At 39.8% G+C, this 72089-nt stretch overlaps 1 pseudogene; it reads left to right on the forward strand.

Annotated features, from left to right (window-relative positions):
* The first annotated feature begins 10804 nt into the window (after positions 1–10804).
* LOC125095607 (tigger transposable element-derived protein 1-like) lies at positions 10805–56603 on the forward strand (annotated as a pseudogene).
* Positions 56604–72089: the final 15486 nt, after the last annotated feature.

Consider the following 72089-nt stretch of genomic DNA (forward strand, 5'->3'; position numbering starts at 1 on the left):
CTCTACTGTATACAGAATGAGGAGAGACTAGGATACTCAGGCTCAGTCCCTCTTGGCTGATGCTCATAGTTTATTGGTAGTTACAGACACTATCCCAGGACTTTCGTCCCAAATACCTCCCTTTGTGGACTGGGAGATGGTATCCTGCTAGTCCCCGGAGGGCATCTTACGATCCTTCTCCTTCCATGCCTCTGTGCGCTATTCCTCTCAGGAGCTACTGTATAATGAGTGCTTACCACGTGCCAGGGGCTTGATAACATCTCATTTTATTCCTGCTACAGTCTTAAGAGATAGAATTAGGGCCGACATGGAGTGAATACCAGGCACGATGAACAACTTTGGATTATTCGCCCTGTGCTCTAAATAACCATAAGAAGCAAGTGTGATACCGATATTATACCATCTTACAGTTCAAAAGAACAGAGCCTCAGTGAGGTTAAGCAACTTGACCAAAGTCGCATAGCTAGTAAATTAGAAATCTGGGATTTGAACCTAAGCTTGAGGGTCCCCAAGTCCCAGGCTCCTCCCACCTCTCCCCATGGTGCAGTGAAAACAGGAAGGGTTCTCTCCTTGAGTGCGGGGGTTGCCACTGAAAGTGTTCTAGAAAAGAGTCACAGTTTGGTGATAGATGCAAGTTTTCGGGATTTTCTACACCTTCACTTATTTTGCTTAGTATACTTTATGCCAGTTGAGCACTTTCTCCTCGTCCTTCACAACAGAACTATTTATTTTCAATGTATAGGGTAATTTATTCAAAACATAATTAGCCCAATTAAACCAAGAAATGCATATGCTTCAAAGATATGGCATATTATCAAATGTTTTATAATTCTTATCCAAAATGTTTATAATTTTGATGATAGGAATTTCTTATCTTTTTTACTGATAAAAATATTCAGGCAAAGATTGTATTTACTTACACGTAAAATATTAAAAGCACCTGGAAACTTGAACATATGTAGTGAACATATGGATCATTTCCTTTTTTTTCTCTTAATCACAATAGGTTTTATCATTGCTCAAACTAATTTGGTAGCTATCTACCTGTCTTGAACGCTCCAGATCCCTTGTTTCATGGCCTTATCCCACAGCTATTGGTCCTGGGTAGTAGAAGTGAGGTGGGAAAGCTGGGAGATCCTGCCCTGTCTATGGAGTGTCTCTTGCATCCTGAATTGCTCCCTTCCCCAGACAATCTGAAAGGGTTATTACCATCTTCTGAGGCCATGCCCCTGGACCAACATTCTCCTGGCCATTTCACTTTTTGTTTCTCCTTTGTCTCATCCTTTGAAACTTCATTATGCGTAGGTCCAGTGTCGGGGTGTGCAAACGTCCAGGCACAGAACCACCGTGTGTGTGTGTGTGTGTGTGTGTGTGTGTGTGTGTGTGTGTGTGTTCAGGATGTGTCCTTATGGAGGAGTCTGGTGAAGGGTCTGGGGGCCAAACCCCTGTGAGAGTGGACACCCATTCGCATTGCCTTAACACACATCTCAGCTTCATCAGGGAGGAGAGCCCAGGAAGAGACTGTTACTAGAAGTAAACTGGTGGTCCAAATCAGCATCTCAGTTTCTGATTGCTGTGGGTGTCCAGGCTTCTTTCAATACCTTGTTTAACATAAAGAATATAGTCAGTGGTACTGTAATAGTGTTGTCTGGGGACAGATGGGAGTTGTAGTTGTAGTGAGCATAGCACAGTGTATGGGGTTGTCGAATCACGATCACCCCTGAAACCAATGTCACATTGTGTGTCAACTACATTGCGGTTAAAAACATAAATTGAAACACATGAATAGATAAAGAAGATGTGGTTCATATATACGATGGAACATTACTCAGCCATCAGAAAGGATGAATACCTACCATTTGCATCGACGTGGATGGAACCTTAAGTGAAATAGGTCAAGCAGAGAAAGACAATTATCATATACTCTCACTCATATGTGGAACATAAGGAATAGTGCAGAGGACCACAGGGAAAGGGAGGGAAAACTGAGTGGGGAGAAATCAGAGGGGGAGCCAAACCACGAGAGACTCTGGACTCTGAGAAAGACACTGAGGGTTACAGAGGGGAGGGAGTGGGGGATGAGGTAGCCGGGTGATGGGTATTAAAGTGGGCTCATGTGTTAAGCACTGGGTGTTGTAAGCTATTAATGAGTCATTGAACACTACATCAAAAACTAATGATGTACTGTATGTTGCCTAAGTGAACATAATAATAAAAACAACAAAAACATAAATCAAAACAAAGCAAAAAGCCTCTAAACCTCTTGACTCCATCACTGGCACATGGTAGGTGTTCAAAAATTTTGAATAGCCATTCAATATTTCAAAGAACAGTCTGTGTACTGAAAGTGAGCACCCTGTGACTTAAATAAATTTCCTAAAGTTTCAGCAAACAAACAAACAAGGAAACCAACAAAAATACCTTGTTTAAAGGCTGCAGTGCCAATCCCTGTGTGCTGGCAGCTGCCAGCCCTGGGGATAAAGCCCATCAGGTGGCCCTGGGCTGGTCAGTATGTGGAATGCAGCTACCCCAACTCTTGGCTTCTCCCTTGCTAGTGACAGAGTGACACCTCTCCTTCCGCCTTTCCCTCCAAGCCCTAGATGTGAAGTCTACCTCTCAGATATGCCACTCCTCTTTCTAAGTATTTTTCTATTTTTCTTTAAAAAAAAAAAACAAAAAACCTTTTATTTTAGTCAGTTTTCCATTTTGTTCTTGCAGTGTGCAGGAATCTGTGGCTGTTCCAGAAATGGAGCTCTATCTTCTAGCCTCCATTTTCCTTCTTCATTCTCACTTGCTTTGCCTCCTTCTGAGCAGGACATCCCACTATCAACTTTATTCCTGCCCTGGATTTTCACGGCAGCCCTTGCAAATATCTGTAAACATTGCTAAAATTAATGGTCTAATGGAAAAGGATCACAGGGACTTGGTCTAAAATAAGAAAAACTAGTACATTCGTTTAGAGACTGGAATATTTTCCAGTCAGTTCCCTGAGAGCCCATCAGGTAACTTCTGACATTAACTAGAAGGTAGAAAATAAAAATCTGTCTGAGGGATCAGATTACGGAATGTCAGGCTGGGAGGATATAGGAGAGATGATCTAGATTGGGATCAGTAAAAGTTTTATGTTAAAGGCCAGACAGCAAATATTTTAGGCTTTGCAACTATGCAGCTCTGTCACTGGAGTATGAAAACAGCCGTGGACAGTATGTAAATGAGTGGGCATGGTTGTTTTCCAATAAAACTTTATTTACAAAAACAGGTAATGGGTGGATTTTGCCCAGGGTGGTAGTCTTCAGACTCCTGATGTAGACTAAAGCCAAGTTCTTACACAGAAAAACCGAAGTCCAGAGACGGGAAATGAAAAGCTTAGAGTCAGATAGCTTATCTTTGGAAGAGATAAAGACAGGCTTCCCTGGGGCAGGTGTGGCTGTCAGTACTTATTCCCCGGGCAAGAGGGAATGGGTGAACACTCTTAAGTCCAAGAGTCCTGCCAAAGGCTGCAATTTTGTTGTATACTGGGGGACGAGTCAAACTTGTGGAGTTTCAGAACACTTATGAAGAGTTAACCACCGGCTCTTTGGAATCACAGAGTCTAGAACCAATTAAAAAGGGAGCAAAGGTGTTTTGAGCATTGAGTTGCTGTTTTCAGTATAAAACAAAGAGTAGGATTATAATTATGGTCTTAGTCTCCTGGCTATCAGTTACTATCATAAAACACACACATTTCCAAAAGGGAAAGAGAAGAGAGATGAACTGCTTTTGTTGAAGGGTTTATGGGTCTGAAATGAATAGTCAACTTAGCACAGAGGCTCACACGTTGCACACAATACATCAATGCCCTTTGAAAGAGAAGACTTCTCCTTTCTCCCATATCCTTAAATTATTCAACAAAATATTTACTGAGACACTACTATGTGCAGGCCCTGTTTGAGGTCCTGGACACACAATAGTGACTAGGACAAAATGATCTCTCTGCCCCTACATTCCAGTGGATACAACCTAGTCCACTGAGAACGTGCCTGGGTGAAGGGCTGTCATTATTAGGTCTTTGGAGTGAGATAGTCTGTGGTTGCATGGATGTGTTCTCCTGCACATTACCCACTCTTCCTATTCTTGGTCAGAACAGGGCCAGGAAACCTGGACTACCTGGTAACAGATTCTGCAGGGATTTCCAGGTGAAGGAATGGAGAGAGCAGAAGTGTGGAGGTGGGCTATTTGTGGGTTAGACCAGACAGTGGGGATGAGGGAGCGGCTTTCCCCATGGAAGACTAGAGGCACAACATCAAGGATTGCAGCTCAGGTTGAGTGAAGACTGGTCAGAAAAGGCAGATGTTTAGAGCTAGAAGGTTGTTTAATCCTTGCAGATAAGATGGTGGAGAACTTGGGGGAGCATGTGGAGGACAACTAGTTGCATTGAGAAACTCTTTTCAATTATTTGTTTAAAAATTTTGCAGGAGGGGGACAATGTGGTGGGAGTGGTTAGGTACAGAGGAAGAAGGGATTTATAGAGGGATTTGAGGACAGCTGGAAAGTAAAGGGAAAGGGATTAATAATAAAGGGTGTGGTCATAGCTGTGATAGGAGCCAGTAGCCATGCATGGCCTGGTCTAGATAGCATGAGTGATTTGAAAAACTGGGATATTTATTAGAGCTTTTTACCTTCAAGTAGATACCATTTTTTTAAAAGATTTTATTTATTTATTTGACAGACAGAGATCACAAGTAGGCAGAGAGGCAGGCAGAGAGAGAGGTGGAAGCAGGCTCCCCGCCAAGCAGAAAGCCCGACAAGGGACTCGATCCCAGGACCCCTAGACCATGACCAGAGCTGAAGGCAGAGGCCTTAACCCACTGAGCCACCCAGGCGCCCCAAGTAGATACCATTTTATTGAGATATAATTCACGTACCATAAATTCACCATTTTAAAGTGCATAATTCAGTGGTTTTTAACATTTTCTCAAGGTTGTGGAACCAGAACCCTTTCACCAGCCCAACTGTCTAGACCAGGCATTGGACCTTCTTTGGTCACAGGCAGGGGGAGGCCTGCAGAGTCACCACAGTTGATTCTAGAGAAAGAGAAAGAGCTAAAAACTTCAATAGGGTATTCTCAGAGGTGTTTTGTTCTGTTCTGTCTTTGGAGGAGAAAAAAGTATTACTTCCTAAAAAGAATTACAGGTAATATTTGGGACCATTAAAAAAGTTGGAATGAGCCTCTAACAAAATAAGGAGCGAAAAGAAGGGAAAACTATTTTATTTATTTATTTAAAAAGATTATTTATTTGAGAGAGAGAGAGAGAACACATGGGTGGTAGGGGAGGGACGGAGGGAAAGGGGGAGAGAAAGTCTAGCAGATTCCACGCTGAATGCAGAGCCTGAGGTGGGGCTCGATCTCAAGATCCCAAGATCAGGACCCTGGGATCATGACCTGAGCTGAAATCAAGAGTCAGACACTTAACTGACTGAGCCACCCAGGTGCTCTCTGAAAGGGAAAACTATTTAAAATGTAGTTTGTGTCTTTTCCTTGGATCTGCCTTTTGACACTGACCCAGAATGAATTATTAGTTTCCATGTTGTCCTCAGTGGCTTTTGAATATGTTCAGAAACTGATTATGCAAAAGGAGAAAGAACAAAGTTTAGGGAAAAAAAAATTATTGTGGTGCTGACATCACCAGACATTAACATCTGTTCTCTTGTTTGTGCCTCTGACCACATTAAAATATTTGATGTCTCCATTTAAAAAAAAAGGACCACTCTATGGGTTTGCTGAGGACTTTAATGACAAATATGTTTCACCTTTGACCTTGAAGTAAATGAATGTCATGCTGTCCCTTACTTGCAGATGGCAAGTGTTTTCCACAGTGGGCTGAAGAAGCCAGAGAGTTGGCAGGCAAGAGACTGAAACGTCTGCTTATTCTTGAAATGGATTTGGAGTATACACGTGCATTTGTGGAGTGGAAAACATTTTCAAAGAGACCGTTTGAAGCTGAAAGGACCATTTGATGCTCTTTTTACCCTCTTGGTTTTATTCAACTGATTTCATTACTTTCTGTCCCTAGCACCTCACCAAAGGAAAAACATGCCTAGAGCTTGGGTGATAAAAGAATATTTTATATTTTTAGCTGCATGTGAATTTTATAAGTGCATTTGAGAGGTAGTTTGTACATTGAATCCTTTTTTTTCTATTCAAATTATTTGAAAATATTATTATGAAAATAAAAAATTACAATTTTTAGCTTTTTAAATAAGTATCAAAATGACCACTAAAAAAGGCTTTTTCTTCTTCTTTTTTTAAATAAGATGTTATTTATTTATTTGAGAGAGAGAGCAGAGTGAGAGACAAAGAGCATGAGTGGGGGTTGGGAGAGAAGGACAGAGGCAGAGGAAGAAACAGACTCCCCTCGACCAGGGAGCCCGATGCAGGACTCGATCCCTGGACCCTGGGATCATGACCTGAGCCGAAGGCAGCTGCTTAGCTGACTGAGCCACACAAGTGCCCCTAAAAAAGGCTTTTTCATTTCCATGTTAGAGTTTAATGTCAATGTGAATCAAGCATAGACGATGTCTATAAATTAGCCTGAGAAAATTCCTCTAATTCCTGGCTAGAAGCTTGTTTCCAGGGGGAGGCTGGTTTCTGCTCTTCCCGTGTTTGTTCCATACCACCCTGCCCCAAGAGTAGAAAGTATCGATTATACCACTGTTCGTGGGCAAAGGTCCCACTGTCCTTTAGAATGATCTTGATTCTGGTGAATATTTGGGTCTATGAAAAGAAAATTACGGGTGTTAAAATTGTGCCTACATCTAGTCTCCCTGACATGGTTTTGGTTTGGTTGCGTTGCTGACATGTTCTCTGAAACATGACTGACTTGTTCTTGCATGAGCAGCTGGACCGCACAACTGAGCACACATCAGCCTGTGTTACAGGCATAGGGTTGGGAGGGGCTAACCCAATTTAAGCTTTCTTGGAGTACTTAGCTTTCCCATCATTCCTGCTGTGAACACAGTTCCTTGTTTTTAGTTTCTAGTTATCTTACTCTTTCTTCCATTCAGCTCCCTGGATCATTCCTGGGGCAGGGGTGAGAAGTCAGAGAGAGACCGAAATGGCACGGGGGACCTCATCTCCAGCTTCTATGTTTTAAAATATATAGTAGGAGCCATTACAGTGTTACTCAGTTTAACTATTTCTTGTGCAGGATGTAATGAGAGACTCTGAAAGGATAAAAAAACGAGCAAGGCAGTCAGTCTTTGATTTCAGGTAGGACAAATATTGCAACGAAGGGAAATTTATGCTTGTTCCCAAAGAAAAGTCTAGAAAAGCATTGTAGAGTTCAGAAGAAGGAAAGAACAGTTAGGAGTAAGGAGAGGACCAGAATAGGCTTCCTGGAGGAGCCATACTTGAGGTGACCTTGATTGGTTATGGAGAAAGGGCACAGGGATGCCAGGGAGGAATTATTTCACCAAAAAAGAAGTAAAAGGAGAAAAGCTTAGGGAGGGGCAAGGATGACTCTTGTTCGGCTGTGAGCAGAAAGAGAATCAGCAAAGGGAGGAGTGTGGGAGAAGTGGCAAGAAAAGTCAGGGCAGAAGGGAGGAAGAACATTCAACAGTCTTGATGCCGTGGAGATGTGGGGGCAGCAGTGAGCTTGGAGGGGGTGAGAAAAAACCCTAAAAGGTGAAGGGGGTGGTGGGTTACAGAAAGTTTCCTTTCCATCAGATCTGGGTTCTTTGAAATTCAAGGCAAGCCAATAGAGAGAAAGAGACGGGAGGTCAGTGTTGTGAGATGCGGGAAAAGACAAGCTCTGAAAATGTTCGAGAGAATTACTTGTCCTCATTTTATAATTTTCTATACTTCGTGCCTCTCCTTTTCCCTGACACAAAAGTCAAGGGTGCACCTGGTATCCCCAGCCTTGATGAAGGCTCTACTAGGACATGCTTTACCAATGTTAGACTGTTCAAGGTTTAAAAGTAACTGAAACGTGCTTCCCCCCAAACAGACAGGAGAGTTCAATGCCGTGCAAGAGAGGGTCCGACACTTGGAACAATTGTCAATGGGAGGGGAAAAAAAGCCCCCAATTCAGCACACCCAAAGGCAAACTTTGACTGCTTGACAACATAACCAAACTACTGATAAAATGTCCCAGAGTGTTTTCTTTCCTTTTCAGGGCTAAGACTCGAGAAACCACAGAAGTAAGTCAAAAGGTGAAGGCGACCAAGCCACCTGGCGCGGGCACCTGAGCAGGCTCAGTGTGGCCCCCGCCACTCGGTGCAATTCAAGAGGCGCGGGTTTTGGTTTCTAAGCCTCTTGGCTCTGCGTCGGGTCTGGTAACTTGAGCAATCCCTCTCCCCGTGCACTGCGGTGCCAGCGCGTGATCAGGCAGGGCTCCTGGGCTAATGGTCCCCAGGTTTGGGTTTCAGCGGGTGGGGACTTTCAGGCGGGGCGGCTTTGGCAGGCAGCCCAGATTTCTGGAATGTGAGTGCTCTGCCTGGTGGGCTAAGCAGTTTGGCATCAGGTTCCTGCCTGTGAACCGAAGGCAAGAGAACAATAGGCATGTGGCTCCAGGGCTAATTAGCTGTGTGAAAGCCTTGCAGGCCGAGCTCTTCTCCAGGCTGTGTGCTTGGCTGGGCCCTCAAGCTTGCCGCCACTGCCTCTGGAGAGCCTGCTTGCACATCCCCCGGCTTTGGGAGACCTGTGGGCAAAATGATGCATCAGGGAATTGGAGTCAGACGGTCGGAATCAGACTTGTGAGTTGTGTCCGTGACATTAGACCAGGAAGTGGTCCTGGGCAAAGCCATTGTGTTCCTTTTGGCACATTCGTATGCTTGCTCATGAGAAAGGGTGGGTGCAAGAGACATATTTCCAGTCCAACACCTGCCATATTTGGATGTGACTATCCCAGAGCACTGAGGTCATTTCATTTTCTCACAGAAGGGGAAATGCTCTTCTTCTATCATTCACCTTCAGTTTTTGTAGTATTTTAGTGGGGCCGAGGCTGGAAGGAAGGCCAGGCTGTGGAAGGCTCCAGAGTTCATGGAACATCAGCCAAATTCTTAGGGGAATGTAATGTCTGGATTAGTAAAATCTTAGGTTTGAGAGAGTCAAAAGGTCTTGAATATTTGAAAGGGAAAATAAGAGTGATTTTTCATTCAAGATTGTCCAACTCCACTCGGGACAATTCAGATTTGTATAAAGTTAAATGAAGAATGTTCGTTATTTAACAAAAATATTTATAACAGGAATCTTCTTGACCGGAAGGCTTTTCCAGAGGCTGTGAAACGGGTAAGTAGAGGTTTAACTTCCAGCTTTAGAAAGGTGTTCATCTAGTTCGGACAGTGAGGGCCATCCTTATTCTCACGGTCAGCACCCCCTGTAGTCTAAATGGAGAACACAGGGAGAAGCCTTACAAGGTGTGGATGGAGGGAACAGTGTTTCTTCATTGGTTTGAGCACAGAACCCAACTTCTTTCCTCAGGCAGCATGCTTGCACCTGTTGCCAAGTCAGTATTTTCCTCTTTCATTAAGTGGCTCCCTTGAGATTTAAGACTTGCACCTTGGTTTAGACAGCTTCAGCAGGGCTGCGGTTGGGGAAAGAGATGTCTAAAATATTTTCCCCAAGGTTCTTCAAGGCCAAAAGATAATTGGTTGAGGATGATTATTATTTTTTGTAAAAGACTGAAAGACTCCGTGCTTATGAATGTGTCTGGAGAGTTCTGCCCGTTGCGGACCCTCGCTGTGCCAAGGGTGGCCATCTGACCGGCAGCATTGGCGTCTTGCGGGAGTGTGTTAGGAAGGCAGGATCTTGGGTCCCACCCAGGCGCTGCCTTTTGCCGAGACCCGAAGGGGGTTTGCAAACAACAGAGCATGAGAATAAATAGGAGCCACTGTATCTTGAATGGGAAATTCTCTCTTTGTTCTCTCATGAACTTTGCTCTCTCTCTTTTCCCTTCTCCCCTCTCTCCCCCTACTTTGACTGTTAATCCATGGAGCTGTACTGGACCACCCTTGGGACACCTAGATTTTTCTCTGTATGAAGCATGTGAGGTGATTTGACAGCTGGAGACCTTCCTGTTAACAGCCATTATAATAAAACATTCCCCCAAACCAAATTCGACAATTATTAACATGTTTAAACAGAAAACGATGTTTACTAAAGCATTCTTCCTGAGGCTTAACATATCCTGTGAAGAGGGTGGGGTGGGGGTGAGGGGAGTAGATGGAAATGTTAGCTCTACCTGTAGTTCAAGGTAATGTCAGAACTAGAGGTTTAACCAAGAAAAAACAAAACAAAACAACAAAAAAAACCCAACCCAACAACAACAAAAGACCAAAAAAACCCCCAAACAAAACAAAACAAAAAACCCCCAAACCCCAAACCCTCTTTCTTGGAAGCTGGAGATGGAGATCCTTTTACATGTACGGTTGGTCAATGGAAACCTTGTTTTTAAAGTGACTCCTTTCAAATGATCGGAGGATGTGCTGGTTTTGGGAAGAGCAGACACACGCACAACACCCTTTAGTCAAGAACGTGAAGGTGCTTGAATGGGACGGGGACCCCAGCCGCACTTCAGCACCACGGCAGGTGTGACCTGGAGGGATTCGTTGCCGCCACATCCCCGATGCCTGACACAAAGCAGGTCCTCACTCAGTATCTCCTCCATGACAGGTGGCCGTCACTTCAGCTTGTGTCAGGGACCGAAAATACCCGAATCTTTTAAAGATACGAAGCCGCCTCTGTAAAGAGCGGGATGGGCTGCGCTGGGGGCAGAGGGAAGCTTAGCCCTCGGAAGTGCTTGCCTACTTTTCTTGTCATGTCCGGATGGGTGAAGGTGGCCTGTGGATGCTGAGTGTGGATGGAGGAAATTGGGGTCTTCCAGCCGTAGGGGGTTATCTACTTCCACCCTGCTCTCCACATGGGAACGCTCTCCACAGGTGGACTCAGCTGTTCACCAAATTTGTGCCGACAGTTTCCAAGGTGTGGGCCTGCCCCAGTCGGCACATGGCCCTTGGGGAGGAGACAAAGTACAGTCCCTCATAGTTCAGTATGAGAGTTGCAAATAGTGACACTACTTATTTCTTTAAAAATTTTTTTTTTTCTACCTGGGAATGCAGAGGAAGGAGCACCCCACTTCCTGAGACGAGGGTGGGGAGACGTGGGTGGCTTCACAGGCTGGATCCTGTCCTAAGCATTGCTTCTCAAGGATCAGAAGACATTCTCAGGGCAGCAAGTGACTATTTATTAAGGGTGCCAGGCACAAGTCGACGTGCTTTACATGTACTAATTCACTTAATCTTTCATAATGACCACTGGTGTATTGTGCCCATTCTGCAGATTAGGAAACTGAGGATTGATAAGGTAACACGTGCAGCTGGTAAGTGGCAGAGCAGAGAGTTCATGTAGGAAGTGCAGTGCCAGAGCCCTTATTCCTCAGCACAAGGCCAGACTCTTGCCCAGAAAGAAAAATATACTCCCAGCAGAAAGAAAAGGTCTGTGTATGGACCTTCTATGGAGGAGTGAGGAAGCATGGCATATTCTGGAAACTGAAAATCATTTAGTGTGACTTCTGAATAGAGCTTGGTATAATAGGTAGGGGCTGGGTCCTGAGTTTAGATTTTAAGGAATTTAGGATTCCTTTCTAGGTGATAGTTCTAGAAGGATTTTTTGGTGTGGTGGTAAAATATACATAATATAGAATTTAACCATTTTTAGCATTTAAAAAATTATTTATTTTAGAAAGTGGGGAGGGGCAGAGGGAGAGGGAGAGGGAGAGGGAGAGAAACTCAAGCAGACTCTGTGCTGACCACAGAGACTGATCTGGGGCTGGATCTCATGGTGCATAAGATCACGAGCCCAAACCAAAAGTCAAACCCTGAACCAACTGAGCCATGGAGGGAGCCCATCATTTTTAGCATTTTTGTGTATAATTCAGTGGCATGAAGTACATTCACATTGTTGTGATACCTTCACCACCGTCCATCTCCAGAACTTTTTCATCTTCCTAAATGGAAACTCTCTTCTCATTAAACAATCATTCCCAGTCTCCCTCCCCCAGCCCCGCCATCTACCATTCCACTTTCTGTCTATGAATGTGATGACTCTAGGAGCCTCGTGTAAGTGGGATTGTACAGCATTTGTCTTTTTGTAACTGCCTTATTTCACATAGCATCGGGTTCTTATGGCTCACCACATTGTAGTATGTGTCAGAGTTTCCTTCCTTTTCAAGGCTGAATAACATTCGGTTGTAGGTATGCCCCACATTTTATTTATCCATTCAACTGGTGGATGGACACTTGGGTTGCTTCTGCCTTTTATGAATTGATGGTTTTTAATCTGGGGAATGATAGAGTCAGGGTCACATTTCAGAGATCCAGAGGGGGAAAGAAATCTCTGGTTGCCAGGGTGAAGTTGACGAAGCTGCAGACCGCATCTCTCTTACATCCCCAGCTCCAAGCATGGTGCCTGGCATGTCATAATTACTCATTGATCATATGATCTCTCTAATTTTTTTAATAGCAGAAATCTCTATAATAGGTGGAAAATCATCTTTACACCTTAAAATTGAGGTAAAGGAGATTAGAAGACATAATACAATGAGGTACCTGAAAATACATTTAAGCCATCAAGGGCTTTATCCATGCAGGCTATTATCCTCATTATTTTCTCTATGTTTCTGATAACCCCGGACAAATTGTTGCTGGATTCAAAGGCCAAACTTTACTGGTATCTATACAGCTTTATTTCAATTTGTTCTTTCTTCACAGCTCTCAAAATACAGAGATCCTTACAGCTATCCTGATTTTCAAGTGAGTTTATGTGAAATATTTGGAAGTTCACTTCGCATTAGAAGATGCCTTCTCCTCGTTTAAAAATCATCTGTGTGTCTCAGGTAGATCTGTGTCCTAGTTTGCTGTGATATTTTACATGAGCATAGGAAGATTAGAAACCCATTAAAATATCACATTGTGAAAATTTTCAAACACACAAACATAGGGGGAATAGAGGGGCACAGTGAACACCTACCTATCCACCCAGATTTGACAGTTTCTGCTTTGCCTATCCATTTACACAATTTTTGTTGCAGACATTTAAAACATCTGTCCCATCATTACATTTTATTCCTAGGTACCTCCGACCGCATCTCTAAAAAATATGGGCAGTTTCCTTCACAATCACAATGCTATTTGCACACCTAAAAATTAGTATTACTTGCATAACCAAATTTTCTTGATTGACTCAAAAATGTTGAGTCAATGGTGTGTTCAGTTGAGGCTGCATGTCTTAGTTAGTTAGGGCTGCTTTGACAAAATACCATAGGCAGGGTGGCTTAAACAATAAACATTTATTTCTCACAGTTCTGGAGACAGGGAGTCCAAGATCAACATGCTGACAAATTTGGTATCTGGTACCAGAGACCTCTGCCTGGCTGGCAGACAGCAGTCTGCCTTCTTGCTGTGTACTTAATGTGGTGGAGAGAGGGCTCTGGTCTCTCTTTTTTTCTTATAAGGGCCCTAATTTCCATTATGGGGGCCCCATCCTTGGGACTTCATCTAAATCTAATTACCTCCTAAACTCCACCTTTAGCTACTTTCACACTGGGGATTAGGGCCTCAACATACAAATTTAGGTAGGGGGGACACAAACAGTCCATAACACTCCATAAATGTATCACAGTTGCAATTATGTATAATGTCTCTTTAGTTCCTCTTAATACAGAGCAGACCACTCCCCTTCATGGCATTTTTGCAAAACCGGGTCATTTTTTCTATAGAATGTCCCATATTCTGGATTCAACCATTGGTTTCCTCGTTTAATCACTGAGCTTGGTCTTCTACCTACCATATTTCCTGTAAATGGAGGTAGCTCTAGATAATGGATTAGGTTTAGCCTCATCACTTTTGGTAAGAATATTTTATAGATGGTTCTGTTTGCTTTTTGTTGCCTACACTGGGAGGTCCACAATATCTGGTCATTCACTTCAGTGCTGCTAAGAATCATTATGGATTCAGAGTGATCTTTAAAAATATACAGTAAAAAATCATTTTTCTTCTTATTCCAAAAATTAATTGCAAGTTAGTTGTAAAAGATTTACAGCATATGGATAAGCAAAAGAAATAAAGCTATCTTAATATCCTAACCCTAGATAACTGCCATCAAAATGGCAGTATTTAGTATTTCTTCGTAATATATATTATATCATAATCATCTCTTTTTACTTACTGTGAATATCATTTAAAGTATTGAAGTATTCTTCTACATGTCATTGGCCTTATATAGTGGAATCAGAATTTATTTAATTAATGTACTACTTTCGTACAAGTTGTGAAAACTGCAAATCCACTTGTCCAAATGCTCATTCAGATTTGGCCCCAAAGTGGTCTGAGAGTAAATGACTACTACATGGCTGTCCGCCTTCTGGGACCTCTGCTCTTCATTTCTGGGGGGTGAGGTGTGGTTAGGGGAATTAAGGGCAGAAGTAGGGATGGGATTGGGAGACTGGGTGCCATTGGAGGGGTCTTCTGAAGTGCTGAGCTGTATCATCTGTGTCCTACCGAGTAGTCTCCCTCGTTCCTGTGTTTAAGATTCCCTTTTAAAGTGTAACGGGCTGATTTCTTGTGCTTGTCTCACCCTTGCTCCTCAAAGCATGGATATGGGCCGGTGGCATCAGCATCTCCTGGAAGCTTCTTGGAAATGCAGTCTCGGGACCCGCCCTAAAGGGGCCAAACCAGAACCTGCATTTGAACCAGAGCCCCAGGAGTGACGTGTGAGACTCACTGTTTGAAAGCGTTTCTACTCAATTAATGGCTGGAAAAGCTGGTCCTTCGTGCGCTTCACGTGCTGAATTCAGCCATGGAAAAAAAATCGTAATGCCGGGCCAACTCGGCTGGCTTTCTTTCTAAGGACGGAAGAAAAATCTGGTGTACATTTTGGAGAGGTGAACCCGGCGGTGACTGGGAGCCTGGGATTTGCTCTTCAGACTCAGTCTTGATAACTGTGGGATGTTAAGAAGTTATAAGCGGTCCAATCTTTGGTTTCCTCCTCAGTATAATAGAGACGGTATTTCTTTTTTCACAGGGATAGCCTGAGGTTTAAGGCTATCATGCGTAGAAGCACTTAGCACAGTGGCACGTCCTAAGTGCTGAGCCAGCTATCGTTATTAATGATCACAAAATGCTGTTTTATGCAGCGGTGTTGGGAGCAAAGGTTAATTGATAAACATTACTTTGGGGAATACCAGGATGTTGAACTTTTTCCTTCTAACTTCAGCTGTAAAAGAAGTCACCAATTAGTTTTAGCTGCTGGCTCCATGTATAGAAAGTGATAAACCGTTTTAGGTTGAACAACCACCCACTACATACCCTATGTTGTCTTATTCTTTTACCCGATGAGAAAAAAAAAAAAAGCCCCACAAAACAAAACCCCAAAACCAAAAAACCCCCAAAACACAACTTCCTCTCCCTCTTTCTGAAAAGATCTTTTGCTTCAATACAGGCTGAGACTTAAATATACTTTGATTCAGAAGAGATTGTATTTACAGAGAAACTTCATCTTTAAAAAGATATGTCTAGTTCAATTCTATAGCGTTCTAAGAGAGCAACTCAACAAAGAAAGTTGCAATGAATCATGCAGTTGACTATGCTTTTTTGAAGTAAGTGAAATAAAACTACTACTAAATGCCGTGTGGACTTTTTCCAACCCCTAAAATAAATATTTGTAAAGCGAGCCTTGGTGGCATGAAGACCATGGTGATAGAGGATTGATACATGATAACATGTTTCTTAAAGATGGATCTCCTGACAATTAGAGGTCGAATTCTTATCCTGGAATTGAGCCAGAATGAGTAAAATCCTTTTAGTAGTAAGTACTCCCCTATGTGAAGGAAACACTCTCTTGGGGGCATTATTTAGTTCCACTGAAAGGAATCAACTCTGTGGCCATCTATAGAAATAAGTTTACCTTGTATGAATAACCCCTAAATTCTTAGGATTCTTTTAAGTACGTGAAGTGTCATCCTAAATAATTTTAACTTCAGCCAGCATGAGCTGCCCTCATTATTCCTGCAACTGTTCTCCTCCTAAGATACTCTCCTGCTTTAAATTGCTCCTGAGAAACTGGTGTTTTCATTGGAATCTGATCCCGGGTTATTACTGAGCAACTTTGCCGAGTCCCTTGTGATGAATACTGTTCAGAGTCCGCTCGACTTGCCTTTCAACAGGACCTGGGCCACGGCTTTCCTGTTGGTCAGCAAGTGGACAAGAACAGACTCTGTCACTGTGGAGATGGGATTCACAGCTTGTACTCCCGGTTAACAAACCTGATCCTGTGATTCACCTGTTTGGAACACGCGGCTGAATCAATAAATTCTAAATTCATTTCTAGAATGCATAGGTATGGCTTATTTGTATGTAATCTGTTGCAGAATTTGTCAGCCAAGAAAACTTAGTAGTAAGCTAATCATAATGATCTAATTAATTACACTTGTGTCCTAATTAATTTATACTTTTGTACTTTCAAATATTACGAAGCCCACACAAATCCACAAAATAGGCATCCCCCCCCATTCTTAATGTATTGTGATCGCTGCTTCTTGGTTATTTTGTATCTTTTTAGAGTTTCTTGTGCCAATAATTCAAACTGGTCTGCTTATAGCAACATTCTATTCTTTCATATTCTGTAAATCTCCTCGCCATCCCCCCAACACAGACTGCCCCCCCGCCAATAAGACAACACATATCCAATTTGCTTTAAACTCGTGGTTTGATTTTCATTAGTAGTATACAAATTTCTCCTAACTCGAATACCCATGAGCCAATGTTTATTTTCTAAGAGAGGCTTCTGTTATTCCTTTATTCCTCTTCTTTGAGTGAGTATATTTTTCCAAAATTAGTTTGTGATCTCCATTGTCAAAAGCTTGGAAATATTTGGAAATAACTCTCTGAAAACATCTGCCTAAGCCTGAGGAAAGCGAGTGGGGAAGTCTACACAGCACGGGTTTTCCTCAGAGCCAAGTCTAATGCAGAACGTTGATGCTTCCCGCCTTTCTCCAGGGACTGACCTACTGAATGATTCTGATTGTTGTTGAATTGGCAACTGTATCTGAGGAACCCGAAGGATGAATGTTTTGTGAACATCACTCAGCTGCAAAAACTTTTGCCTTGGGTATTTGTCGTGAAAGCTGTGAGTGGGGAAAGTCGCTATTTTATTTTTAAGCTACCTAGTTACAGAACAGGACAACTTTAGCTCTGCTGGCTGTTCTGTTGCTGTGTTAGTAATAATGCGCCAACATGCTTCACCCCAAGGTCCTCTGGCACGACAAGCCCTTTGCCTTTTTTTTTTTTTTTTGTGGTAAAATGTACATACATAAAATTTATTATTTTAACCATTTCTAACAGTACAGTTCAGGGGCATGAATCTCATTTATACTGATGAGCAAGCATCACCACTCTCCATTTTCAGAATTCTTTCACCTCCCAAACTGAATCTCTTTCCCCATTGAATAATAATTTCCCATTCACTACTCCATCCAGCCATTAGCAACCACCATTCAACTTTCTGTTTCTGTGAATCTGACTATTCTAGGGAATCTCGTATAAGTGGCATCGTACAGTATGTGTCCTTTTGTGACTGGCTTGTTTCACTCAGCAGAGTGTCCTTAAGGTTCATCTATGTTTAGAATGTGAGAGGATTTCCTTCTCTTTTAAAGCTCGATTCCACTGTATATGAATTCTGTTTTGTGTATATACAATGTATTGTTTACTCATTCCTCGGTAGATAGGCAGTTAAGTTGTTTCCACCACTTGGCTTTTGTGAACGGTGCTGCTTTGAACACAGTTGTACAAATACCTATTCGAATCTCTGCCTTCAATTCTTGTAGGTCTATACGCAGAAGTGAGAATTCTGGGCTGTGGTAATTCCATTATCTCGCATCCATTATTACGCTACACCATTTTACATTCCCGCCAGCAGTGCATGAGGATTCCAGCTTCTCCATATACTCACCACATTTTGTTGCTTTCTGTATTTGCTTTTTCTTTAATAAGCCACCCTAGTGGGTGTGAGGTGGTATCTCATTGTGGTTTTGATTTGCATTTTCCTGATGACTCATGATACGAGTATCTTTTTATGTACTCATTGATCATTTATATATCTTCTTTGGAGAAATGCCCTTTTTCATTTTTGAATTCTTTCTTTTCTCTTCTCTTCTCCTCTCTACCCCTCTCCTCTCCTCTCCTCTCTTCTCTTCCCTTCCCTTCCCTTCCCTACCCCCTCCCTCCCCTCCTTTACTCCCCCTCCCCTCCCCTCCTCTCTCCTTTTCTTTCCTTTCCTTTTCTATAGTTGTTAGGCCCTTTGCTTTTGTAGACCCGAAAGAGCAAAAACAACTCCATCAGTCAGTCAGTTAACGTGTCACCCCTTTATTTATTTATTTTTAAACTTTGGTCTACATTTTCTTTCTTTTTTATTATTGTTATTTTTTATTATGTTATGTTAGTCACCATACAGTATGTCATTAGTTTTTGATGTAGTGTTCCAAGATTCATTGTTTATGTGTAATACCCAGTGCTCCATGCAATACGTGCCCTCCTTGTATGGAACCAGAAAAGACCCCAAATTGCCAAGGAAATTTGAAAAAGGAAAACAAAGCTGGGGGCAGCATGTTGCTTGATTTCAAGCTATATTACAAAGTTGTGATCACCAAGACAGCATGGTACTGGCACAAAAACAGACACATAGACCAGTGGAACAGAATAGAGAGCCCAATATGAACCCTCAACTCTATGGTCCAATAATTTTTGACAAAGCAGAAAAAAATATACAGTGGAAAAAAGACAGTCTCTTCAATAAATGGTGCTGGGAAAATTGGACAGTTATGTACTGAAGAATGAAACTCAACCATTCTCTTACACCATGACCCCCCTTCATGAGGGCAGCATTATACTGAGCTGGTGCTCAATTTCGTTTAGATGGCAGTGCAAATGGCAACCTCCAGGTTACAGGAGTTGACTTTTTCTTATGGACCAGTTACCTAGGATTTACCCAGGGCCTTTACAGGGGCTGCAAACCAGGTTGTGGGAAGCGAGGGGGCAAAAGAGTCCCCACATAAATCAGCCAGGAGAGCTCACTGATCAGAAAATCCCCGCTTCCTCTGGTACAACAGCCCTCTGGGTCCTAACTTCAGTCTTCAGATATGATCTAACCACTAGGAGGAAAGAAGCGTCCCTGGGACAAAACACATTTTGGCACTTAGGGGTCTTCCAGATAAAAGCTTACATTTTTTTTTTTTTTAACATTTCTTTGAAACTGGGGACTTAACATGATTTAGGCTCATGAAAAGCCATCGTTAACGTGCACTCTTCTTCAACTAAGACATGGACCTTTACTCCACACGCTCTCTAAACACAGATAATTACCATGGCAACCACAGTGTTTCCTGATCTCATACGTACACTTGCACCTTTCTTAAAGAAACACAGAACACAACAATGTAGAATTAAAACAGTAAATCATTGGAATGTGTTTTATTTGTTGTTACATAGTTGTCAGAATTTAGGGAAGAGCTGGACATTGTCATCCACTATCAATTGTACTTGGAAAAAGTAGATGTTTGGCCAGGCCTTTTGACATCTTGCCAGAAAATAAGTTCTTGTTTGTAACATCGTGTAAGGAATGACCGATGGGTTTCTAGATTGTTACGGTCAGAAGATTTTCAAAGCAGAAAATGTCATTAAGAACACAAAGTACTGAATAGTATAGATTTTGACATGACACATCTCACAAGCCGACCATCTTTAGTTAAATTACAGTTATGATTACCCTAAAGTCGGTAAACGTTTGCACAAACATGCTTTTTTGGGTAGCATCTAATTTTATCTTTGGTTGTATTTGGAAACAGGCACAACAATTTTGTTGTGCCTTCAAAAGTCTTTCTTTTTTTGGCTATGTAAACAAGTCTTTTATTGCTCTATGAATACTTGATGAGTGGTCAGCAGAATGAAACCCATATGAAGCTTTCGTCAAGAGGCATCTCCCAGCAGCCTCTCACTAACTGCAGGACAGAGCAGAACCAAAGACCCACACGCTGAAGATAAGTAATGACAAAGGCTTTTAGCGAGACACCTGCCCTCAGCTTTGAATGTTTCAAAATGTTTTGTCCACGTATGAAGGGAAATATCTCCCCATAATTCCTCATGTGATGAGGACTAGCTTTCCTTCCAGCTAATGGAATGTGGCTCTGATTTCTCTATCGTTAACCACTCTGTCTCGGGAATACCAATGTTTTGATGAGAGAGAAGAAAGGACCCTCTTCTGTTTGATTGTTTTCTTTTAAATTAAAAGTAGTAATAAATCTTACTCAACCAAAATAACTGCTGAACATTTCATATTAACACAGCAGTGAAGATGAACTTGGGCAGCGCATGATAAATGTTTCTCTGTGCTTAGACTGGAATGCCTCCAAACCCTTCAACTCCCACACCAATTTGGAAAGGCCTACCTGAGGTTTTTATATCCTTAGCCTGAAGATTCATTTTTCATTTACAAGATTGAGCTCCCAAGTTTCAAGGACAACCATGCTATACTTCTGTAGAAAGTACACAGAGATAATGTTGGAATGAGAAACTTTTTTTTTTTTAAACCTGGTAAATATATTATTTGCCTTCCAAATCTAACATGTGTGGGCTTTTCTATGTTGTCTGTAGTTTAATTATAAATTGATAAGCCTCAGTTTTATGAGGCAAGGAATAAAGCAATTGGCAATCTCTTTATTAAGTGGTGTGGTGGCTTAGGAACAGAACTGACAGATCCTGACCCTTCTGTTGCTATCTTGTCAAAGAAGACAGTGTATGAGATGATGATATCAGACAGCCCATATCTGAGCCTGACCAGCCAGTCGAATGCTCTCTGCTTTCTCGTGCACAGGCTAGGCTTCACAGAGGAGGTGACACCCCAACAGGTGCGAGAAGAATGGAGAGAATGTGGAAGAAGTCCAAGTGCTGACAGGAGAGTGCAGTTGGTTGACGCACCTCTGAAGTAGTCATTACTTGGTTCCTGTACTGGTTCCTCGGAGCCCCAGATGCTAGATCGCATGGAAATCTTGATCTCAAGAGTTTTGTTTACTGTAGTTGGAACTGAAGGGAGGGATGGCTGATTCAGACGATTCAGACCTGGGAGATCAGTTCTTCCTCAGCTCTCACATTTGCCGTGAACTTGCTCGTGCTCCACCCTTGTTCAGCAGGCCATACACTAGACAATTGCTTCTCACCTTCGGTCTCACTTCAGCCATTGGCTCTTCGGGGATACATTTCCTGTTGTCTCTGGAAAGGTAAAAATCAACCCCCTTCTTACAAGTGTTCATAATCTCTAGTACTTTCCTTTGTAGCTGTGGTCACAACCTATTCATTAGTTCATTTGTTCACTCATTCGTTCATTCATTCATATGGAGGTATAGTTGACATACAATATTATTTCAGTTTCAGGGGCACAATGTCATGAGTCAGCATTGTATGTATTGTGAAATTATCAGCACAATAATTCTAGTTCACATTGTTCTCACACGGTTACATCTTTTTTTTTTTTTCCCGTATGATAAGCCCTTTTAAGATCTACTTAGCCACTTTCAAATACGCAACACAGTGTTATTAACTATAGTCACCTTGCTGTACATGACATCCTCATGACTTTTTTATTTTATGACTGGAATTTTGTGCATTTTGACCCCCTTCACCCATTTTGCTCACCCCTCTCACAACTTCATTTTTGTTTGTGTAATCATGGAATTATCTATGTAATCCCTATTAGATCTGAACTCCATGAGGGCAGACTGTTGTCTGGTGTTGGGAGCCTTGTATCTTGAGTATTGGCAGCTAGTACCTAGTCCCTGGCATACAGGAGGAGCTCAACAAATATTTCATGAATACATACTGTTGCAGCAATCCGGTGGATTCCTGGTGATGTTATTCATGCATGGGTTTACCTCTTCCTAATTCTCATACCCATTATCTACCCAAACTCCTTGGAGCCCACCTTTATTCAGTCCTCATCATGTTGTTGTGGACACTTCCTATAGGCTCCTGAATGGTTGTGCTCTCTGTGTTTTTGCCCTTTTCCATGTAAACAGTTGCTCTTACCGCTGGAATAAGCCTCAAAAATATGAATCTGGTCATGCTGCTCTCTGCTGAAGGTTAAAGCATCCTCCTCCCATGTGGTGATCTGCTCCCATTCCCCCACCCCCAAGCACCTGACTCTGTCCCATTATGCCCTCTGCAGAGCCTCCTTCAGCCCCCTGAAATCTTCTAGGTCGCTCACACTCCTCTGACTTTGCATATGCGGGTTTTTGAGGCAGGAATACCTTTGCTGCTGATCTTTTATCTGGAAAAATCACACTCAATCTCAAGACCCAACCCAAAGATTTCCCTCTATTAAGACTGCTCTAATCAACTCAATGGTTCCTTCTTTTCTGTGGTTTCTTCAACTGTGCCTGTTAGTTCTGCTTTTTGCACTTACCACATCGGACTGTGATTATTACCCTATATGTCCATCTCACATGATAGGTTGAGTTTCTGGAGGGCACAGAGTACACTAATCATGCAATTGTTTTCATTTTGTCCTCATTACTAATTACAGTGTCTGTCTCTTAATAAATATTTTGAATGAGTGAATGAATAAAAGAAAATCTCTCTTACTGGTGTTATCCACATCTTTGGAATTGGCTCATCTTTCTTTTCAGGAGTGTAAGCTCTTCTCCTAAGTTAGATCTCAAGCTTTTGGAGATAGAAACACTTTCTTACATTCTCCTGAAGTACCAGTTTGTGCTAATTGCATATAATAAGAATGCACTATTTGCTGATCGATTAAACACTAGAAAGCCAGTCCTTTCAACATATATTTTATTGTTGCATACAAAAATAATTCTGGCTTATGATAATATTGTTAGAAAAATATTGAGAAATATCATTTCTCACATAGACTTGTGGAAAATGCCCTTTTAAATGATACATCTCCAATTCTTCTTTTGAGAGTTTGCTCCTTTTACATTAACACATATTACAGCTGAGGTTTTTGAAAATTTTATTTTAAAAAATATTTTATTCCAATTAATAAAATTTTTCCTATGCAAGTTCATAATTTTTTTCCTAAAACATGAATTAGATTCATGTAACAGATTCATTCAGTAACAGATCATTCATTCAGATCATTGCAATGAGCATTAAGATTTCATGTTTTGGAATTGTGAATGGTTAAGTGTATGTGATAAAGGTACTTATCATTGAGAATCCCCCAAAACCACACAAGAATCCTTAGCATTGGAACTGAGTTGTGTGGGGATTGTGGAAAATTGGTTAGGCCAGTCGTTCTGAGTGTGATCCCAGACCAGCAGCAACAGCATTGCCTGGACTCTGGTTAGAAATTCTCAGGCCCTACCTTAGACCTAATGAATAAGGAACTCTGGGTATGAGGTCCAGCAACCTGAGTTTTATAAACCCTTCAGGAGATTAAGATACACTCTAAAGTTTGAAAACTGCTGCTGCAAGTGTGGCTGGGTGGTTCAGTCAGTTGGGCATCCAACTGTTGATTTCTGCTCAGGTGATGATCTAAAGGTCCTGCGATTGAGCCTCCTATCAGGTTCCATGCTCAACTCAGCAGAAAGTCTGCTTCCCCTCTCCTTTCCCCTCTGCCCCTTCCCCTGCTCTCTCTCTCTCAAATAAATAAATCTTAAAAAATACTACTTCAGTTGAAAATTTTTCCCAATTCAGTGACTCTCCTTTTGTAACAGAGGGCCACTCAACCTCTACTTGGCTTCTTCCATTGAATGGAGGCCTTATCTCAGAATGCGGAAGACCACCACACTTTTGAATAGTTTTGATTGGTAAAATATTCTGTCTACTTCCTAGTAACTTCCATTCTCTGAGTTATGCTGTACTTTCTGGAGCTCTATAAACTAAATAAAATTGTTTTCCATGGCACTGCTGAGAGCTTCCATGCTCTTCTCTTGATCCTTTTTCAAGGACAATACTCCTCAGTCTAGCCACCAATCCACAAAGGATGTGTTTTCCGGTTTATCTGTCATGTCCTCTGGATGTAGTTCCGCTTGTCTGGATTCTCCCTGGTATCCTAGATTTGGACTAAACAGACTGGATGTGATACATCTACCCACGTGGTTGAAGAATGTGTTCACTTTTTTTGTTCACCGTGTAATAATTTTGATTCACTTTGCTCTTTAAGTAAAACAAAAATGCAAAGAAGGAAAACCATTCTATGTTACTTTGACATAAGCTTCAGTTATTGTTACATGGGCTTTGCCGTCCGGTATAGTTTATTTTGTTTTTCAAGTTAGTTTTGCTTTGATTAAAATATCTTTTTTAGAGTGGGTTTATTTGTGTCTAAATCTCTAATGGGAAGATGAAAGAAAATCACCACGTGGACAAATTTAGAAAGCAAAGTTATTGCCATGGGAATTTCCCTCCCATTTTCAAATTAGCTGTGCTTGCTTTTAAGCTTATTGGAATATACAATTAAGTTTATTGACCTTAATAAATCCCACTGTACATATACATTATGTTACAAGATGGGGAGAAATATTCAAATAGAATGATTTAAAAAATGTCTTACTTCTCCAGTTTTGTTTGAACTTTTCCTCACTACTTTGCTTATGATTTAAAACAAATGGGCTCCTTTTTGTATTTCTGGTTTCATATATGCATATGAATATATATTTTTTTCAGCTTTACTGAAGTATAATTGACAAATAAAGTTGTAATACATTTAAAGTATACAATATAATAATTGGATATAGGTATGCATTGTGAAAGAATTCCTACCACAGTGTTAATTAACACACCCATCACCTCACATATTTTTTTATTTTTATTTTTTGGTGAGGAAACTTAAATTTTACTCTCTTGGAACATTTTAATTATACAATACAGTGTTACACATTAGATCTTCAGATCGTATCCATCTTACAGTTGAAAAGCTGAACACTTTATTAGCTTCTCTTGTTTTCCCCACCCCTCATACCCTGGCAACCATCATTCTAGTCTGTTTTTTTGAGCTGGACTTTTCTCTTTCTCTCTTAAGATTCCACATATTAAATGATACCATTCAGTATTTGTTTTTCTTTGTCTGGCTTATCTCACTTAGCATAATGCCTTCCAGGTTCATTAATGTTTCCACAATTGGTAGGATTTTCATCTTTCTCATGGCTGAATAATATTTCATTGTATGTACATACCACATTGTTTTTATTCATTTATTTTTCAACAGACACTTCAGTTTTTTTCCTGTCTTGGCTAATAGGAATACTGCTACAGTGAATATGGGAGTGCAGAGATCTTTTTGATATCCACTTTCATTCTTTGGGATATATTCCCAGAAGTAGGATTGCTGGATCCTAAGGTAGTTCCATTTTTAATTTTTTGAGGAACCTCCATATTGTTTTCTAGAGTCGTGGCACCAACTTAAGTTCTTGCCAACCGTTTTCTCTTTTCTCCACATCCTCACCAGCATTTGTTTTCTCTTGTCTTTTTCATAATAGACATCCTAACGGGTGTGAAATGATATCTCATTGTGGTCTAAATAGGTGTGAGATGATGTCTCATTATGGTTTTGATTTTATTTCCCTGATGATTAGTGCTGTTGACCTCCTTTTCAAGTACCTGTGGACATTTGTATGTTTTCTTTGGAGGAATATCTATTCATGTCCTTCACCCTTGTTTATTTATTTTTAAGGATTTATTTATTTTGTTTGAGAGAGGGAGTGAGAGGTGGGGGGAGGGGCAGAGGGAGAGAGAGTCATAAGCAGACTGTGTTGAATGAGTGTGGAGCACATCACAGGGCTCCATCTCATGACCCTGAGATCACTACCTGAGCCCAAACCAAGGGTTGGTCGCTTAACCAGCTGCACCACCCAGGCGCCCCTGTCCATTTTTAAGTTGGGTACTTTTTTTTGCTCTGAGTTATGTGAGTTTCTTGTATATTATGAATAATAACCTCTTACCAGATACATGGTTTGCAAATATGTTCTTGCAGTTGGTAGGCTGCCTTTTCATTTTGTTGATGGTTCCCTTGGTTGCACACAAGTTTCTTTTGATGTAGTCTCACTTGTTTACCTTGGTTTTGTGACCTTTACTTTTCGTGTCAAATCCAAAAAATCATTGTCAAAACCAGTGTCAGGGAGCTTACATTCTAGGAATTCTTCTAGGAGTGTTATTGCCAGTCCTAAGTTCAAGTCTCGAATCCATTTGGAGTTTGTTTTTGTATGGAATTAGATAGGAGTAAAGTTTCATTCTTTTGCATATGGATATCCAGTGTGCTCAACAGTCTCTTTATTAAAAAAATTATCCTTTCCCTCCTTGTGTATTCTTGGATCTTTTATCATGAATTAATTGTCCAGGCATGTGTGAGTTTATTTCTGGACTCTCTATTCTGTTCCATTAATCTATGTGTCTATAATATAGTTTGAAATCAGTAAGTGTGATGTGTGATGCCTCAAGCTTTGTTTTTCTTGCTCAAGAATGCTTTGATTATTTGTTTTTTTTTTTTTTTTTTTGGTTGTTCCATACAAGTTTTAGGATTGGTTGTTTTATTTTTGTGAAAGATGCCATTGGAATTTTCATAGGGACTGCACTGAATCTGTAGATTTCTTCGGGTGGCATGGACATTCTAACAATATCTATTCTTCCAGCCCATGAGCACGGAATATCTTTCCATTTATTTTTGTCCTCTTCAATTTCTGTCATCAGTATATTATGGTTTTCAGTGTCTTTTACTTTCTTGGTTAAACTTACTCCTAGGTATTTTATTCTTTTCGGTGCAATTGTAAATTGGATTCCTTTTTGATAATTCATTATTAGTGTATAAAAAAGCAACTGATTTTTGTATATTGATTTTGTATCTTGCAAATGTACTGGATTTGTTTATTTGTTCTTTTTTTTCTTCTTTCTTTCTTTTTTGGTGAAGTGTTTGGAGTTTTTCTAAAGTCTGAGAGTTTTCATCTGCAACCAGAAACAATTTTACTTCTTTTCTTCTTTGGATGCCTTTTTTTTTTTTTTTTTTCTTTTTCTTGCCTAACTCTTCTGGCTAGGACTTCCAGAACTATGTGGAATAAAAGTGGAAAGTGTCTTGTTCCTGATTGTAGAGGAAACCTTTCAGCTTTGCATTGTTGAGAGTGGTGTTAGCTGTCATCTTGTGATATGTGGCCTTTACTACGTTGAAGTACATTCTTTCTATGCCTACTTTGTTGAGAGCTTTTTTTTTTTTAATCATGAAAGCATGTTGAAAATTGTCAAATGTTTTTTCTTCATCTAATCATATGGTTTTTGTCCTTCTCTTTGTTAAGGTGGTATATCACATTGATTGATTTGTGTATGTTGATCCGTCCTTGCATGCCAGGAATAAATACTACTTGATTGTGGTGTACAATCCTTTTAATATATTGTTGAAATTGGTTTGCTAATATTGAGATTATTGAGATTATTTGCATTTATATTCATCAGGGACATTGACTTATAATTTTCTTTTCTTATAGTGTCCTTGTCTGGCTTTGATATCGGGGTAATGCTGACCTCATAAAATGAGTTTGGAAGTGTTCCTTCCTCTTCTATTTTTTGGATGATTTTAAGAAGGATTGGTATTAATTCTAAACTAGATGTTTGGTGGAATTCACCAATGAAGCCTTCTGGCCCAGACTTTTCTTCATTTGGAGGTTTTTGATTATTGATTCAACCTCACTAGTAATTGGTCTATTCAGATTTTCTGTCTTCAGGATTCAGTCTTGGTAGGTGGTATGTTCCTGGGAATGTATCCATTTCTTCTAGATTGTCCAATTATTAGCTTATAATTGTTCATAGTAGTCACTTAGGATCCTTTATATTTCTTTCTTTTTTTTTTTTTTAAGATTTATTTATTTATTTATTTGACAGGCAGAGATCACAAGCAGGCAGAGAGGCAGGCAGAGAGAGAGGAGGAAGCAGGCTCCCTGCAGAGCAGAGAGCCTGATGTGGGGCTCTATCCCAGGACCCTGGGATCATGACCTGAGCCGAAGGCAGAGGCTTTAACCCACTGAGCCACCCAGATGCCCCAGGATCCTTTATATTTCTATGATATCAGTTGCAATGTATTCTCTTACCTTTCTGATTTTATTTGAGTCTTCTCTCTTTTTCTTTAGTGAGTCTAGCTAAAGTTTTGTCAATTTCATTTATTTTTCAAAAAGCCATCTCTTTGTTTCATTGATCTTTTAAATTACTTTTTAGTCTCTATTTCATTATCTCCTCTGATCTTTGTTATCTCCATCTTTCTACTATATTTCAGTTTAGTTTGTTCTTCTTTTTCCATTTCCTTAATGTAAAAAAAATATGTGGTTTATTCAAGGTTTTTCTTGTTTCTTAAGGTAGGCATTTATCACTGTAAACTCATTGGAACTGCTTTTGCTGCATTCTGTCAGTTTTGGTATGTTTTATTTCCATTTTCATGTGTTTCAGGATTTTTAAAATTTCTCTTGATTTTTCTCTTTGACCCTTTGGGTATTCAGTAACATGATATTTCATATCCATATATCTGTGAACTTTCTAATTTTCTTTCTTGTAACTGAGTTCTAGTTTCATACCATCATGGTTAAAAAAAAAGATGCTTGTATGATTTTAATCATCAAATTTATTGAGATTTTTTTTTTTTTTTTGGTGGCCTGGATGATGTTTCATGTGTAATTGAGTATAATGTGTATTTTGGCACTTCTGAATGGGATGTTCTATAAATGGCTGGTAAGTCCATCTGGTCTAATGTGCTAGTTCAAGTTTAAGTCCGAGTTTCCCCATTGATTTTCTGTCTGGATAATCTATCCATTGTTGAAAGTGAAGTATTGAAGTGCCCTATTGTTACTGTATTGCTGTCTATTTCTCCCTTCAGTTCTGTTAATATTAGGTTTATATTTAGAGCTTAATGTTGGGTTTAAAATGTTTATAAATGTTTCCTTTCTCTTTCTCTTTATATGTCTAATACAGGTTTTGCTTTGTTGTTACTGTGAGGCTCTATTTTAAGCTGAGAACAACTTAACCTCAAATGCATACAAAAGCTTTGTATCTTCACACTGCTCCCAATTTTTATGTTTTTAATATCACAATTTACACCTTTTTATATATCCATTAACAAATTATTTTAGTTATAGTTATTTTTAATATGCTTGTCATTTAACCTTTATGTAAGAGGTCTAGGTGACTTACCACTATAAAGGTATTAGAGTACCCTGAATTTAACTTTATATTTACCTATACCAGTGAATTTTACACTTTCATATTTTTTTTAAATTTTTATTTTTTAAAAAAGATTTTACTTACTTACTTGTCAGAAAGAGAGAAAGCACAAGCAGGCAGAGGCAGAGAGAGAAGCAGGCTCCCTGCTGAGCAAGGAGCCAGATGCGAGACTCAATCCTAGGACCCTGGGATCATGACCTGAGCCAAAGGCAATGGCTTAACTAACTGAGCCACCCAGGCATCCCTACACTTTCATATGTTTTTATATTACTTATTAGTGTCCTTTTATTTCAGCCTGAAGAAGTCCTTTTAACATTTGTTAGGCTAGTAGGATGAACTTCTTCATTTTTTGTTTGTCTGAAAAACTACCTCTCCTTCGATGAGGATAGGAAACTTTGCTGGGTAGTGCATTCTTGGATGGCAGTTTTTATCTTTCAGCACTTTGAATAAATACATCATGGTATATACCTTCTGGCTTGGAAAGCTTTTGCCTGAATATCTGCTAATGGTTTTATGAGGGTTCCCTTATGTGTTTTTCTCTTGCTGCTTTTAAGATTCTCTTTGTCTTTAGTTTTTGACAATTTAATTGTAACGTGTCTTGGTGTGGATCTCTTTAGATTTATCTTATTTGGAACTTTCTGGGCTTTCTGGATCTGGATGTCTGTTTAGGTTAGGGAACTTTCCAGCCATTATTTCCTTTGAGTAAGTTTTTGTTTGTTACTTATAGATATCTTTAATATCTTCACTGAAATTCTCACTTTGTTCACATACTGCTCTCCTGATGTGGGCAAACATCTTTATGACCACTATTGGAACTCTTTACCAGATTAAGCACTTATCTCCATTTCATTAAAGTTGGTTTCTGGAAATTGATCTTGTTCTTTTGTTTGGAACATATTTCCCTGTTTCTTTATTTTCCTGGACACTCTGTGTTGGTTTTTCTGCAGTAGGTAAAATAGTCACCTCTCCCACTCTTGACAGACTGGTCTCATGTAGGAGATTAACATTGTCATCTTGGTATAAGCTCCTTGTCATCTCTCAAAACTTTGTGATTGTTCACACTGTTGTCTTTGTTCCCAGTAACTCCCAGTAGCTGAGAGTACTCCAGGACCCACTGGTGTCCCAAAGGGGAGGGTCACACTTAACACCTTGATGCAGGCTGTTTAGGAGCATGACCCTCTGGCTGTAGCTGGGAAATTATGGATGAAGTCTTCTTTCAGCAAGAAACTGGGAGATGGGCATTTTTGCCTATTCCTTTTGCACTGAGCCCGGGTAGAAAGCCACTGGTAGGAAGCCACTGGGTGGGACGATTCTGCATCCATTTAAAAACTGCTTTTTTTGTTTGCCATAATCTTGTGGAACTTGTGAATGCAAGCCTCATTGGCTGTCAGAGCTGGTCGAGAGTGGGGGGCCTGTCTTACCTGCAGCAGCTGTTAACAGCTGGGGTTCCAGACATGTGTGCAACCTCTTTCCAGAAAGGTGATGGTGCTGGATTTATTGTTGAAGCATGTTGGAGAAAGAAGGTGGAGGACATACCCACAGACTTCTCTGGGCTCTAGGAAGGATCAGGCCATCCCCATGGGCTCATCAGAAGCCAGGCTCTAAGATAGCAGAATGTAAATATGCAGTCAAATCTCCTCCAGCGAAGCGCTGGGACATGAACGTTTTTTGCCTGCTTCCTCTGTACTGAGTCCTGGGGAGATAGCCACGGGTATTTGTGTGCCTGTAGAGTACCGCTTCTTTGTTTGCTACAGTCCAGTGGGACTCATGGTTGCAAGCCCTGTTGGCTTTCAGAGCTTGATGTTTTGTCAACCCATCCCATCGGTGAGATCCTTAAAATTTGGGACACATGATGTATGGTCCAAACCCTTTGCTCTTCAGGGAGAGTCTCTCCTGATTTTATGATATTCTGCCAGGAATGGGTTTTACCGTGAGAATGTGTCTCGGTCTTTCCTATGCGTTTTGATGGAGGCATTTTCTCATTCACCCAACGTGTAGGAGTGATTGTGGATTTCTCTCAGAGGGAATTGCTCCATGTGTAGATATATATTTGGTGCATCTGTGGGAGTTAGTAAGTTTATGTTTTGAACCTGATTGAAGCACAATGTGATTATCCCTTAGTGTATAGGTATTGTTCTTTTGGGCTCATTTGTTCCAGTCTATTGAGATTTTTCTAAATAGTGACCCTGTTATACAATATATTATAAGAGGGCACCTGGGTGGCTCAGTCATTAAGCATCTGCCTTCTGCTCAGGTCATGATCCCAGAGTCCTGGGATGGAACCCCGCATCAGGCTCTCTGCTGGGAGGGAAGCCTGCTTCTCCCTCTCACACTCCCCCTGCTTGTGTTCCCTCTTTGGCTGTGTCTCTCTCTGTCAAAAAAGTAAATAAAATCTTAAAAACAAACAAACAAAAACCAATATATTGTGTAGGGTCAACCACTGGCTTGAGAATCGTCTTGTCTTTTCTTCCTTCCTTCTCTCCCCTCCTTCGTTCCTTCCTTCCTTCTCTCTTCCTTCCTTCCTTCCTTTCCTTCCCTTCTTTCTTCTTTCCTCCTTTTTTTCTTTCTTTCATAGGAATGTCCATGTGTCAGGCCCGTGAACTAAAACCTTAGCATATCATTGGGAATTCAAATTGACCTTGCTTTGCTAACTGAGTCTTTAGCAATTCAATTGGTTAGAAATCTACAAGCTGTATTTTTAACTTTTTAATTTTTACTCCTACCCACAAAAAAAATATTATAAGAGACTTTGTTAAACACCTGAGTGAAATGAGGAGACCAAGTGTCTATAACATTCTGCTCCCCTACTTGTTCTAATACTCACAGTCAATAGACTGCAGTGGGGTCATATGTCAAGGCGTGCTCTTAGTCAATCAGTGCTGTTCCCAGTGATTGCTGCCTCCTGTTGAAAGTGTTTGCAGCCCTATATTTAATAATTTATTCAAGAATTTTTCAGAAGATTGACATTAAGTTCTTAAATTATATTTCTTAGCCATTTTCTTTTAGGCTTTTCCGTAGTGTTTGGAACTCAGGTCATTTCTTGTTTTTAATCTTTTCATATTCTCCCATTCTCTCTGAAGTTAAAATGCAATGATCCTGTATTTGCACATTCTTTTAGTATTTTGAGTGTAATTCATTTGGACCTAGAGACTTGAATTCATTTAAATAAGCAGGTTATTTTTTACTATTGTTATTTACTTTGGCTTTTAGTTCTTCAAAGGATTTTTATTTTGCCTTTTTAATTTTAAGACCCTCCTGTCTATAGGTTCAGAAACTTACCTGTTTCACTCATTATTATTTCTACAATACCCATAATAGGCTCTTAAAAGACACTTGTTAAATGAATGAATGAAAGTTGAATTATGCACAGACTCTTCTTATTAAACTTGTAATGAAGACTGTTATAAGTATGCATAATTTGTAATTTTCATCTCAAACACGTATTATTTTATTTTTTGTTTTTACTTGTTTTAAAATAAATTGGTTCACATAAAAATCCCATTAATGCCTTAAAATGCAAACTTTACTTCTAACCCAAGTTTATTTTCATTAGCACTAGTGTTAAATATGTATTTCCAGGAAGAATATCTTCAGTGAATACTTTCTCAAGGTTTAAATAATTTTTTTCCCTTATAAAATCTGGATATGTGGCAAAAAAAATTCACCAGAATGATTATAATAAGCTTCTAATCATGTGCCTCTTAGTCACTAGCAGTCAACAAGAAAAATGATTCATATCATCATGAAATCAGATGCTCTGTTCCGTCAGATAAACCCTCACTCTTGCTTATGTGAATGGCAATAACTTTTGCCTTTTATAGATCAAGAATGTCACTTTGATTCAAAGTGATTTACAATGATACCTTTTTTTATTAGGACCTTATTCCTTAAACTGGTGACAGAATAGAAACACAGACATTACAGCTTGAAATTCAGGAGAATCTATACCTAGAAGACTTAAAAATTTGCACCTGAGGAAAAAAACCTCTGGAACAGTCAGATAAAATAAGTGAGAATTACAAATGTTAATTGTAATATTGATGCTTCACCTATTGGGGATACCTGCGGGGGTGGTGTGTAAAAAATATTGATGGGGAATATGTTTCAGGTTTCCTTTTACCTTATTTCATTAAAAATAAATCCCTTTTTGGCACCTGGGTGGCTCAGTCGGTTAAGTGCCTGCCTTTGACTCAGGTCATGATCTGAAGACCCTGGGATCAAGCTCCCTGATGAGCAGGGTGTCTGCTTCTTCCTCTCCCTTTACCCCTCCCATGCTTGTTCTCCTTCTGTTGCCTGTACGCTCTCTCTCTCAAGTAAATAAATACAATTAAAAAAAAGTTCCAAATCCCTTTGTTTTCAAAGTATTGATTCGACAGCCTGGACCAATGGTGAAGAATTGTGTAGAAGGCAAGGTGAGTGACAACACAATCACCATCTGGAACTGGGAACCACGAGAAGAGGGCAAGAGTAAGATCAGGCTGCAGAGGTGAAAAAGTAAAATAAGTGAGAATAAATTGAATACCTAAATTTCACATCAGAATATGAAGGTGAGAGAGAAGGGAAGTCAGAAGAAAGGAAGAGAGCAAATGAGATGGAGTAGCCTGTGTTCAACAGAGGCGGCTTTGGTCCCCCCCCAAAAAAGTTGGTGGTTGAGTCTGTTGCACTCAGGCATGTCCTGTTCTCTTTCAGCCACTCTTAGAAGTCAACCTTCAATGCAGATACATAGACCATGGGGAGGCAGGGCATGACATGATCGATTAAGGAAAGCAGGTCGGTGTTGTCATCACTTGACTGCCACCTTTCTTTGTTGACATGGAGTTTCAGCTGGGCAGAAAAATCCACTCTGAAGCTAAGAGGGTATTGCAGAGGATGATTTCCTTTAGCCCCGGCTGGACAGGACCTGTTGATAAATTGATTTCTAAGTGGCACGAGTAAAACATTTGGTTGAGACTGACACTATAAAGCTTCAGCAAGCTCTCCACTCCCCAGCATGTGGTTTCCAGCGTCTTGTTTTTCTCCACATCCTCTCCAACACATGTTATTTATTGTCTTGTTAATTTTGGCCATTCTAACTGGTGTAAGGTGGTATCTCAATGTGGTTTTGATTTGAATCTCATTGATAGTTAATGATGATGAACATTTTTTCATGGGTCTGTTAGCCATTTATATGTCTTTTTTGGAGAAGTGTCTGTTCATGTCTTCTGCCCATTTTTTGACATGATTATCTGTTTTGTGTATGTTGAGTTTGAGGAGTTCTGTATAGATCTTGGATATCAATCCTTTGTCTTTAGTGTCATTTGCGAATATCTTCTCCCATTCTGTGGGTTACCTCTTTGCTCTGTTGATGGTTTCCTTTGCTGTGCAGAAGCTTTTGATCTTGATGAAGTCCCAAAAGTTCATTTTCGCTTTTCTTTCCTTTGCCTTTGGAGACATATCTTGAAAGAAGTTGCTGTGGTCGATGTCGAAGAGGTTACTGCCTATATTCTCCTCTAGGATTTTGATAGATTCCTGCCTCACGTTAAGGTCTTTTATCCATTTCGAGTTTATCTTTGTGTATGGTGTAAGAGAAAGGTCGAGTTTCATTCTTCTCTATGTAGCTGTCCAATTTTCCCAGCACCATTTATTGAAGAGACTGTCTTTTTTACACTGTATATTTTTTTCTGTTTTGTCAAAGATCAGTTGACCATAGAGTTGAGGGTCCATATCTGGGCTCTCTACTCTGTTCCACTGGTCTATGTGTCTGTTTTTGTGCCAGTACCATGCTGTCTTGGTGATCACAGCTTTGTAGTAAAGCTTGAAATCAGGCAACGTGATGCCCCCAGTTTTGTTTTTCTTTTTCAACATTTCCTTAGCAATGTGGGGCCTCTTCTGGTTCCATACAAATTTTAAGATTGTTTGTTCCAGCTCTTTGAAAAATGCCAGTGGAATTTTGATTGGGATGGCATTGAAAGTATAGATTGCTCTGAGCAGTATAGACATTTTAACAATGTTTATTCTTCTGATCTATGAGCATGGAATGGTCTTCCATCTTTTTGTGTCTTCTTCAATTTCTTTCATGAGTGTTCTGTAAATCCTCAAGTATAGATCCTTTACCTCTTTGGTTAGGTTTATTCCCAGGTATCTTATGGTTCTTGGTGCTATAGTAAATGGGATTGATTCTCTAATTTCCCTTTCTATATTTTCATTGTTAGTATATAAGAAAGCAACTGATTTCTGTACATTGATTTTATATCCTGCCATATTACTGAATTGCTGTATGAGTTCTAGTAGTTTGGGGGTAGAGTCTTTTGGGTTTCCCATATAAAGTATCATGTCATCTGCAAAGAGAGAGAGTTTGACTTCTTCATTGCCAATTTGAATATTGTTTTTCCAGGCCTGGTGGGAGACCTATTCTTTCTACTGCAGAACCCCATCCTTCTGTGATGGCAAAGGCAAGGAAATGCCTCCCAGTCTGCTGGAGCAAGTGCTTGTGTGGAGTCAAGAAATTTAATATTATCCCCAGGCACCATACCTCTGTTTCTAGTTCATTCATTCTTTTGAAATGAGTTTCTGAACTTTGGAGAGTTAGCTCTTCTAAAAGCATTTTTCAGCCATGTGCTTTTATCTTAACACATTTATTCAATTAAAAAGGTATTTGTCTATTACTTTTTTCCTTTCTCATGCTTTAGTATTGATTTTTTATTTAATTTTATTGTTTTTATAGGGTTGTGTTCTTGCCTAGCATTCATCTCTTCTCTACTTTGGTGGAAGTCAAAGCACCCCTGGCTTCAGGGCTGAAAATGCCCTCATCTCTAGCCAGTGAGAGGGGGCATTTCTGTTTCTGGCCAAAGTTCCCAAAACCTGTTCTTTGCCTTTCCCAGCTTCCCACAAGGCAGAGCTTCCACAAGTAGCTCAAGACCTCTGGAAAGAGGCAGTTGAACTGAGACAAGTAAAATGTCAGTGGAAGCAGTTGGGACAGCTGTGAAATCGGGACAGTACAAAATGGGGTAAAATTTTCAAAAATTTTAGTGTTTTATGGAAATACCAGGATTTGACAAGTCCAGGAAAATTATACATTCAAGAAACATGTTATTGTAATATCATAAAATGGAGTTTTCTTGTGTGCAATTTCAGGTAATTTTCCTGAGGGCATTTGGGACAGGAAAACAAAGAGATTTCCATTGTGAGGATTTCAGCTCACATTTAACAGTAAAGGAAACTCTGAGATTATTTTCTGTCCTGCATATGTATTTACTTTTTAAAATAACCATTTGTTCTTTTTTTGTTCAGTTCAAATGAGTTGTTTAATTAGAAATATACAGCATAAAAAGGAAATCTTTTTGTTATCATTTATTTGTACTATGTGGTGAATCCAGTTAACTTAGATGAATCCAAATAACACCTTTCGTGTATGAAGCATAAATGCAGAAATCATTAGGTAACCATATACATAGCTATATTTAAGATGATGGACAATAGTATTGGCATAGGAGATCTCTATTAAAATAAACCAATTTTATGTTGTCACACTTCATAGAGCACAGAGATTTATACTGGGATCAAAACTAGAGCAAATAGATTCTTGAGACAGTAGCAGGTAAAACCTCCATAGATTCAGACTCTATTCCCAGTATCCTACTCGCACTTTCTTAAAGCCCTGCAGGGAACATGGTGAAAGTTGGAAATGTGCTCAGATACACTTAAGCCCTTCTAGTACACTGATGTGCGTGTCAAAGGTAATTGATCAAGTCTTTAATGGTTGGGTAATGGGAAGATTAAGATATTGACACTAAATGCTCTACAGTGTGAAGAAGGCTCAGTGGAGTGATGGGAAGACCACTGGACAGTAGTTAGGGTGTAGATCTAAGACTTTGACCTAAATTGCCTAATCTTTTGGAGCTTCCTTTTCCACATCTGGACAAAGTCCTTAAGGTATCCCACAGCTCTGAATGTCATGATTCTATGAATTCTTGGCTCACCCCAAGTTTATGTGAAAGTGTTGCCCACTGTGGAGCCGTTAGAAGGAAAAATGTCTGCTTGTTTGTCTTCCACCCCTACTAAACTGTAAGCTCCTAGAGGTCAGGGACCGTGCTTGCCCACCATCATGTTTCTGGCATCCAACAGACAGGCCTCAGGGAACAAGTGTTGGATGAATGAAGGGATGGCTCATAACTGAAAGCAGGAGGACCAGAAGTGACATTTTTAGGAAAAGAATCATGTGACAATGAGGGTGTGCTGCTTTTTCTGGCTAGAAAATGCTCTTGCTTATTTTTCTTTTAAAGATGGACTTTTACTGGCTGAAGACTTAGATCCAAAGAGAATATTAATCTGAAAGTAACAAAGTGTGAGTTTTATAGGCTCTGGACCACTCCGGGTCCAGCTGTTTCTTTTTAATGAGGATAGTTTTTCCTCACTCCCCCATTCTCTGGCAGGGGGGTTGGTGCATTCTGATAGCCTCTTGCAAAATGAAGGTCTTTCTTTGTTGTTCTTTCCTTACTTTAGAGGACACTGAGTTTTATTTAAAGAACTATGTCTCTCATAAGATTTTAACAGCAGCCTGAACAGAGTCCTTACCATTCTTCATTGAAATCTTTTAAAAGTCCAGTTAAAATGTTTCTGTGTTCATCAGCCTCTCTGGTTCCCCCAATTCATAATGCCTTCCTCTTCTGAATTTCTGTCATACTTGTGGGGATAGCACCTCTCCTCAATGACTCACCACAGACAAATCTGAGGTGGGTCCCATTCTTTTGGCAAGACCCAGTCTGCTCCAGGGTAGACACTGGCTTTTTCATATACCTTCTGGCACCATGTGCTGTCCCTTTCACACTGGTCCTAATGGATATTTGCCAAATTTGTGTCTGAACATGCATGACTGAATGATATCTAGAAGAGTTTAGAAATGGAGCTGGTCCTATTCCATTATCCCAGGTAAGTCACAGATTTTTAGAGGTTGCAGGGACCTGAGAAGTGATATAATCTATGTTACTTATTTGACATTCTGGCTTTATTTCTTAGAATATCCTCTCTGTGCAGCAAATTCTGCGATTTCAACAAGACTTCAAAGATGTGAGAGATTTTCAACAGCATCAAGGGTTGTAGTTGTAAATGCCTTATTCAGAAAGCAGTAGTCAAAGGCTTAGTCAGTGTGGATCATTAAATATAGAGGGATCTGTACATCAATTTTGTAGTGGTGTGGTATTTTTCCTCCTCTCCTTCAACTCCTCCACTTAACATTTTGCTTTACTATTGTTTGGTCTCCTGTGTCAAATAAAGCACCTTTTATATTTAGTACAATAGGCCCAGTGTCAAGTTTGTCTAGTCCAAAGTGCTGAACAAACATTAACCCATCCGACTCCCCTTGACCCCATATCGCACACCCTTGTTTAAACACTATAGTTGTCCTAGATAACCATTCTAGGCAGTAGCTAGGAAAATTATAGAAAGCATATAAGAGTTTAAATATCTGTTAGGGTGTGTTGCATACTGATGTTTCCCCTGATGTTAAAGGTCTTAAATCCTGACTGTTTACAGTTCAAAAGTCTTCCGGAGGGATGATTAAGGGCAAAATGCATGGAATAGGAAATGGCTGAATGCCTTTTAGGAGGTGAGGGCTTTTGATGATGGACTGTCTAAAATATTTCAAAATAGCGATATCCAAAGATTTTATTACTAAAGTAGAATTAAGCAACAAATTCTTGAGACTCTCCATAAATCAGAAATTACCACCCCCCCATCAAAATAAAAATATCTGGCTGAGTTTCGGGGAGTGAGGATATTAATTTATCTAAATGGCATGTTGACTGTAGCTTGTTTTTGGAAGATTGTTTTTTTTCCTCTTCCCTCTGAGACGTCTTAGTTCTTCCCTCATTTCTGCCTCTGGAATTTGTAATACACTGTAAAAGGTCCATTCCAATTCTATCACGAGGAATGGAATTTGAGGAGTTCCCAACTCTCTAACTTAAAAAAATTTTTTTTCGTAAAATGAATACTGCATTTTATGATAGGAGAATTTTTTGAAGATTCAAAAATTATAATTACAATGGAACATAACAGTTCCCCACAATTCTTGTCTATAACTTACCTGCCACTTTTATTTAGCAAGCCACTTCAGTTCTGTGGCTGTTTCCTTACCTGGAAAATGGGATGTATTTGATGAGCTTCAGTGTTATGCTTCTTTATGGTGATGATATATTCAGTGTTTCAGTTACTTTAGTATTGGCTTTCAAAATATTAGACCCGAAGGAAATTAAAGTACTTGTAGAGGTCCAAAAACCTGTAATTTTTGTCTATTATCACTACTGTCATTTGTGATTGCAAGATTATAGCAACATATCAGACTATTTTTGCTATTTCTTCTCTGTGGGTGTGTGTGTGAATGTTTGTATATATCTTCTACCTAGTGGAAAGCAGACGTCTTCAAGGGACCTAATGGCTTCAAATGTCTCCTAAGAGAGTATTTGCTGTTTAAATAACAGTTTAACAGGAAATGCTTTTTAAAAATTGGCTCAGAGTTGTGATATTTTAAAAATGAATGAATTATTATGATTTTAGTTCTCCTTTTGTCCAATAAGTAGAATGTAAAGGTGTGATTGTCATCTAGGATAAATGGAAATTGCTGCCCACATCTGTTGGTCTCTTGTAGATTTAATAAATATTGCAGCTTCTTATGGAAAGTGATGGAATCCTGGATCCAGCATCAGGGATAACAATGTATCATGAGCTTTTCCTGCTCTAGTGAGAAATTAGCGAGAGGCTCAAAGTAGTGAAAAGATTATGGTTGATGTCCAGTCTTCCACACACCTTAGCAGGAATGTGTAAATCAAAATAATAAAAAAAACCCTTCTAAATTCAAAAGTACCAAAGTTATCTTTCCTTCCATCATTTTTTGTATGCTTTAAAAAATATTCTAGTATTAAGTTATTTAGAAAATGATCATTTTGACATTTTGGTAACACTGTCCTGCCTTGATAGGTGTTCAGAGTGCTGCTGATATATACTCACGTCCATGGGCCATGGTGAAGGGCATCATGAGATCAAATCATGGCAAGGACAGACATAGACTGGATTTACTGGGTTGGAGACTGCCCATTAGACATTTGCACACTCACACGGGTATTGTAAACTCTGGGGCTGATATAGAGCCTTACTTAGCTCCCGGCACATACTTAGTTTCATGTCCACATAGCATTTTTCTACTTAGGAATGTTGATAAGTAAGGGAATAATGGCAATATTTACAAAGTGCACATATGATCATATCTATATCCCAAAATGCCCATGACTGTTATAAATCTTAAAATGATGATTAGACAAATTTGAAAGAACAGGTCTTTTGCCTGAGTATCTCTTTTCACTGTGGAGTAGAGATGGTTTCTTCTGCTTTTCCCTTTGTGTTGCAAGCAGATTTTTTCAAATTTTTGTTAACATTATCATGCCCTTTCACTCCTTCAGAATAGGTTTTCTTTTTTTTTTTTTTGGCATGAAATTATAAAGTCATCAAAATTTTAGTTGTGAATATAAAATCATTGCTCGAAAGAAGTATAAACTTTTTACTATACATGACTAAGTTGGTAGAGAACCTGGAAGAACATTGTGTTCAGTTTCTAGTTTTAAAAATTATTCTTTAACATTATGTAAGATAGCTATGCTACACAAATAGGAATTTACTATGGATGAAATAATGTTTTCTGAGATTAGCCAGAGTAAAGGTCTTTTATAAAATTATCATGAAGACTGACCTTAAGTGAATATCTTGTTTGTTAAATGGGCAATTTTATTTCAGAACAGGAAAGTGATTAGGAATTCCACATATATGGGAAAGTCAGTGTTTCCAAATCTCTACATTTAATATAATTTGTGGCTGATGGGAACTCAGCCTCTAAAATGACATGTGACGTATTAGAATGCAGTCAAGTGTGTTCAATCAGAATAGAGTATTTTAGCATATTTATGGAATTACTTACTACCTAGTAAAGTCAGTATCTCAGAGATTTGCCTTGAATTTAAATTTGTCTTGAATTTTATTTTTTTATTTTCACATGTTATTAGGTAGTTGAGTAAGGTTTGAGAAGAAAAAGTTAATTTAGTTACAAGGTTACGGCAAGATGGAAAACATACTTTGATTCAATATGAAAAATAGCCAAAATCCTTTTTAGTGTGTTTGCATAGCAAAAATAGCTGGTGCTATGAATGTCATTTTTGCCAAAGTTGTGACATTCATCAAGGAAGAAAATGGGGCATATGAACCATTTATGTGTATGACTTTTTGCTCCAAACTGTGAGGTAGTTTGGTGAAGGATTTTTCTTTTACCAGCTGAGATTTTGAATTCTCTGTGATGCTGTGTTTACCAAAAATGACTCTTTAACATGACTGTCTTGAGTTTGGAGAAGTTGAGAGCTTTTTGTTTGGAATGCTAATTATTTTTTCCTCTTTTTATCTCTATTGGATTTATTTAGACACTGTATTTATCATGTTGATTTTAGACTTTTTTTTCTGTGCCTTTTATGGGAAAGTCAGTCTCTATAGTTAAGTCAACAACCACATGGTTTATGAAGTAAAGATATTTTCCTGTTCTTATTTGCTAGTTGATTTCTCATCATTCTGAAGAGCAGTGAAATGATTATTAATGCAACCTGTAATATCCTAAATTAGGATAATAAGCCTTTTCAAGGAGCCATGTCTTAAGGACTGCTGTGATTTTCTCTGGCCCCTTTTGGACACTTGGGTTTTGCCAGCAACTTTCAACCGTGTCCTCCCGGTTCAGGAATCTATGTTAATAATTGCCTAAACACATTCTTTAACTCAGGATTTTATAATGATGACAAACCACACTAAGACCGAGAACCCTATACTGTTTAAAAACATTTATCTCCAGTGTAAAGACAACCATAAAAACTACATCTGCAAATAGTGGGCACAGGGGTTAACATTCAGACTATTCTCTTTAAGGAATCTGTGAACCCTTAGTCAGGAAACTGTTCCTGTCATGGGCTTTCTCAGAAACCCTCTTCTTTCCACATTTGTTAAGGTCTTCTCTGTCCCCTACTGTTTCCATCCCACCCTGTCTATGTTGGGATGATCAGCCACTTGGGTCAGGGCAGTTCTTAAATGTTTATGAAATGTCCGGTTGGTGTCAGGCACAGTGTGAGGCTTGAAGCAGCGGAGGGAACAGGGTCTCCATCCTTCAGGAGCTCCAGCTGGTGGGAGCAGTTACCCAGGGATCCTCTAACTGCACGGGGCCACCATATTGCCACAACAGGGCTGAATGCAGGAACACAGAGCAGGACAACTGAGAAAGCTGGGATGCTGGAGAGCTATTACAGCAAACCAATAATATCCTACCTGCAAGAGGGAGACTATCATGGTAGCTTTCAGCTTTGTATTGTATTGGAAGAAGTCCGTGTTTTTGTTTAGTAAATTGCTACATAAAAAACAGCTTTGTCAAACAATTAATAAAAGAAATTAGATTAAAAATATAAGCTAATATTTTAGCAAGATGCATGATAGGAAAACAATTTTTTACCAGTTTATAGCATTTGGTCTTTGGGACCATAGAACTACTTTGTAAATATATTGCTTTTGTGGTATCTTTAGAAGGCTATTTCATGATTGCTTGTCTCTAAATGAATGTTTTTATTGAATTATTTACTTTAAATACTTTAAATTTAGAGTATTTATGAAAGTATTTAAGCCACAGGGATTAAATTAAAATAAGGAAGTTGCTTCCTGCTCGCGTCTATGGGCAGTCTCTCAAAGGAAACCTGTAAGGCCAAACTATTTGTAAGCAGATTTTTTTAAAACTGTATATGAATATTTGGACTGTATGTGGGTAGATAGAAGACATGCTACATGCACACAAACTAGAGATGAACTTGACTCAATTACTGCTTTATCCGAAGATCGAATGGCAGGTGAGTAACTTTAGTTTCTCAAAGCTCTTTTCTGGCTTCTGAACTGATTAGGAAGTTATCCTGGTTATTTATTCCTTTCTTTTTCAGGTATAAAAAAAACAAAACAAAGCACAGCACAACATAATACCCAAAGTCCCCAAATCCAACCCTGACTTTGGATGGGAAGAGGAAAACAAAAATCCTCCCTGTAATCCTTCACAGATCCTTTGGTTTTTGCCCCAAAGTCAGTCTCCGGTACCAGAGATGAGCTTCAGTTCAGTATTTTGAAAACTAAAATAAAACTAAATGTTGAGCTAAAATGGATTTGAACACTGTGGATTTGTGTGGAAAGATGCACAATTCCCATATCTATACAATCTTCCAGGCACCTCATTCTATTATTTTAGTCAACTCTTTACCATTATGCCGTCTCATTTTGGCCGTACAAAGTATGCCAGGCTTTAAATGCTGGTTGCTTCAAACACTCTCACCTCTTGCATTGCTTTTGAAAAATATTTTCTAATATCTATCTCTGGAGCTGTTTAGAGAGTTCCACATCTTTCTGTCCCAGTGGAGAGACCTTCATAACTTCCTTGCAGTGTTTCAGAGCCATCAATTTCATTGGGTGTGTTACTGAACTTGAAGAAATGCTCCTCATTTCTGCTGTCACTGTTTTTTAGCTATTGGGATGAAATTGTCTTCTTCCACACTGATCTCCTGAATTGATTTTTTCCATGAGGGTCACGACACATAAGCCTCATAAATAACTTTTGGCAGACTGTAATTGGGTATTTTTAAGTAATTGTCAGTATTTTTCACCTTTGTCCATTTTGAAGAATTAACGGTGAGGCACATCTGAGATGAGATTTCATTTTTTGAAAACATTTCTTGACTTCGATTAAAAGCTAATGTTTATGTAAATCTGTTTTTGCTAACTCTGAAGGGAGTGACCACAAACTCAGTGTTTGATGATTTTTTAAAATCCAAAAAGGGAAATACAAGCAAATTAAACTGACAGGATGCCTAGAAAGGAACATCTCGGTAGAGGTGGAGAAGCAGGATTCGGGAAGAAGACAGTCTGGGGAGCTGTCTCAGAGTACAGGGCTGCTGGCTGCAGCCCTGGGTGGAGACAGGACTTGGGGCTCAGCCCTCCCTGCTCACTGCCTCAGTGACAATGGCCACATCACATAAATCTGCCAGTGTCCTTCCCTGTTAGATGGGAAAAATAGTCCTTAACATGAGGATTAGATGAGGTGGCATTTGTATGCTGACACAATGCCTGGCAGAACAAATCTATCCTCACCTGAGATCACACAGCCCTAAATTATTTCTCTCTGGAAGCTCTCACTCTTTTTTTTTTTTTTTTTTTTTTTTTTTTTTTACTTTGTAGTTTATTTCGTATTCACTGTCAGCTCTTTAAAGACAAGGTCTGTGTCAGACGTATCTATAAGCCTTGTATTTTCCTGGTAGAGAAAATGTCCTGTGACTATTTGTTGAATGACTGTATGAATGAGTGATTACATGTAAGTATTGTTTAAACATTTTAACTATTCCTGATAGGAATTTTAAAATTTGACATCTGATACTGGCTAACTCAGATATATGATATAAACATAGAAGTATGTTGTATCATAGATCCGAACTTCTTGAATTAGCTTGAAACAACCTTGGAAAGCTGCAGATATAAGCTTTGTATAGTCTCAAACCTAGAATCTGAGCAAATCTTCAAATAACGAATGAGCATTATATCCCAAATACTACGGAATGAATCCATCAAGGGTCCAAAGTCTTTGTAGCATGGATTTGTTTTCCTCACCAGTAAGTGATAAAGAAAGCCCATTTTCCCCCATAATAATAAATCATTACATGTTCAGCTGCTTTGAAATCTTATTCTGCTCTTTGAAATTTTTAGGCTAAGCTATTGCCTGGGCAATGGGCAAGTTGTGCATAATTGTCTTGTCCCTGAGTTGACCAGAGGTTCAAAGCCCTTTCCTGGGTTTTAGTCCCAAAGGAGATCCATACAGACATTATCAATTTGTGTGCCCCAGTTAAGGCTTTGGGAGCCTTGAAGAACACATGCAGACACGTTCATCATTCATGTTTCCTGGAACATATTACAAGTTTAGATCTCCCATCAGCTGACTACATCTTCATTGTAGTGTTTCTAATCATGAATTTACCTCCAGTAGTCATATTTTTATTTTATTTATGTGAATACTAGTTATATTTAGTTTTGTATAGTGAGGGGGAACTCAGATTAAAATAAATATAGTCCTTACTCCAATGTCAACTGTAACTCATTTTCTTTAAAAGTGTCAACTACTCTGATACTGTCCCAGAAAATTTACTCTGTATAATTAAAAGTATCTTGGAGATGTCTAAAACAGGACATATTTGCATGGTTCCCCTTTTACTACCACTTTCTGTCCAATTATAATCGTCTATTTTAGCTTCTCATTATTTTCCTGAATTTATATTAAGATCTAGTAAGTCACTATGTAAAATGAAGATCAAGGACTTTTAAAAATTATTATTGAGAGTATAAATAATGTGCCTTAAATACCATGGAGAAGGTATTTTTGAACACTAAAAGAAAATGAATTCATTGTAACTGCTGTGAGGGAGGCAAAGATTAGCATCTTACACTTTTAGGTTGGGTCCCACTTGCCAAGACTTGACAATGAGCATTAGGCCTGCTGTGGAGAAGGCCAGTTGGGATGCCATCCTGGGATGCGATCTCAGATGTTACTGATTTCAATACTGGGGTGATTCAGGCTGCACTAACCATTCCACAACTCTCTTGTGGGCCTCTTGCCTTTCAGGAGAAGACACTTTTAAATACAGGTCCTTGAAAATATTTTACTCAGAAACAACCTGACTTCTGGGTCAAGTTGCAAGGGGATCATCCATTTTTGCTGCAGGTATTGCATGGAAGGAAAAGTTCAAAGTTATATGGATACTTAACTGGATCCAAATGCATCAGTTAAGCAGGTGAGAAGGGCTGCTGTAGTGATAACTATGGGAAGGAATTTGGGGGTGTGTGGAGATCACTTGGTCGATGGAGACATTAACTGTGTCTACTTAAGCCTTATTTTTATTTTGTTTTCATTTTCGAACCAAGAAACAAATGAGGAGAAACGAGTAGTGGAAAGTAACCTCAAGTTCCCAGAAATGAACTGATTTTTTAATATTCTTTCTCTATTTTTTTGGTCACAAACCTGTATTTTTTATGTGATAAAATGAGAATGAGTGGTGTAGTTCATTAGCTCAGCCAGTAGAGGGGAATGACGCCTATAACCGCTCATTACCATGTGCAACTACTTTTCCAAATCCACTTTCTCATGCTCCAGTGTGGCAAGAGTGCAGCTTTGCGAATACGTGCTATCAAGGGAGCCCAGGGTCCGTGATATGTGGTGAGGTGACCTTCAGTTCCTGGACTGGGTTCATATAACTTCCTTCTTTTTATGGCCGCCTCTGACTTCTGTTTCTATTTCTGTGTCTCTGTCACTGCATTCTTGTCCTCCTTTCTGTGTATTTGTCCCTGGTAAATTCATAGTGTGTCCAGTACTGACCCTCTCTGTGCCCATTATGTATAGAAAATTCTTAGGCACTTCTTTTTTTCTCGAATGCTGATTTTTATCAAGATCCTGTTCACAGAGGGAAAATACTGGAGTATTGTCATTTATGAAACCACCTATTCATCCTAGATGTATAAGCCAGAATTTGTGTTAAGTCCACAAACAATTTTCTAGACTGTGAAGACCAGGCTGCCTCATGTTTGAAGAATTTATCTAATACTTACATGGATACAACTATCCTGACTCTAAAGTTCAACGAATTTGTGGGAGAAAAGTCTCTAGAGTGCGGAATCTTATACAGTATTTCTAATGCTCTTACTTTGCTTCTTTTTTTCTACAAAAGTGTGTGTTTGAATGAATGTCTTGATTTTGAGTTTACCTAGGAAATTTCTTTTCCCTTATTAGGCTATTATGGTGTCAAATGAGCACTCACTGGGCTGAATATTGTTCAAAGTGCATTCTCCTAAAGTCAGATTTAGGAGAATTTATGAATTATAGCCCTCAATAAAATTTGGCACTGAATTCCACCTTTTACTTAATGAACCAGCATGGAAATTTGTATTAATATTTGATAAAAATCGGTTTAGGATGATATAGATTCTCTCCCCAACAAACTAGTTTGTTGAGATAATAAGCATGCATGTTTCATTCAATTGGTAGATAAAAGTATAAGTCATTTCTATTTTTTTGAACTTGTCTCCAAGAATCCTATTATTTCTATAGATAATTTCAGTTGGTCAAGGAATATCCAACTGGGATTTATCCTTAAGATGCAAAGTTGTGCGAATTAATCAATGCGATACACCACATCAAGAGAATGAAAGATGAAAACTGCATGGTTGTCTCAACAGATGCAGAAAAAGCATTTGGAAAAGTTCGGCACCCACTCATGATGAAAAACTCTCAAAAAACAGTATAAAAAGAAATTTCCTCAACCAATAAAGGCCATTTATGAAAAGCCCACAGTTAACATCAAAATCAATGGGGGAAAATTGAAAAGCTTTCCTTTAGGATTTGGTATAAGACAAGGACGCCCACTCTTACCACTTCTATTTACCACAGTATTGCAAGTACTACCAAGAACAATCAGAAAAGAAAAGAAAGCACATTAATTGGAAAGGAAGAAGTAAAAAATATCATGGTGATGACAAGATTCTATATGCAGAAAACCCTGAAGTTTCCATAAAAAAAGTTAGCACTTATAAATGAATTTAGTAAAGTAATAGGGTATAAAATCAACATACAAAAATTAGTTGCATTTTTTTGCACCAACAATGATCTATCTGAGAAGGAAATAAGGAAAGTAATCTTATTTATGATAGCATGAAAAAATAAAGCAAGCTTTTATTGCTCAATTTTGTTGCTGTAGTTTTTTTATTTTTAATAAACTCATGACTGAGAATACAAAAAAGATAAAATACTTAGGGATATATTTAACTAGGAGGTGAAAAATTTGTACATTGAAGACTATAAAACATTGATAAAAAAATTGAAAGAGACACAAATAAATAGAAATATATCCTTTGTTCATGGATTGGAAGAATTAATACTGTTAAGATGTCCATAACACCCAAAGCAATAGGTAGATTCAGTGTAGATTCCAGTGAGAATTTTCACAGAAGTAGAACAAACAGTTCTAAAATTTGTATGGAACCAAAAGAGACCCTGAAGAGACAAAGCAATCTGAGAAAGAACAGAGGTATCACATTTCCTGCTTTCAAATTTCATTACGAAACTATAATGATCAAAACATCATGGTACTGACATAAAAAGAGATATGTAGACCAATGGAATGGAATAGAGACCCCAGAAATAGGCACCAGCATATAGGATTCACTAATTTTTGATAAGGGCACCAAGGGCACACAATGGAGAAGAGATAATCTCTTTAATAAATGGTGCAGGGAAAACTGGATAGCCACATGAAAAGAATGAAACTGGATCCTTATCTTGAACCATGCACAGAAACCAACTTAAAATGAATTGAAGACTTAAACATAAAGCCCAGAACCATAAAACTCCTAGGGAAAAAGCTCCTCAACATTGGCCATGGCTATGATTTTTTTGGATATGATACCAAAAGCACAGACTTGAACAAAAGCAAAAACAAGCAAGTAGGACTTTTATCAATGACATGTCCATCATCTCTAAAAAGAGATCCTGCCATTGACAATAACATAGATGACTTGAAGGACATTATGCTAATCAAAATAAGTCAGATACAGAAAGAAAAAAATGCACGATCACAGTTATATGTGGCAATGTCAAAAACACAGATGCAGAGAGTAGAATGGTGGTTATCAGGTGTGGGGAGATGGAGGAAATGGGAGATGTTGGTCAAAGGGTACAAAGTTGCAGTTAATAAGGATGAATGTCTAGAGCTCTAAAGTACAACATGAAGACTATATTTAATACTGCTGTACTGAGTACTGGAAGTTTGCTAAGAGTAGGTTTTAGGTGCTTTCAACTCAAAGATCGGTAACTATACGAGGAGAAGTTATGTTAATTAGCTTGACTATAATAATTTTTCACTATGCCTATGGACATCAAATCAGCATGTTGTGCACCTTAAAAATAGAAAGTTTTACCAAAAAATAAAATAAACATTTAAAAAGAGGGGTCAGATGTAACAAAGAGAAGAAATACACGAAAATCTGTCTTACAGCAAAAGTTGCTTAAAACGTCACAGCGCATTCTTCTTGCACGGCGTTTCTGGTCATGGTGCGGGATGTCTGGCTGCGGAAGGTGAAGAAGCTGATCACACTGAGTTATTATGGATTAACCAACACCAAAGGCAAGGAAAGACACTCTGTGACTGCTATGTGCAACCCCATACTAGAAGTTCTGTACACGCCATAGTGTGTTTCACGTGTTACAGCCTGGAATCTAGACAGGGCTACTGGGGGCAGGGGTGGGTGGTGAGGTGGGGTGTGGGGTGGTGGGGGTGAGAGGGCAGGGTAGACAGCGCTACGATGATCACAAAAAATGGGAAACTAAGGCTGGGGAGTTAGGCTGAGGGTAAGTGAGGGAGCCAAGATTCATCCCACCTTCTTCTGAAACCTGAGTAGCTCACTTCCTTCTCCACACCAGGCTGCCTCCCAGACCCTATCAGGTAATTATTATGATCCCTGCATGGCTGTTTATGTGGCATTGTTTATCTGAATAGACTGTTCTTTTTGAGCTTTCGTCTCTGAGCCATGTTCTTTTCTTGCACGTCTTAAATCATTTTGTTCTATTTACAAATTCCAAGATGGAGAAAGTATTGACTGAGAATTACAAGTAAAATTGATTTTCATTTTCTGCTTTGAAAGAGGACATGGATTCTTTTACCACGAGATCATATCCAGGGCATTTAGTGGTAAGACTGGGCCAAGGTTCTCCAAGTTACCAGGGGTCCTGGTCTGCTCCAGGAATCAAAGCATGCTGAGAATTACAGAGTTTGGGGGAGACAGACATGTCAAGGGGTTACCAGTAGGTGGTTTTGCTCCCCAAACCAGATAGACTAGAACTCCTACAACTATCCAGGGTGGGTCCAGGTTTGAGGACTCCTGCTTGGCAAGGTAGAGTAAAAAATGTGTTTATTAAGAAACTAGCTGTTGAGCATAAATGGATGTTGAAATAGACCAGAGCCAGGCGAAACAGCCCACCAGCAGATAGCCATAAAAATTAAGGTTACAAAACAGAACACACACTTTGCCCTTCTCCTCTGTCTCTGAACTCAGGGTCAGGCCCTGGCCTGAACCTCTTTTTCCAGCTGGTGTTTGCTTCATTCCAAGCAGGCTTCCTAGGTTTCTCTTCCCAGCCTGGGCTAAGCCAAGGTGTCATTTCTCACCATCTCTTTTATAATATTTATTTCACATTATTTGCGTGTAGGATGGCTGCCTTTGAATTTTTCTAGACAAGATACAGGTGCCTTTTTGACATGCTTGACTTGCTGCGAAAAAGATGTAGGAAAGTAGTAGGGAGGTGGGGACAGAGTGGGGGGAAAAGGCCTGAATGTTTGGTGAAACTCTTATCCAGGAGACCTCAAGAAGGTTTGGACCCAACCCCATTTACCTCACCTCTTTCTTCCACAAATAATTAACCTCTTCGAAGAGCATCTTGACTCCAGCTCTATCTTCTTCCGAGAAGGATGAGTATTTGCTTGTTCTTTGGACTGAGAAGTATTTTACTAAATCCAGATACAAGAAGAAACAGCTAAGAATTCGGTGAGATAGGATATCCAGGTTACATATTGAAGATGCAATGCAAAGGCTACCAACAGAACAACAGTCATTCTCCAGAGGTAGTTCATGACTGGCTTGGCCAAAATTAGTCATCACTCCTACAAGTTTCAATTTTTGCAGGATCATTGTGTGCATATGCCGAAAGGGCAGATTGGATTTTAAGAATTCTGTTTTCAGATGGAGATGAGTCAAGTGTAGTTTCCCTATTTCCATCATTTTCTATGGCATGTAGGATGTCATGGAATTTTTAAGGCTCTCCACCATAATCCATATACAGTCTTAAATATGGTAATGTCATTAAGTCCTTAGGATTTTCTAAGACAGAGATAATTATGAAGAAAATAATTGATAGTGAAAGAATTAAGTTCATGAGGCATTCTTCATAATAATAGATAGCATTTAAGGTCTTGAATATACTACTTTATACCATAAAGATGACGCTGGGATCCCAGTCTTTTTCAATGAGCAATATTAACTTATGGGCATGAAATGAAGCACAGAGGCTTCCTGAGTACAACAATTCATTATTGTTATTATTGGCCCTTAGAAGGACTCTCTACAAATTCAAAATCAGAGTTAGCCCTGGAGAAGCAAGTTAGAATTGCAGGGGAAATGAAGGAAGAAAAATAAATATGAACTTTGCTTTCTGTACTTGTAAGGATTTAGGCAAGGTAAATATACCAGGTCATGCAATTTAGACCCAATTTACTTTTCTACCTTTTTAGCAGAAAAAGTGAGAAGAGGAGGAGGAATAATAATTTTCCTCTATTTTTTATGGCAGCCATAAATGTCTTCATAAATAGGGCACCTGTTCAAAGGAATCTTTTCTTGTATGTAATACTAGAGTGATTAAGCCAATGGAAAAATCTAGGAAAAATACAAGTCCAAGATTTGATACTTTCTGGGGAGGAGGTTGAAAAGGCAGTGAGTGATCTTTTTAATTTTAATCCCTTGCAATTTTGCCACTCACCAAAAATCCTTTTCTAGTAATGAGAAACACATTAGGAAAAAGATGTGATGTTTAGTCTGCTTGCTGATATTTGGTACCAAACGATCCAGCCCTTACGGAAACTTTAATAAAATATCTGTCAAGACTGATCCCCATATATGTGCCTCAGTGATTCTTCTTAGTACAATAAAGGCATAGGGTGTTTATCATAGCCTTAGTTTCCTTGGAAGTAAAATTCAGTGGGATAGAAAATTGGAGTTTTTAAGTTTGTACTGAGGCATATACCTATTGTACTGATTCAGGTCCATTATTTGGAGAAGCATGCAAAAACCCTTTTCAAATTCAATATTTGGAAAAAGATTTTACTACTTTAAAGGAGTAAGATATTTCCTTTTCTCTCCCTCTCTCCTTGCTCCCCTGCCTTTGATACATCATTGCTTCCTTTTCATCCTCCTTCATCTTCCCATCCATTGATCCATCCATCCCTCCCTCCCTCTAAAGTAATGGGATCTATGTAACTGCTTGAGTTAGTTTTTGCTTGGTATAGCTGGTAGAAAGCTTAGGTTATGTTCTATACTTAATTTCTAGAATAAAAAGAGAAATTGTAAACTAACATTTATTGAGCACTTACAAGATCTCTGTCAAGGAACTAAGTAAAGACTTTATATAATCCTTTCATTTAATCCTTATAACTGCCCTACAAAGTAGCTACCAGTAGAATCCTTATTTCACAGATGAGAAAGTTGAGGTTCACAGAGGCAGCTGGCTTGTACAGGGGACAGCTAGTTAGTGGTGGCGCTTGTGTTCAAATTCAGACATTCTCTCCCAGACAGATCCCGTGCTTATAACATTACATGATGCCATCCCTGCTACCTGTTCTAGCCTAGGTCTTCTGTTACAATATCTTCATTTCATAGGCTGATTCTTTTACTCTTATTTAATAAGCCAATTGTAAAGGCTCATTTGTTGTAAAGTGCTTCAAATATGCTTTAAAATCAAATGAGACATAAATAACTAAGAGAAATACAATAAGTATTATCAACACATAAATTCAGTGCTGACTTCACCTGACTGGTACCCTCCCTCTTTTAATCTTTCAAACACTGCCTCTTCTTCTTAGTATGTATTTCTACATGGACCTCCTTCCTTCTTCTCTATAATCATTTTACTTAAAAAATCATTTTGAATGATAAAGCATTTTGGATCATGAAATGTAGATATGTTATTAGATACCCATGTAGCCACCTCCAAAATAAAGTAGATGTGAATGCACACACACACTTACATGTTTCAGATTTTTCATTAAAAAGAAATAAAATTTAAAGATATATTTAAAGCTGCCTTCTTCCTTCTCTTATTCCTTCCTCCTACCTTTTGCAGTAGAAATACCATCCTGAAATCGTCATAAACATCCTGGTGTATACCTGTTCCATGTATTTTTGCTTTTGTGCTTTTCCCCCATAGAATATATCCGCAAATAATATATGCTGTTTTTATGCCTTAAAATGTACATAAGTGATGCCATATTGTTTTGCAGCTCACTTTTCTCATTCAATATTGTGTTTTGAAGTATATTTATGTAAATACTACTCATTTATTTAAACTTCTATATAATATTTCACAATATTAAACAACATTTTCTTTATCCATTTCCCCTGTGACAGACCTATCATTTTGTTGTTACTTACAACTTTGCAGCAAACATTCTTTTGCATTTCCGATAAGAGGATGTGTGGGAGTATTTAGGGCAGTGTGTAGTCATCTTTAACTTTGACCTGATAAATATAGGCAGAACTTGTTTTATTGTATTTTGCTTTATCGTGCCTCATGCATACTGCATGTTTTACAAATTGAATGTTTGTAACAGCCCTGCGTGGAGCCTATCAACACCATTATTTCCAACAGCATTTGCTCACTTTGTGTCTCTGTGTCACATTTTGGTAATTCTTGCAGTATTTCCAACTTTTTCATGATTATTATATTTGTTGTGGTGTTCTATGATCAGTGGGCTTTGATGTTACTGTTTTAATTGGAGGCACCACAAGTTGTCCCCATATAAGATGGCAAACTTCATTGATAATCATTGGGTGTGTTCTTAGTGCTTTCTTGACTGGCCATTCCCCTGTAACTCTCTCCCTCTCCTCAGGCATCCCTACCCCCTGAGAAACAAAACTGAAATTAGGCCAATTATTAACCCTACCTTGGCTTCTAAGTGTTCAAGTGGAAGGAAGAGTTGCACATCTCTCACTTTGAATCAAAAGCTAGAAATGATGAAGCTTAGTGAGCAAGGCAGGTTGAAAGCCACAATAGGCTGAAAACTAGGCCCCTTGCACCAAATGTTAGCCAAGTTGTGAATGCAACGGAGAAGTTTTTGAAGGACATTAAAAGTGCTTCTATAGTGAATACACCAATGATAAGAAAGTAAAACAGCCTTATTGCTGATATGGAGAAAATCTAAGTGGTCCAGATAGAAGATCAATCCAGCCACAACACTTCTAAGCCAAGACTAATCCAGAGCAAGACCTAACACTCTGATTCTCTGAGGACTGAGAGAGGTGAGGAAGCTGCAGAAGGAAAGTTTGAAGGTATAGAGGTGGGTTCATGAGCTTTAAGGAAAGAAGCTGTCTCTATAACATCAATGTGCAAAATGAAGCAGCAAGGGCTGGTGGAGAAGCCGCAGTAAGTTACCCAGAAGGTCTAGCGAAGCTAAATTATGAAGGTTGTGCTACCCTCCACAATGTAGATGAAACAGCCTTATGTACTGGAAGAAGATGCCATCTAGGACATTCATAGCTATTAATTTGTTCTATCACATTGATTGATTTGCGAATGTTGAACCATCCTTGTAGCCCAGGAATGAATCCCACCTGGTCATGGTAGATAATCTTTTTAATGTGCTGTTGGATCCCGTTTGCTAGGATCTTGTTGAGAATCTTAGCATCCATATTCATCAGTGATATTGGTCTGAAATTCTCCTTTTTGGTAGGGTCTTTGCCTGGTTTGGGGATCAGGGTAAGGCTGGCTTCATAGAAAGAGTCTGGAAGTTTTCCTTCTGCTTCAATTTTTTGAAACAGCTTCAGGAGAATAGGCGTTATTTCTTCTTTGAAAGTTTGGTAGAATTCCTCAGGGAATCCGTCAGGTCCTGGGCTCTTGTTTTTTGGGAGGTTTTTGATCACTGCTTCAATCTCGTTACTAGATATTGGTCTATTTAGGTTGTCGATTTCTTCCTGGTTCAATTTTGGGAGTTTATAGCTTTCCAGGAATGCATCCATTTCATCTAGGTTGCTTAGCTTATTGGCATATAACTGTTGATAATAACTTCTGATGATTGTTTCTACTTCTTGGTGTTAGTTGTGATCTCTCCCTTTTCATTCATAATTTTATGAATTTGGGCTTTCTCTCTTTTCTTTTGGATTAGTGTGGCCAATGGTTTATCGATCTTATTGATTCTTTCAAAAAACTAGCTTCTAGTTTCTTTGATATGTTCTACTGTATCTCTGGTTTCTACCTCATTGATCTCAGCTCTAATCTTGATTATTTCCCTTCTTATGTGTGGAGTTGGTTTGATTTGTTGTTGATTCTCCAGTTCTTTAAGGTGTAGAGACAGCTGCTGTGTTCTGGATTTTTCATAGCTAGAGAGGAGAAGTCAGTGCCTGGATTCAAAGGACAGGCTGACTGTCTTGTTAGGGGCTAATGCGGCCAGTGAGTTGAAGGTGAAACCAATGCTCAGCGACCATTCTGAATATCCTAGGGCCCTCAATAATGATGCTAAATCTACCCTGCCTGTGCTCTATAAGTGGAACAACAAAGCCTGAGTGACAGTACATCTGTTTACAACATGGTTTACTAAATATACTAAATATTTGAAGCCCACTGTTGAGATCTAGTGATCAGAAAAAAAGGTTTCTTTCAAAATATTACTGTTCACTGACAATGCACCTGGTCAACGAAGAGCTCTGATGGAGATGTGCAATGAGACTAATGTCTTCATGCATGCTAATGCAAAATCTCCTCTCCTGTGGCCCATGGATTAAGGGGGTAATTTTGATCTTTAAGTCTTATTATTTAAGAAATATGTCTCAAAAGGCTATTGCTGCCATAGATAGTAATTCCTCTGATGCATCTGGGCAAACTAAATTGAAAACCTTCTAGAAAGGATTCACCATTCTAGATACAATTAAGAGCATTTGTGATTCATGGGAAGAGGTCAAAATATCAACATTAACAGAAATATGGATGGCTTTGAGGACTCCAAGATGTCTGTGGGGGCAGTCACTGTCGAGGTGGTGGAAACAGCAAGAGAACTGGAATTAGAAATGGGGTCTGAAGATGGAACCACATTGGGGCAATCTCACGATCAAACTTGAATGGATGAGGAGCTACTTCTCATGGATTAGTAATGAAAGTGGTTCCTTGAGATGGAATCTACTCCTGGTAAAGATGCCATGAAGATTATCGAAATGACCACAAAAGATTTGAATATTACATAAACTTAGCTAATAAAAGAGCAATGAGGTTTGAGAGGATTGATTCCCATTTTGAAAGAAGTTCTACTGTGGGTGAAATGCTACCAAACAGCGTCACATGATACAGAGAAATCACTGATGAAAGGAAGAGTCAATGGACATGGCAGACTTCAGTGTTGCTTTATTTTCAGAAATTTCTGTAGCTGCCCCAGCCTTCAGCAACCACCACCCTGGTCAGTCAGCAGCCATCCACATCAAGGCAAGACACTCACCAGCAAAAAGACAAATGATGGTTCAGGTGTTCAGTGGTAAAGTATTTTTCAAATTAAGGAATGTATGTTTTTGTAGATATAGTGCTATTGTCCACTTAACAGACTATGGTATGGTATAAACATAACTTTTATATGCACTGAGAAATCAAAAGTTTCATTTGACTTGATTTTCTGTGATATTTGCTTTTGGTGGTGGTCTGGAACTGACAAGGTCTGCCAGTAGTTGAACCAAATATACCCTAGCAAGTGGTATGTGTTCCATCTTCTCATGCTCTCCTCAATACTTTGTGTTGTCAGGTTTATTCATTTTTTTCAATCGGGTGGATGTAACATGTCATGTCTTTATTTTAATGTGCATTTCCCTGGTTACCAGAGAGAGTTTGAAACATTAAAAAATATTTATTGGACATTTGGGATTCCTTTTCATATCATTTACTCATTGATGAATTAACTTCATATTGACTAGTCATGTTCTTTATGTATCCTGGATAAAAATATTTTCTTGGTTACATGGTTTGGGTTCTAAATATCTTCTCTTTCTTGTGCGTTGGTTCTTTACTTTGTTTATAGCATCTTTTGTCATACAGAGGTTTTAATTGTAATGCCATCAAATTTATTAATCTTTTCTTTTATGGTGTATGTTTTTTTGATCTTGTTAAATAAATTCTTCCCTGCTGCAATATCATAATCTCCCATGCATTTGTACAGTTTTGTTTTTCATATTTAGGACTTCAGTCCACTTTCAGGTTCTTTCTGGAACTTACATTAGATTCTTGCAAAAGAAAAGATAAGAGAAGATCTTTGGAATGAAAAATAAAAAGGAGGGCAATGACAGAAATTATAGTGTTTTAAACTTCTGATGTAAATTGGATCTATTCATTTTATTCTCCATGTTGATTATTCTTTTTTACATATTTTCCATCTCTGTGTGATGTGTTCTTGGTAATTATTGGTAATTTCCTCAGATTTTCTGATATAATAATTTTTCATTAACCTGTGATGTATAGTTAGACCTATTGAATTTAAATTTTAGTAACTGTATGTTTTACTTCTAGAAGTTCTAGTTGTTTTCTCTAAGTATTGTCTATTCTTTTCTATGATTATATGACATTCTTTGATGTCTGAAATCTATTTAACTATGCCTATATTACAGTCTCCATAAAGCTGTTTTATTTTGTTGTTTCGGAGATGCGACACTTTTATTTGCTGTTTGTGTTGACTCTTGCTATTGTTGGATTCTTTTTTCATGTATTTTGTGGTTTTGGGTTGTGAGCTCATCTTCAGCAGAGCTTTAGCTGTTAGAATCTTGTGGGAATTGAGGTTTAGGGCTAGTCCCTGGAATATAATTTTATGACTGTTTTTGTGAGAAGTGCTATTGACAAGTAGGGCCTAATCTATATTTTATTTTTCAGATCATGTTGGTTAATTAATTTCAATTCCAGATGCTAGTGTTTTATGGTCTGGAGATTTATAATCTCAGAGCTTTTGTTTTTGTTTTTGTTTTTTTCCCAGAGCTGAGCCAAGATGGATGAGAATCCCAGTTCTTGTGGTGGGTTCCTTTCCAACCATTCACTGAGAATGCATTCCTTTGAGGGTTCTGGCTCTCTGCAGCAATTTTGGTTTGAACTTCCCACCTTGAATGGGACTAAGGTTTTGCTACCCATTGCTGCATGGGTATGCAATCCTAAACCCTGAGGTTAGCAATGCTATATTCCCGGCTGTTGGCCTTTCAGGTACACAAACTCAGCTTGGGAGATTTTGGCTGTCTCTCTTCACTTGGCACCAAGAGTTTTCTCTTTCTTTTTGTAAGCTCCATATAATGGATTTATTTTTCCTATATAATCTACCATTTCTAGGTACTTGTGGTGAAATAATTTTCAGGTTGCCTGTGTCCATTGTCTGTCCAGAACAAAGATTTTGAAGCCCTCTAACACAGTTTTCAGGAGATAGAGGCCTTTGTAGACCCCTAGACTATTTATGGCTTTAAGATGGTGTTCTCAGGAGTTTCCAGGATCCTGACTCTTCTGGGGAAACCACTCTAACCTGCTCACAGGGAGCATGTCCCATCTTGCTCATCAAATGTCTTTGGGCCCAATTTTCTCTTTTTGAACTGTAACAACTAAAATCTGGTCCTCTCTAAAGCCCTCTTTTCAAGCAGTGAACCCTGTGTATGTTTCTTTTTCTTTTTGTGATCTGCCATTAAGATGTCATTTTCCCTTCATATCTCTTTAGTCTCAAATCAGTTTCTAGAATCTCAACACTTCTTTTAAAGACACCTCTCCTGTCTTCCTTTATTCTGATTTCATTATAAAAAACACTCCCCATCTGATAATAAGACTAAGCCTGCTTTTCAAGCCAATCTAGTTTCCCTTTGATTGCCCAAGCAAATAGAATTCTTAGATACAGAGTATTTTAGGTACAAATATTTTAAAATGTATACTTAACTAACTTTCGGGTTTATAGTCATTTGTTTCAAGTTGTTTCTTTGTCCCAAGACTGTGACATAGTTTCTTTTTAATAAATGATTCCATTCAGGCAGTCATTCAGAAATATTCATTGAGCACCTATTGTAGACACGCACTTTTATAGATACTTGGGATATGCCAGTGGACACAACAATTTTTTTTCTGTCATTATTAATAACATTTTATAATCCTACTAAGAATAAAGCCAGAGTTCATGTCTCTGGAACCTAAAGTCAGACCCTAATATAATTCATAAAAACTGATGATGCCAATCTGAGATCTTAGAAGTGTGGGGGTGACTTTTAATAGCTGTTGGACAAGAACTCCAATAAGCAGAGCTCAGTCCTTTCAGATTACCCATTGGGTCCTGAATTCAGATATTGAGGTTTGGGGGAACACAGCTATCGAAAACAATTTGAAGCCCAACCTCATAGAGAGTTCTGTAGTGCCCAAGGAGACCTTCATGCTTCCCTGTATCCATCTGGCCGCCCCTGCGTGGGCATGGCTGAAAAACTGCACAGGCTGCTAATCATTTTTCTGTGTCCTAATGTTTAAAGGTCTTTGGAGAGAAAGAACTTCTTTCTACCATAAGAAAATCTGGGTTTCAGCTGCCTTGGCTTGGTAAGGCCTGAGCCAATGCACCTAGCAGCAGCTTGCTTTCGGAGACCCCAGTTTGTCCACTGGCCTGTTAATGCCCCAAGTGGCCAGTATTTGCTGAATTCCAGCCTGTTACAAAACACTACAATATACATGGACCTGCAGAGTTCAAAATCCCACATGACCTGCATTTACTACTAGGCTTAAGCCCTAAAGCTGCCTGCCTTTGTGGTTGCTATATCTTCTGCATATTATTTTGTTTTCTAAATGTAAATCTTTGTCCATTTTTTAGGGTCCCCAGTTCACTCAGCCAGATATCGGGAATATGGGTGGGGGGGAGCAGTCGATATATCTTTCTCAGCTGAGATTGGATCAACCAAGAGGAGGGAAAAAGAAGTCAGGGTAGAAAATGAAATGTAGCTCTGTGGATAAATGGGCTAGCTAATATTTCACTTGGCATCAGAGCCACTCACTCCCTCCCCAGTGCCCCTGGAGAAGAGAGGGGAGCTTGCCCAACGTGGGGCCAGGCTAGTGCAGAGATGCCCCCTGTGTGTCCAGGCTGTGGGAGGGGAAGGGGTCAGCACACTGGCCCCAATTCCTTCTAGAATTTCCTTCCCCTGGGAAGCAGCGAATAAAGGGTGTGGTAAAACCCTGAGTACTATCCTAAGCATAAATTTCTTGCACACAAACATGAAGAATTTGTGTGTGTGTTGGGAGCAGATATGGCCCTAATGGTGAATACTTTTAACACAGTTCTTAGAATCAAAGTTTCAGCATTTGTTTGCCTGTCTCTTTCACCATCCAAGCTGGATCCTGTATAATTCCTGTTTTCCTCAGGGTCCCGTGCATATCACAGTGACATCTGTTGATTGAAGGAAGGTCTACCTCCCCTGGTGAGACCGAGGGAAAGTGCACACCTGCCATCTGAAAAAATGGTCGTGAAGGGCGGTGCACACAAACAATTTCCCTGTTGTCTTCTCAGAGTGTTTTCCTACCCTCCAGTTGTTGAGGGAAGTTGAAAATGAATTTCAAAAAGACATTACACGTCTATTCACACGTTTCTTATCTCTCCTCTACATGAGTCAATTAAAGCCCTAGAAAATGTACACAGTGACAAGCCTTATAATGAGACTGACTTCCCACTTAATTCAAGACACTCAGTGACTTAAATTTATCAAAAAACTTTCTCCTACCCCATTTTTTCTGATAATGGTGTGTCTAGCAATACTGAAATATTTTCTTTTTTCTTTCTTCTTCTCTTTTTTTTTTAGTTTTGTATATTTAAGTAGTGTTGCAATAATAACATTTATTTTGAAATTTTGAAACACAAGTTTTGGTGGCAGGGATTGTGCAAGGGGAATTGCATGTAAGTCTCATGAGACCTCCCAGGTGTGATTCCCACTAGGAGACGAAGAGCAGAGACTCTAAAGAATGAAGCGTCTTGCCCAGGTGCTCTTAGCCAGTATACAGCAGGGTCAGGATCCCACCCAAGAGCCACCCGACTTCCAAGTGGGAGAGTGTCTGAAGAGAAACATGTCCCTGGATCAGAACTGAGGTTGGACCCTGTGGAGCACCACCTGAGGTTTCAAAGTAAGCCAGCTTCAGGCTCACTTCAGTTTCAACAAAATATTTGCTCTTGATCACGTTGAATTTTATTTCAGACTTAGGAAGCATCAGTGACTGCTTCGTGTTTAAGGGTGATGTCATGAGGTGTTGGACTCAGTTTGGGGGGGATAGTAAAGAACTGAAACTGGGTGATAGGAAGGAGTGGAATGAGCCGTCTCTGGACAAAACACAACACAGAGAGAATAATAGAACTTTTCAATGATGTCATAATGATTACTGCAATAATTCCTGGTTGATATGATGTCTTTTTGTATATTTTGTTTCTAAGTACTCAGTGTTCTAGTTTAGATTTATCAAAATCAGAGCCTTTTCTCTTGAAAGTCTCTGTCCAGAGAAACTTCCACTCTGGGAGAATTAAAAAAAAAAAATTCACTTTCGTCTTTTCCAAGTGTTTCCAGCCGTCTCTGGCCTCTGACACATGCTGTGGACAGCGGAGATTTACGTGAATTTTTCAGAGCATATTAATTTATTCCAAAAGTAGTTCCTGGCAGTACTGTCCACAACCATTCTCCCCAATTTTCTAATATTCACCATGTTATGTTTATCATTTTGACACCATTGAATTAAATAGAATTCTTTTTTTTTTTAAGATTTTTTATTTACTTATTTGACAGACAAGTATGCAGAGAGGCAGGCAGAGACAGAGAGAGAAGGAAGCAGGCTCCCCGCTGAGCAGAGAGCCCAATGTGGGGCTCGATCCCAGGACCCTGGGACCACGACCAGAGCCGAAGGCAGAGGTTTTTAACCCACTGAGCCACCCAGGCGCCCCCGAATTAAATAGAATTCTTAATTTTGCTGGTTCCATATTCACTTGGATTTATGTTTCTCCTGATTATAAATCAAAGGGTAGACTTATTTTTCTAATTATTTTGCTAATTAAATAACTTATTGAAGCAATAAGTGGAAAAGCTGGAAATCTCGGTAGAGGGTAGTAACCATTGAAAGGAACAAAAGCAAGATCACTGTAACTTCCGAGGTGCCTTTTTCCAAAAGGTATTTGAAATATCTGACCAAAAAGTACTTGAAGAAGAATAACCTCCGTGACTGACTGCACGTGGTGGCCAACAGCAAGGAGAGCTACGAGCTACGTTACTTCCAGATCAACCAGGACGAGGAGGAGGAGGAGGACGAGGATTAGAAGTCCTGTGTCTGGGGTATTTTGTATAATCTTTAAATAAAATCTAGGAATCACAAAAAACAAAAACAAAAACAAAACAAACAAACAAACAAACAAAAAAACACCCCTGAGTAGCTTTGTGTTAATAAATCAGCCACGCCAAGCAGCTAACACCCTGTTAGAGAAAGCTCTATTCACATCAAACACCACTCTGCCTAGGCCTGTATTGTAAGATTAGCAGTACAAAAATCATGCAAGGTGAAAATAGTAGCAAATTATTAGTTATGGGGCAGTTGGAGAAAGAGAATATCTCTGAAAACTGAGCTGATAAGACTTCAAAACTATGGGAAGATTTCTCTGCCTCACTAAGAATAATAATAAAAATGATGATTCCAGAGATTTTGTAGGTTTGCAATAACCTGCTTAAAAATGAGAGTTGACTGGCTGTGTTATCATTACTGTTTCCTGAGAGACAGTTTATGGAAGGTGGTTTTTATGATACATTCCTGAAAAATCTCCAGATTTCAAATATGCAATATAAACGTCCTCATGAAAACTGGAGAACTTACCCATTTTATAAATAGTACCACACCTACTTCAGACTAAATAGGATTTCCACATTTCAGTGTTGTCAGTTCACAATAAAAGGTGGACAGCAAAAAACTGCTAACAAATCTGTACACCAAGGTTCTGATCCAGTCTGTCTAAATTAGAAGTGCCCAAACTTTCTGGTTTCAGGATTCCTCTACTCTCTTCAAACTTACAGAGGACCGCAGAGAGCCTTTGTTTATGTGAGTTATATCTGTCAACATTTACCGTTTTGCAGATTGAAGTTGAGAAAAATTTAAACCACAAGAATATATACAAGAATGCATCCTCTCAGCCGTCAGAGGGAAGACATTGGCATATGCTGTGTAGCCCCTGGAGAACTCCACTGCACCTTCTGAGAGAATGAAGGAGAGAAAACAAATGATGCTTTGCTATCACTATGAGGAGAGTTTTGACCTCATGGATCCCCCGAAAGGATGTCAGGGACCTGAGGGGTCCCCAGATCACACTTTGAGGACCACCAGTTTAAATGATTTGATGTTACTATTTAACATTTACAAAAACCTCATAGGAACTTAATAAGTGGTAGATGATGAATCACTTGAAAACATGGTTTCTGACCATGGCTATTAAAATGAGCCAAACTGATTTGATATTCTATTCTCTTTTCTAGCTGTGAGATCCTTGGCAAGTCTGGGGCCGTATTGTACAGTGCGTATGACAGGTACACAGCAGAGAAGAGCTAGAGGAGAAGGAAAGAAATGGAGCAGAGCCCCCCCCCCCCCCCACGCAGGCAGAGCTCTCCCACACCCTCCCGAGGAGTCCCACTGATTACTGTGGTATGAAACAGAAGAATTCTCTCCAGAGAGGGTGGCTGGAATCAAGAAATAGAAGCGAAATTTCAACCTCCCCCTCATCCCCCACCTGACTTTCCCCCTATAGCTTGTTTATCTTTAAAAGCTTTGATCTAAAATGAGCAATTCCTTGCACTTCCAAGGTCCAGGCTCCTTTGGTTTGCTCTATTTATGCTCACTGTGTTGTTTTGTTAAATGAAATTTTACTACTATTAATCCAGTAGTAAAACATCTCCTTTTTCTTCCCCTGACACCTTCTGTTACTCTTACGTCCTATTTCACAGACCTAGTCCAGCTCAGTTTTAGCAACAACTTTCCTTGCTCAAACTCATCCTTGAACATGGAACCAGGGTTTGATAGGATTCTTTTCTATAAGTCACAGCACATCCTTGGTCATTTTCTGTTAGTGTCTAGGTTTTGTGTCCCCAAGCCTGGGGGAAAATGGACAATGGTCCCTTTGTCTGGGATTCAAATTGGGGCTGTGCAAGGGAATGTTGCAGGTTGAATCCTGGTGGAAGTCGTCTGTGAAGAGGATGGTGGACAAGGTCTGGCTTGGGGCCAGGGCCAGGCAGCTCTCTGTGCTGGGTAAGAAGACAGGCTCATCGTCTGGGAACGTGGCTGCAAGGGCCACACTGAGGGTCCAGGGCACGTGATTTAACAATGATTCTCCTGCATGACACTTGCTGGGCGTTTCTGGAATGCAGAGGAAAATCTCACTTCTTCTAGACTCCTTAGATTATGAATGTTTGCCTACACAGATTTTCTTGTTTTATGTGGGCAGTAAACATTTACTGAGCACCTCTTTGTGGTCTACACTGTGCTGAACCCTGGGGTGAGTGAGGGGCAGGGTAGGACCACCCTGAGTTCTGGCTCTGGTGAAGGGGAGATGGTCCTGCCAGTCCCAGACAGGGGAATTTGGGAAGATAAACCAGCCTGGGGAGTAAGATAATCACATCAACTTCAGATATGGTTTTTGAGATGATGGCGAGATATCTCAATAATGAAAAATTTGTAGTAACCTTCCGCTAAGGAGTCATCAAAGTCATGGATGTCAGGAAAGCACAGTGTTTGAGCCAACTCTGGACTCATCCAGGCTTGAATACTCATTCCTTGTCTACCATTCAGCAGCCAAGTGATATTTGGTGTGATTCTGAACATATTGGTACTTCAGTGTCCTCCTGTAGAAAGTCCGCGTTCCAAATAGAGAAACTAGAATGGCAGGTGCATGTGTTCTAGCATTTGGTAGGAATGCCGTGAGAGCAGTTCTCAGAGCCTTGTTTGTTGGTTCAATATCTGAGTTTGGAAAGCAGCGATGAATATTAGTCACGCTATACTTGGCTTCCATCAGACAAGTAGCGGCGCCTTTGATCTGATAGTGACAGCTGATGTAAGTCTTAGCTGAAGCAAGGCCACAATGAGGTGCTGAGAGGAGGAAGTGGTTTGCTTAGAAGTACACTGGGCTCAGGGGCAGATTGGAAGATGGAATCCAAGTCATAATCCCAGGTTCACATTTCCAGTTCACACAGGCTTGAGTTTGAATTCCCACCTTAGCCACTTACCTGCTGTATAAACTCGGCCAAGTTACTTGCACTTTCTGTGCCTCAATTTATCATCCATAAAAGTGAGGAAAATCATGGATTAATGTAGGAATACAATGAGGTAATAAATGTTAAGTACTTAGCAGAGTGTCTGGCAAATATTAAGTGCTCAATAAATGATAACTATGATTATCCCTTGGACCACATTGCCTCTCAAACACGCTCTGTAAAGCTCAGCAAGTTACTTTGAAACTAAATTCTGAAATCAGTCATTTACTTGAATGTAGCATGGATCGTGTGCAGAAAGCATGCTCCTGACCTTCACGAGCATCTTCTTTGGGAAGAACAGGAGTTCTGCTTGACACACAGGATCCCTGTTAAGTCTTAGGGAGGAAAAAACTGCTTTATACAGGGAGGAATGAAATGTTCCTGAAAACTGTGCCAATCCCCTCAGATCGAGTTATCACAGACTTTGTTCTCATCTCTCAACCCTGAAAAAGCTCCTTGCTATCCTTGACTGAGAGTAGTAAGCCCTTGTAAGATATGTTAGCAAGCACTTCCTGATTTTGAAAGGTAACCGATAGGGCCTCATTCCAGTTTTCAAGTGCTTGGAATCTTTTTTGGAGGGATGAGGTTTGTACTTTGCTACCCCTAGGGGGTTGACATCTTTCTATGTTTCTGTAGGAGATCCACAGGTGTACAGTAGGAGAGCCAGAGGTGTCTTCCTGAGCTGTCTGCCGTGGTGGCTCTTGTTTGGGTGGCTAAGTCTTGGTGTCCTTACTGACTTGTGCAGACCCCTGCACTCTTCTGTCCCTAAGCCCTCCAGCTGCCTGGCACAGGAGACCCTCTTTCACTCCTAACCCAACTGTCCTTCAAGGGGTGAACTTGGAAATACCTGATGTGGACAAATGTCAAGTTGGAATTTGATGCATGGGTATCTTATATGAATGAAATATGAGGCCCTGGAGAGCAAAAGTTCTGGAAAGTGGATGGTTCCTGCTGGAGAGAATGGGGACAAGTTCAGATGGCCCACTGTAGTCCCTAGGCCAGGGATGAGTGTCTAGTGGTATGTCCTCTGTGCTGACCCCCTCTCTAGGAGGCACTATTTGTGCCTGATTGTGAGATGTGCTGTAGTTAACATAGACGTGTAACCTCAAATAATCGCTGTGTTTCCTTCCTCACATTGTGCCTGCCTGGCCTATTTCCACAGATGCCAGATCTCTGAATATCTAGCTGTCAGTTCTGAACAGTAGGGGTGTTTGTGCTAAGGCAGAACTTTCTGGTGTTTGTGCTAAGGCAGAACTTTCATAGTACTAGGAGCAGGTCAAGACATCTTTGTTTCTTTTTATAGAAAGTCATCACCATGGCCCTAGCATTTGTGACAGCAACCATAACCAATTTTTTTTTTTTTGTGAGTGACAAAATACATTATCACACAAATGTAGTTATTGGTGTCACAAAGCTTCATGCACAGAAATTATTATAAGAAAACCTAGCAGATCCAGAATCAAACTTGCCCAGTTAGGAAAGATGGCCTGTTGCCTGGAGCCACAGGCCAGGCCATTGGGGGTCCTTCTTCTCATGTGGGCTAAGCTCTCCAGGTTGCCATCATCATCCACGATCCTGGCTTTGGTTTCTGCAAAAGTGCTCTCTTGAACTCCTCTGCCTGGGTGTCTGGGGTTCTTTGGGATTCTCCTCTTTTCTGACCTATGGCAGCATCTTGTGATTTACTAGCTAGGAGCCACAGTGATTTAGCCTATGTCCAGGGAGGCTGTGCTTGTGACTGTGTGTTTCTTCATCGGAACCTGTAAGGTGCAGGTGACTGCCGGCAAGGACTCCGGATGGGGGTGGCTAGCGAGAGCATGCAAGACCCCGCATGAGCCTCACTGTTGTCTCAGGGAATCTAGATCCTGCCAGCAGTCCGATCTTCACTGCTTTATGATTTTCACGTAGATAGTCACTTATATAATTCTTGCCTTTTGTTTATAATATTCTTTGTTAGAAACGAAGCAAATATGATTCCTCTGCTCATCATCCACTCTTCCTTCTCCATGTGAGTGTACTGGTAGCGTAATAGCACCAGGCATGGGGAAGTGAGCACCTAGACATGACCTGAAGTCAAATGAAATGTTCCTGAAAACTGTGCCAATCCCTTCAGATCGAGTTATCACAGACTTTGTTCTCATCTCTCAACCCTGAAAACGCTCCTTGCTATCCTTGACTGAGAGTAGTAAGCATCTGGCCACTTGGACCCCTCTGCCAGGTGTGCCTCATTTTTTGGCTATTCTCATGGTGTCTGAATCAAGCTCTTGTAGATAAAGGTGCTACCTTCATGGGGTCTAAAAAGGAATTTCATTTCCCAGTATACCTTCCAAGTAATCATTTATAAATATGCATTTTTGAGTTTCCTGAGCCATTGTCTCTATCTTAGTCTCCCATTTAAACCTTGATTGATCATACTACACATTCCGACCTCTGGATGGGCTCCAGTCCCATGATTTCTGATGAATGATAAATACCAGCTCCTGCACCTGATTAACCTGAAGAAGCCTGACTGGAAGAATACTTGTCTGAAAATACCTTATCATGGACACAAAGGTAGTCTTTTCAACACCTCTTAATGGTGGAGATCTTAATTTCCAAAGAGAACCTTCCTCCTACTTTAATGTGTATGTTGTGTGTCTCTTGAATTGAAATTAAACTTTGTCCCTCCCTTAGGCTACATGACCAGAAACTATAGGAATGTTGTTTCCTTTGTGGTTCATAAGAGGCCGGTGTGCGAAGGGCTCGGCAGAAGGGCTTCCGGCCATCCTGTTGCCTGGTGGGTTTTCCGGCCAGTTGTTCTCCATCAAAACCCCTGTGTGGAGGAAACAAAGGCAACTCTGAACAGCAGCTCTGTGATGAGCTTATTACAGGGGAGATGCTCGGTCCTGTGCAAGGGAATTTAATATCCAACCTTTCTCTCATGAAAATGAAGCGATGTGAAGTGATAGGTCTTGACAAAAGGACACTGATGACACCACACTCACCACCTATTGATGAACAAAGCCGAATTTTAGATTCTACAGATAAGTGATTATACATGAAAGGCTGGATTGTGGCTGTGGAGGGGACACAACCGGCTGAATCTGAGCCAGTTCAGTGCACAGGCCTGGGGAGTGTAAGAGCATCATTGTCTTGGGAACACGGGAAAAGGGCATCCACACTGGCAACCGCGCAAGGAGATCACCACCGATAGCAAGACTGCAAATGGAGGTAAGTTTCTATGCCACACTGTACACTCTTGAGCACTCCAAGATAGGGAGCTCTTGATTCGCTCTACCGTGGGTTCGTTTTCCTTGGAGATGCAGTTGGCAAGGCCACTTTTGCTAAATCTGTGGTGCTGTGCTGTAACTATAAAATAGGAAATATTTCTGAAGGTGTTTCAAAGAATGATTGAAACAACTTAGGTATATAGAGTAGGATGTTTATCTCTGCTGGGGAAATGGAATGCAGGGGAGACAGGAAAAGAGAAGAATGGGATAGAGAGGAAGGGAGGGTGAGCGGGACTCTAGGCTGCTAAGTGGGTCCGGGGGAAGATTGTGGAAGGAGTAGGTACCCTTTTGCATACATGCATTATCTGGATTTGCTGAATGCTGACCAGCGCATTTTTAGAAGAAGGGGTTTGGGAAACATCTCCTGGTGTATGGTCTAGTTGGGGGTGGTAATGTTCTTCCTTCTCTTGGACCTTAAACACTAGACTGAACTTATTACAATGAGAGACTTAAGTTTGAGTTCTGGCTATGTGGTTAATCACTACCAATTTCCAAGTCAGATTTCTCATCCACAGAGTGAGGATGGTGATAGTACCTGCCTTATAGGGTCATTGATGGGGTTAAATGAGGTAATGTAGGTGGAGTGCTTCACTGTTCTGAGCATTTCTTTAATCATCCTTCAACAAATAGTAGCTATTGTCTCAATTACCAGGAGGGTTGGGTGAGTCTATGTAAGGAGAGGGAACAAGGGCAAATTCGAGGTCAGCTGAGGGGCTGGCAGATAGTGCTACCTCACAGGGCTGGGGAACACAGTGGTGTTATAGATTTTATAGGATGGAATGGGCTCACTTCCATACAGGTTGACTTTGGGACATCTAGATAAGTTCTTTGAGGGGAATAGAGATCAAAAGTTAAGACAAAGTGAGCAAAGTCTTGGAATTGGGCTTGTAGTCACTGTGCTTAAAGGCTCCCATTTATGCTGAGGTAATATGGCCCGAGAGCCACAGCTCACATCCATCTACCTCCTTGTGGTTGCCTGTGCCACCTCGGTCATGGCTCAGCCCTGCCCACCTGATTTCGAGGCTCTAAACCTAACTGTTGCTCAGCATGACTGTGTCAAAATATCATATTCAGGAGTATATTAAAGATATGTTCGCTAATGAACTCTGCTGTGTTGTAAGATTGGCAACTTCCTGTGTGTGTGTGTGTGTGTGTGTGTGTGTGTAGCACAACAATGAAAGGAAAACAACCTAGATTCTATTCCATATCCCTGATCTCTGTACCCTTACCCAAGGGTACCTCATCTAACTTCTGGTGACCTTGGTCTGTTCCTCTGTAAGATGAAGTTTTCATTGGATAGTTCATACGATCCTTTCACGATTATCACTTCATCTACAAATTTGCATTGGCTCATCCAACCATGGGTTTCTTCTTTGATTCATTTATTTGCTCAGGACACCCTTTTGAACACCTACTGTGTGTCTGTATGGGCTAGCCACCCTATATCCAGATGGAGGAAACCAGTTCTGCCGAACTGAGCTAGTGAACAAACAACTTGCACACCATGTGCTGCTCTATATTAGTGGTGTTCCACATTGTTAGAGTTGCTGAGGAAGGGACCTCAACCCTACTCTTCCCTTTCCCTTCACTCATGTGTCTGTGCCAGGGATGGAGCAGGCTACTTAGGAGATGTCGACCACATTAACCTGTGAATATTGAACACCGTCACCTGCCACCCTACTCCTCTTACACCTGAGAGCCACATCTGATGACTTCCAGGATCAGTCACCAGGACGACGCAGCCACTTTTGAGATCACTAAATGAGGTCTTCTCACGTTAACTTCTCACATAGCTCAGTCTCCTGCAAACAACGTGTCTGTGAGAGACGCTCACTTTCCTGGACAACTGGAGGGTCTCGCACATGTCTCACTTTGATGGAAATATGGTATTGCATTTACCTGTCCCTGTGGTGTAGTATGACTGTGTTTATACAACAGTAATACAAAATCGCTAAGAGGAGAGTAGCACTCGGTTCTTGGATCCCTTTCAGTCAGTAAATAGAGGCCAGATTTTGGCTCAAACACTTTTAATATGGTACCATTGTAGGGTTGGAACATTATTTCTGCTTTATTCTAATTTGTTCATGGTAATATGTAAAAGCAATACAAGAGCCTCAGATTTTCAGGTTTATGAATACGAGAGCACAGATATTACACATGAGAACATGCCCAGTATTCTTTTACGGGATGGAAGGGGGTCCCTATGCCCACATATATTAAAGTGTGCACCTGCCTTCAATAAGCCCGAATCAGCATATGTAAGTGGACCGCGTGCCAAATTTGCCTTGTAAATCAATAATAAAAAGAGCAGATGCGTTTCTGGGTAAAGGGAAAAAGTGAAGAGGTTCGGTTAAGATTCGTGAGCTGGAAATGATCAGTAGAGCCAACAAAGTGCTCAGAAAGATTGTGTATAATTGTAGTAATTTTCAGATTTTAGTATTCCAGAAACCTAAACATTGCCATCGTATGAAGATTTGCTAAGTGCCTCAGCACAGTTAGAAGCTATGATGGCACATGGCATCGCAGCATTAAAAACTAAAAAAGCCTGCTCCTTCTGTCATCATGGAAAAGAGAGGACAGATGCAACTAATCGACACACCCAGTCAGATAATCCATTTAAAGCTTATTAAGAAAACCGAGCATATTCTGTGGATGACTCCCGTTACCCAGTTCCTCCAGCCTGACTCAGAGTCCCTTGCAGATAATGGATGTACAAAGAGTAGGGTACACTTTTCTGAAGAGCTTGTGAGCAGTTTCTGACGCTGTGTCTGCCCACCTGCAATTCATGTTTACATATTTGTTTAGCTATGTGAGGTTTAGAGTGACACAGCTCTCTGGGGAAAAAAAAAAATATATATATATATATATATATACACACACACACACACACACACCACATACACACACACACATATATACATATATATATATATGTATATATATGTAGGTATATGGTGGCAATCTGTGATTTTCTGGGATTAAAAGAAGAGGGAAGGAGATGTGGAAGCAAAGAAGAATTTGTACACGGGGAACTATTTCTAGTGGCTGAGAATCCCAAGGGTTGATCTAGCCTGCTGTGAGGATGGAGTGGCTGGGATGCTTTTGGAGAGAACAGAAAGCCAATGAAGGCATGGTGCAATGTGATGGAAGCAGAACAAGATAGTTTTGTTGAACTTGATGAATCCTGGTCATCTCTTAACCATTCATTTGTCATCCACTGATGCGTGCCGGAGATTTTCAGCCAGGAGGTGCAGAGTGTTGGAGTTCTGACGTCACACGAACCAGTTTTGGTCCTTGGTTCTCAGTCAAGGCAGCTGTAAAATCAGAGGCTGGAACAGATGTTGTGTTACATCGGGCCTCTCTGGTGCACGAGCCTCTTCAGAGCATGCCCCTCACACAACCGCTCCCAACCTCTAGCTCTTGCCCCTTATTGATGCTGTTGGA

This window comes from Lutra lutra, chromosome 3 (assembly GCF_902655055.1).
Source record: "Lutra lutra chromosome 3, mLutLut1.2, whole genome shotgun sequence".
Lineage (NCBI taxonomy): Eukaryota > Metazoa > Chordata > Mammalia > Carnivora > Mustelidae > Lutra > Lutra lutra.